The following is a 72,089-nucleotide window of genomic DNA, read 5'->3' as shown; positions in this document are numbered from 1 at the left end:
CAGTCTCTGGACCCAGCTGCCCATTTGCAGGAAATACTAGGAGCAGAGGAACGTAGTGACCTGCACCAAGGGTGTGCGATCAGTACAGTCCAGCCTGTGGGAAGCTCTACAGCTAAACAGACTGAGATTTTTTTCCAAAGATAAATTATAAGAAAAAAAATAAGGCATGGAGGATAACTTGTAGATTAAAAGAGACTGAAAATATGTATCCGATTTTAAAGAATGCGTAAGGTTAAATGATGGAGTCTGGGGGTGGATGCTTGAGTGATAGAGCCAGAAAGAATTAGAAGGCGACGATTGCTGTTCGTGTCCCAGTAGTGGTCATTTCTGAAGGGAGGGAGGGGCTGTGCTGGGCTGAGAGACTCGGAGGGGCTGCTGGGTGGCTGGCCAAGTTCTATTTCTCGTCCTGAGTGGTTGTCACAGGCTGCGCACCTGATAATCATTTACTACACTGTAGGTTCGTTTTGAGGGGGTTTTCTGTTATCCGTGTTTTATTTTACATTTATAAACTTTTTAAAAAGATGTTTAAAAAAAACCTGTTTCTGAGTTTTGAGCTCCTTTGACATTCTGATGAAAGTAACCCTGAAACATGGACCAACGCCTGAATACTTCTCGGAGAGTCCAGGCACCCGTGTGCGACTCTGGCACCCCCTCCCCACTGCACCCCACTGGGAGCCGTGAACTGCAGATGAACAGCTCCTGTTTGGAACAGATTTTACTCAGCGGAAGGAGAAGTCGAATTGGAACAGGATTGCCGTGAACTGTTAGGAACTCTTTGTTTCCATATAAAGAAGGAGTTTTTAAATTGGAGTCTGTGAGTGAACTTTGAGGGGCCTGAGAAACCGCTGAAATAGTTTGGCATATTTTGTGTGAATATATGAGCATTTTTCTGGGGAAAGGGTGCAAAGCTTTAATTAATTATCAAAGTAGTCTGTGACCTCAAACGGTCGGGAGAACTGAAGAAGCTGTAATGCCCCTCCAGCTGCTGGACAGCTGTGGTGATGCAGGATGCTCCTTTGTGCTGTTGGCTGAGTGGGGAGAAGGTCCCACTCTCTGGACTCACCCCCAGGCTCTCCCCAGGGGCAGGATGGGGCCCTGGAAGCAGCAGAGGGTCCCCGAGCTCCCAGGCAGCTTTCTTTTCAGCGTATGCCTGTGTCTGGGCAGCCAGGCTCAGACCTTTCCTCTCCATCTCAGGATGTGGAGTCTCTGGCTTCCCAGATGGCAGTCTTTAGAGAACCAGCCCCACAATCCTTGGCAGGTCTGCCTCTGCCTCTTCCATCGTTTCCTTAATGTTTTCTTCTTTAAATAAAGTGAAATTTAAAAAATAATATGAGTGGATTTAAAATCCCCCTCTCTTTTATTTACTTAAGTTTATCTAAAAAAGGAAAATGCGTGTGAAGTGCCTTCATAGCAGCAATCACGTTTCCCTCCGTTGTGCGTTTCTCACAGGGAGACCATCAGAAGCCCGGCCTCAGGGCCTCAGTCAGGGGGGCTGACTCAGAGCTCCTGGGGAGGCCGTGGGGTTCTGCGGTTTAACGAGCTTCCCTGGCTATTCTCACTCAGGGTGCACTTTGAGAACTACGCACTAGTGAAGGTTTCTTACAGGTCCAGCCTGAAGGAGCGGTGTGCACATTAGACTTTGGGAAACACTGGATTTATAGCTTAACGAGCTTGGGCTTTGAAGAAAGAAGGCTCATGTTTGGTTCCTGGCTCTGATACTTTCCAAGTGTGTGGAGGTAGCCAAATGATGTAAACTAACTCCCTAGGTCCTCATTTCTAAACGGGTATAAGAAAACTTACCTTGTAGGATTCTTGGAGGAACGGTGTGAGCGCCCGTCTGATAAGGTGTGAGCCAGAGAACACCCTCCATGCCCTCTGCCTGGGCTTCTCCATATTCTGAGTTTTAATCTAGCCTCAGCATGGAACTGTCACATAACCTAGGCAAATTGTCCAACTTATGTGAAAAGTTCTCTATTTTTGAGCTATTAAATAGAGACAATCTTTGATTTTATTTCCTACCAACCATCTAGGAAATAAAGGGCAAACAGGTCCCTAGTAATTCCCTAAGCTGATGATCAATGAGAACGGCACGGCTTTGCTGGGAGCAGTGCGAGCTGGAGTGAGCCCTCGCCTGTCTCCACGTAGCTTCACGAATGCTCAGCGCCGGCTTCTTCGTGCGCGTCTGACTGGGAGTGGTGCTTCACAAAGCTCATGTTGAAAAGAGCCATTTCCCCCCGACCTCTGCCTAGCTATCACCCGCCATTTACCTTCTTGTGCGAAGTTGTGTTACATATTCTAGATGAATTGGCCAGTCATGGGGATGCTTCAGATCCAGAAACCCAGACACTAAATAGGTAGCCCATTGCGGTGACTAAAACTTCTCTTGAGTCATCCAGAACAAATCTCTGTTCACATATCAATGATGTTGAGAGCACAGAGAACAAAGGGTTAAAATGTGAGAGTGGCTCCATGTCACTCAGAGTTCACATGTTCACTTCCTGTCACGCAGATGCAAAGCTTCCCTCATTCTGAGTGTGCTTAGTTCTGAGTCGTTTATAGGGGCAAAAGTCAGTCGTTTTAGGGAAAAGGAATTGATGGCTAACTTTTAGGAGCCTGGTCATATACCTATGGCTGTCTGCTTTTCATGAGGATGGAAATCATTTAGTTCTTGGGCCAACCATAACATTCCTTTTATTACTCCTTTGAAGTGAAACCTAATTCTTTGTGTATTTTTTTTAAATACAGAACCTCAGAGAGGAAATCTCACATTAAGTGAAACATGAGACAGTTAACTGCTGATGATAATATGTAGGTGTCCGGATGATGGCTTATGAATCTGGGCTGGGCATATGGGCTGGTGGGAAAAACCTGCCAGAAATTTGTTACATCATTACTGACTTCAGTGGAAGAGTGAACCTATGTTGAGAAGAAACATAGAATTCAGAGAACTCTTTTACTATCAAAGTGGTTTAGAATGTGTACTAGTTGATTCGCTTGTTGTCTTGGGAGTTTAAATTAAAATGTGCATTACTATCCATTTATAAACGTTGAATGTCATAATGGCTCGCTTTCTAGCTCACCTTCTTATCCTGCTGTTCACATAAATGTTCCCTTTCTACCAGGGAAAGGCAAAAGAAACACCAATAACATGAGAGGAATGCAGTGAATTTAGAGCTTGGTGAATAGACATGCTCAACCAGAACGGTCTACTGCTCGTCCTGATGGAAAATGAAAACCTAATCATTTCCCCGTGAAGAAATTAAGAAATGGGAGCATAATTCTGGTGGCACTACAAGTTCTAAAACAACCCAAGATCTGATCAGTCAGTTGAAGGTGAGTTCAGGCATGGACCAATGAGACACATCATTGGAATGCCATGTGTTCCTAGGTAGTCTAGGTAAAACTTTAGGCTTTTCTACCATCCAGCCAGCTGACATACTGCTTCTTTCCTGCAGTGGCTGTGCTTGTCCACAGGTCAAGAGAACCTGCTGCAAGCTAGTTGGTGGTAGAAACATCTTCTAACTGGGTAGAAGGTTAAAAGATCTCTGGATTGGAGATCCACCAAGCCTCAATTCGGATCCCCAGGGAAGCACCACAGTGTCAGGCATCCTCTCGTAGACTGTGCCGCTTTCCCTAGCACTCTGTAGGGAGAAATAACCTAGGCTGGTTCTTTCCCAAGATGCTAAGACAGCTCAGGCTCACTCATACCCCTCCCAAATGCTGGAGATCATTATGGAAGACTGTGCAGGATGCAGTGCTCCTATCGTCCAAAATTCAACTCATTTTAAACCGTAAGCGGTAGTTTACAGGCGTAAAAATCACCCGAGCTTGTTAAAAAGGTAGATTCTCCGTGGATTCTGATTTAGTAGATCTGGAGACCTCCCAGCCTGCATTTTAACCAGCACTCCAGAGGATTCTGACAGGTGCCCTCCGGTGCACTTTTCAGGAAGCACTCTCAGGAATCATGCACAGTGCTTGTCTGCAGACTCCTCTCTCCACATCCTGCTGCACAATAGATGCTGGGCAGATAAAACAAGGCACGGGGAGTTTAAGAGCCTTTTTATAAATGATTCCTAAGATCCTGAAATATCTAAGTACTCTCCGGAAAGGGATAGGTTAGGGGCCTAGCAGGAATGGCCACCAATTGCTGCTGTGTCCCCGTGAAAATAACCTCGAATTGTGAGAAATTATTTCCCATGTCCTTTGAAGCCTAGTCTTTAGGTATCTGCCCTGTTCCGTTAGAACCCACACCTCTCCTCCTGAAATGTTGTATCCTTGGCAGTCCTGCCCAGGGCCTGACATCGGGGAAGCTAACCCACAGGCTTGTCTGGAAGTTGCGCAGCATTGCAAAGAAAGGCAATTCGCCTCAACTTAGGTCCCACAGTTCCATCCTCCTGTCAGTGTGAACAGGTGAGAGAAGGTTCCGGGAGCTTTCTGTGATAGAATCTCCCCGCCACCCCTTTGTAAGGTTCGCTTGCTGGGAGCTGCAGGGTAGAGTTGATCTGTGGTGAGTGTGCATGTCAGCTCTTCCGGTTATGTTCCAAACCTCCTCAGGACTCCCGTGCAACCGAACTCTTTCAGTAAATTAATTGGAATCGTGAACAGCCACTAATCTCAGAGCACCTGGTCCTCCTTTGAAGTTTTTCTAGATCCTAAATGGTACAAAAGAGTGTGAAATAAAGAAGCTGATTCTAGGGAGATTCCCCGCTAGACGAAGTCAGACGCGGCGGGGAATACAGCCTGTCTTGCTGAGCCCATCTTCTGGCTCTCTTTTTCTCCCTGGCCTTGGTGCTCCGGTGAATTAGGCCGTCCTATGAGTCTAGAGACAGAAGGCTTTGCTGACGGCTTCACAAAAGAGTCGAAATTGCTGTATTTTGTTAGATTGCTGCTTTTAAATTCCTGGTAAGGGAGCTTGAGAGGACAAACTAATTTTATGGCTAATATTTATTTTTAAAAATGTCATCTATTAAGCAGTGTTCCTCAAACTTTAATGTGCATACAGATCTCTTGGGAATCTTGTTAAAATGCAGACTTAACAGATGCGAGGTGGGGCCGGAGGGTCTACATTTCTAACAAGCTCCTGAGTGATGCCCACGCTGCTGTGCTGGGGACCACGCTCTGAGGAGCAAGGACTAAAGGGCAACGGTGTGAACTGTGGGCTCAAGCACGCCTCTCAGCTCTGAAGTGTAGTCCCTCTGGTTGGACAAAGTACAGTCTCTGCTTTAGTCTGACTGCCATGCATTTCTCACTTGGGTGTATTTATTCCGGAGCCTTTGAGGGGCGTGACTGGTGCCACCATTGTGATCCTGGTAAATGGCATCAGGATATACCGTCAGTTTGCACCACCATGTGACCTGCTATCCTGAAACAAAATGACAGGCTGCACAAGTTTTAATTTGTCAAAACTACACTTTTCAACAGATTTCCTTGGCTTTGAAACGGGCAAAAGAAATACAGAAATAAGTGTGCCAAACCTACGTTTCACAGAACTTCTGGTGAAGAATAGTATAGTTGTTGCTCTTCAAATGAATGCCCTTCACTGAATTCTCTTTGATCTCTGGGGTCTCAGAAAAAGCTTGACTTATCCAACTTTCTCATGACTAATTATGCACTAAAAAGCAACATCCCGGCATCCTGCTCAGCCCTCTTCCATATTGTGCATTACCGTGTAAGCTCCTAGGGCAGGACAGAGGAGGGGCAGAGAGCCCGTCTTGGAGTGATGCTATGCGTTCACAGGTAACGGGCCAGTTCTCTAGTGAGTTCATGTGGTCTGCAAACCCTCCCCACACCTAACAGAGGGATTCACGCTATTATAATTTTAAAGGTTAGTTGCCATCTTTGATTTGTGTTCAAATCTCCTCTCGTAGGAATTCAAAAGTGTCTGGTTAGGTTTTTGATGGAATTGCCCAAACTAGAGAAAAGAACGCAAGAGTTAGAAGAAGCAGAAATGCTTCTGGGTGAGGTGTGGAAGACTCTTTACTGAGGCCTGACAACTTTTCTTATTTGAAGAAGAAAGCTGGAGTAGGGAAAATATCCAGAGAAAAGTAACCAAAATAACCAAGGATATGGAAAATGGGTTCTTCAAGAAAAAGCTGATGGGGATGGAGTTGTTTTACCTGTCAAAGCAAGGATCGAGTCAGTTAATTCCCATTTTTAGAAATATGTAGGCTTATTACAAGGCAAAGGGGTCACTTATTCTCTGTCTTCACAAGGAAAATCTTTACAAGTGTAGATTTGACTGATAACCTCTCTTAAGGGCTTTCAAGAGCTATCATTTTATTTCTTTTAAAAGTTAAGTAGTATAGATTTTAGGTACGATAAATGGGTCTTTTTTATGGCAAAACTTATTGTGTGAAATCTGTATCCATTCACAGAATTGCTGGGTTATTTATATGCACTAATCGTGATACTTGCTAATTTTTCCGAGTTAAATTTAGTTTCATCATAGTTGAAAATATAAACTGCTTACACAAATCCACATTTCATAATTTGTTCTCTCTCCTTTTGAAGTTCTTTACTAGCTGTGCCCTCCACCTTAGGATCCCCACTGCACCCCATGCTAATGGATATAAATTATAGTGGTGCCAGCTTGTCTTACCTTTGTTAAATATGTGCCAACCGTTTCACAATGAACCTTTCCTTTCCATTTTATGACTGGCTGTAAAAACTGCTTACAGCCAGTGAATGGACATGGCACATTATGTCCACAATCTTGAAAGTCCCAACAGAAGCCCATTTTTTTACTCTCTAGGGATAGTTCATGGTATTTTCACATTTCTTCATATTCATCCTTGACTCTGTTTTTTTCCCTTGTCTTTGCTCATTTTTTTCCAAAAGAAGATGGGGAAGAAAAACAACGAAAGGTAAGCGAGCTAATTTTCCTCTCCAGTATCAGTTCTGCATTCTGGTGAGGAGGGAAATCGGTATTCTTATAAAAACAGTAATCTGAGATTTAACCTAACACACAGCACTCTTCTTATCCATTATTATTAGGGCTGATTGAAAGCTGGCCATCTGTTAATCAGATGTCTCAGGGGTCTAAAATTAGAATCAGTCAGATGAAGATCTAATAGTTTTTACAATTAATCATCTTGTGGGAAACATTGACCTGATTCTAAGTTTACAACTTTTCACGAGTTGTAAAGCATCATTTTGTCATCGGCTTCAGAATTAGGTAATCCCAGAACGTCTATGCACTTCCTTATGAGTGGAAAGAAAAATAAAGCAAGAGCTTAAAAACAGTATGTTTGAGGCACCTGAGGAAACTTATAAAGAAAATAGAAACATCTAGAAGGGAAGGCCAAGAAAAGGATATCCAAATAATACCTGAAAATAATCAAGTGACCAGCAAGTATGTGACCTTGTTTGGATTTGAATAAAGAGGCAAAATTTTATGAGGAAAGAGGAGGAAAACACATTTTTTGGGAGAGAGAAAAATGATTTCTAATGTCTTCAATAAATCAGGATATATGAAATCTCCATTTATTGTCAATAGAGCTAACTGAAAAATCTTCTGGGAATGTTTCCATATTGGCTCTTCTTGAAGGAAATTGGTTGGAAAAAAGACTTTGGAGTTCTGGGGTTTTTGTCACTTCTTAAAGCATGGGACAGGTTTTCTGCACCACACATTCCAAATCATGGTTCTAGCTGACCATACGAGCCAGATCCATCTGGTTCAGACATGCCTAGAACTGTGAGCCTAATGGGTGCTAAATAGGGATTCATCACTTCCTTGTGAGAGAGGCATGTAATCAAATAAAGAGTAACCTAGAAATGCCATACACACCTTTTAATTGTGCAACAAATGGGAGCCGACCCAACCAGTGGATTCTTGGCTAGAAAGCCGGCTGGGTCTCCTCTCGTCCTCTCTTCACCCAGCTGATGCTAGAAATCTTCTTTCTGTTCAGTCCAAGACATTGGTTGCCATGGAGGTGGAGGGTGACAGGCCATTTGTTCACAACTGTGTAACACCAACCAAGCTGTAAAGGGAAAGTGTGTGCGCTCTCATTCGGGAAAGCGAATCCTGCTGCCTTACACTTAGGAGCAAGCCAGGTGTCTTAAAGCCAGCGGAAGGCGGCATCAGGACTGGGCGCCTGGGCCTCAGCCCAAACACCACGGAGGAAATCATCCTATGCTAAAGCATTTGACACCAGGAAACCACTGCTCCCTGACTCTGAACTTGTCCAGGCCATTCCCAGTGGTTCTTGGAGAAGGAAAGTACAAGAGGAAAAGAGACGGCCAGCAAAATTAGTAGCCTCAGGAGAAGACAGGAGAAAAGTTCTGATTTTCTAATCCAAGAAATGCTGAGAAATGGCCTTCCATATCTCAAAGGGAAGGGAAAGCTGCCCTCCCCAAGGGGTGCAAATGAAAGACCCTTATGTTGCTATTCCCTTCCTTCTTGGGCACAGCACTTTGCTGCCCAGCCAGAATATTGTCTCAGAATCTTTCTCAAAATAACGCTCCAGGGAGGCCCTGCCCGCTGGCTGGAATTGACCTCAGACCTCTTTGACATCCTGGTTTATGCTCCAGGATAGTAGCATTTCTTCATTGGAGAAACCATTGTGCTGGATCCAGGGAGAATAGGAACAGTAATGGATTGTTTCTTTCTGGAAACTCATCCCAACGGCATGGAAACTTGGGTGTGGTACAAGTTGGACTGTGGTTTTCGCTGAATAGATCATATGATGGATCAACGGATGGGTCGTAGCTTCCTCCTGCCCGTCTTATTCACTAGGATTCCAAGTGCTCAGCACAGTTTTGATGATGTAGTCAATGCTCAGTAAATGCTTGCTGAATGAATAAACGTGAAAACAATGGCTCTAGTTAAATCATAATGGTTAAGCCTCATTTTGTAATTATAGAGTGAGTTTAAGAGTTAGAATTTTTTTCAATTTTGATTTTTTTCTCCTCTATATTTTCAATTAAATAATGATACCTGCTACTATTTAATCTATCAGCGGTGCTGAACTAGTCGCAAACACATGCTAAGAGAAAACTTGAGGAATGTGATTTAAAAGAAAACAGTTCCATCGATACTTTTTGAGATACAGGAATAGCATACAAATCTCATGCACATATCTTTCCACTAGTAAAATGCATGGAATTCTATGTCACCAATTCATGGTCCCACAAAGAACACGATTTTCAGGAGTTAAAGCCACCCTCTCCTGCCAAACCCTGCATTTTAGAGCAGTAGTTCTTAGACCATAGCATGCATCAGAATTACCCAGAAGGCTTGGTAAACCCTGATTGCTGGGTCCCACTCTCAGAGTGTCTGGTTCAGTAGGTTAGCATTTCTCACACATTCCCAGCTGATTCTATTGGTCCACAGACCACACTTTGAGAACCACTGATTTAGGACATAATTTCTTGAGATAAAGATACCTTTGATTGTTTTGGTTACTTTCCCAAACACCCTCTGAAAGATGCTGAACGTAAGAGCCATTGAAACATCTATTAATGCACTTGTGCCTTATAAAACCCTGTGAGGTGTATACCATTGAACAGTAAGCGGAAGAACCAGCACTTGAAACCAGGTAGTCTGGCTTCAGACTCTTAACTACATCATTATCCTGACTTTTAAGAAAAGGGCTAACTGGAATAGATCCTCCCAACCATGTGGTTTTGATCCAGGGCAGGAAAAATAACTGATAAGATTCCAAAGGCCTGTCTAATTGTTCGTAAGAGAAGCAAATGGTGGGCTCTCTGGACTGGGGTCCCTCTGGACCCACTCCCCTGAGTGCCTCATTGTCACTGCTTAAGGCAGAATGAAACCTTCCTTCCTCAGAGGGCAGAGTAAATAACTGCAAACAACCCAGATGTTCTTTCCAAGGGGACTGATAAAACAAATAAATAACGGCACAGCCATTCAATGAAATAGAATACAGATGCAAAAGAAAGAATAAGGAAACTCTTTATGTACCAATATGTAAATAGCAGCAAGACGAATACATTTTTTAAAAGGAATAAATAACCCATTTATGTTTGCTTACATATGCATAAAATATCCTAAAAGGACAGATAATAAAGCAATAATAGTCACTGTTGGGGAGGAGGAAATTCCCCCTCTCTACCCTTGTTGAGTTCTATGTCTGGACTAATTATAAAATTGACACGAGACCAGATTAACAGCAGAAAAATCAATTTAATACATGTGCATGGGAGATCATAAAAAACCCATTCAGAGTGTGAACAAAGCAGGCAGTTTACATATTTTTTTACACAAAGAGACCATAAATTCGTGAAGACTTGACAGGCCAAGGAAACTTAGGTTTCAGGTGTGTAATTAGTGAGGAATTTAGGCAGAGTTTGGGTCTGAGGCAGTAATTGGTAAAAGTAGCAAGGTTTGTTTATACAGGCTTCTCGCAGAGGAGGGTCAAAACTTTAAGTCAAAACAAGTAGCTTTAATTGAAAATGATCTATACGCCACGTGGGATACGCTGGGGTGGCCGCCCCAGGCAGGAAGGAGGGAGGAAGAGCACTGGGTGCCCAAGGACAGGAATGTGAAGGACACTTGTTTCTCTTGCATTTTTTTAGTTTTTGAAAATTAAATGATTAACATTTAAAAGTTGGTGATGGATTTTCTGTGGCTTTCCTTATTTGATCACCTGGGGAAGCCTTTCATTTTGGGTTTATTTCCCATTCATTCCCAGCATCTCAGAGGTCCCTTCGACTTACCCAGCTGGACACCCACTACGGCCTGACGCCCAGTGTTTGGGGCTGGGTGAGTATCAGCTTGTGAAACACAGGTGGGATGGCGTGCTTCAGTCACTTTGGAATCGTTTGACATCATATGTAAATGACTACATGTCCACAATTTGGAAGAAATAAAAAGTGGTTTCTCTTAGGAAACAGAGGTTACTTTAATAATAATGGCGTCACATTTATACATTTCTTTACAGCTTATAAAATCCTTTCACATGCATCAGGCCACTTACGCCTCACAACAGCTCTGGAGGGAGCTTGTATAGTTCCCATTTAACAGGTGAGGAAACTGAGGCTCAGAGAGTTCCAGTAGCTTGTCCGAGGTCAGGAAGCTGTTAAATAGGAGAGCCAGGACGGGTACTAAGCATTCTGACTCAAGGCCTGTGAATTTTTCCCCCTGCCTTTTTATAACTGTAAAAAGAGAAAAATTAATATGCTTTTTTTAAAAAAAGAAAAAGACTGAAACATTCATAATCCCATAACTTCAACAAAAAACATTATTAAATTTACATGGTATCTTCCAGAGTCTGTCCATATGCCTACAACTATTATCTAGTTACAATCTTAATATATGTGCAATTATGTATTCTGTTTTCTCCCGACTTTGTGCTGCTGTCCTGAAGCATTTTCTGAGTTGCAACATAATTTTCATAATTAGCAAATTGATAGGTTCATATTTCAAGAGCCAAACTAACTCAATCTGCTACTATTTAACATGGATTTCATTCATTCATTCATTCATTCATTCAATAATTACTAGACCCCTACTATGTGCCATGCCCTGTGCCAAAGGCTGGGGACATGTCAGTGACAGGCATGCCCACGGGAGAGACTCTGAGGCGCCTGAGGGTGGGGAAGCGGCGGGTCAGGGAGGGAGGCCGAGCTTCCGGGAGGAAGTATATGCTGAGACATTTAGATCATCACCAAGATTTTTATTAAAAAATATCGCACTGCTGTAAACACCTTTGTCTTACAGTTTTTCCATGGAAAGATTTATGTTTTCTTTTACACAAGTGAATTCCATTTTTATGGCTTAAGTATTTGTGTTCCCCTACCTTGATACCAGAAATACATGACTGCACAGTTTCATTATGACCTCATCAACACCAAGTGTGTTTATGGAAAGACAATGTTTGCTAATTTTACAGTTGGAAAATGGTGCCCCATTGTTGCTTTAGTTTGCATTTCTCCGCTGAAAATCGATGTGAACATTTTTGCATAGGCTTATGAATTGCATGTCTTTTTGTATGAATTGTCTGTGTTTGTCCTTTAATCAGTCATTGCTATCAGAAAGAGAGTAAACGACAGTAACTCGCACAAGAGTCCATGACTGCACACTGGAAAAGCCAAAGAAATTCGCTAAAAAGCTATTTACATTCACAGTCTTTGTATCTCTCCTGATGCAATTATCTATTAAGGTCTTATTTTCTTGTCTAGGTGTGAGAGCTCTTTATATAATTTATTTTAGTTTTAGTTTGACATGATTCAAAAAATTGATTTGAACAGGCTTTTTATATTGTAAAGATGACATAAAAATGATGATTTGCCATTTTTACTGAAATTGTTTTTCTCAGTCTATTTGTCTTTTTATTTTAATGTTTATAGTTTACATTTTTTTTTAAAGCTGTCCTTTTACAGGGAAATTTCATCTATTTTCTTCTCAAACTTATGAAGTTATTATTCCTCTTGATATTTGATTATTCCTCTTGATATTAGATCTTTTTTTGTGCTAGTTTTTATTTTTTCTTTAATTCTTAACAGCATTTGGAACTCATTTGGGTTTGGTGTGGTAAGACAGTACACATTTATAAAAATATTTAAAATTTCTATATTACATATTATATTCTATATATAACAAATTTCCTATATAGGTCATCAGTGTGTGTGTCCAATTTTGTATTAGAACTAATACACTGTTCTCATTTTGCTTTATACTATATTTTAATATCTAAAAAGTTGTCTGTTACCTTTGCTCATGTCTTTCAAAGTATTACTTATAGTTTTACCGATTTGCTTTTTGAGGTGAATTTTATTTTAATTTTCCAGAATACTAGTAAAAATCTTGGGGTCTTTTGATTGGCATTGCATTAAAAATGTATTTTTTTTGTCTGAAGAATCAGGCATACTTTATATATCTAATTTTTCCGTTTAGAAGAAGAAATATTTCTCTTCGTACCAAACCAATTAAGTTGTCTCTCAAAATATAAATAAGGTACATCATTTTCTAAATCTGTAAATATTTTGTATTTTTAGTAGTTATTCGAGAAGAAATTAATTAAATATCATAATTGGTTATTATTGGTATATAGAGATATTATTAATTTTTGCACATTTATCATGCATCAGGAGAGATACAAAGACTGAATGTAAATAGCTTTTTAGCGAATTTCTTTGGCTTTTCCAGTGTGCAGTCATGGACTCTTGTGCGAGTTACTGTCGTTTACTCTCTTTCTGATAGCAATGACTGATTAAATAGTTCTTAAGATCACACCTCCTGTAAGTAGTGAAACGGCCTGGCAGCAGGCTCTGCTGGAGAGCAGAGCCCATGTCCAGCCACCTGTTCAGATTCAGGGATGTTTCCAGGAAGGCAGGTCCAGGGCGGGTCTGGGGTTCAGAGCCGGGCTGGGCACTGACCCACTGCCTCACGCTCGGCAGGTTGCTTCCTTCTCGGGGGTTCGTGGGATCAGTTTAGTTGATTTCTAAGAATCTGACCAACTTCTAAAATACTTTGAAATGGAATTACATGGAGAAAGTTATCTAGAAGGCATCGGTTTGGGGCAGAGTTTTTAGATAAGAGAAATCGACTGAGAATTGCCAGAGGAAGGAAGCACGCAAGGCTGCAGAGAGCAACGGTTGTCACTGAGTACAAGGAACTGAGAGATTTTTATCCGATTTTCCTTGTTATGCTGTGTGCCAGGGCAAAATACTCACTTCTTGTTTTGAGGTTCCTTGACATCAACCTGCTTAAGGCACATTCCTGTCTAGATGGCATCATTTGAAAAGAAGGAAAGGGTCACTGTCATTGTGGTGGTTGGTTTTGTTGTAGTTCATTGTTGACCTACTGCTGGAGCTCTGAGTAGTGAGCCCAGCCAGAGACAATGACGGTAAAAGGGCAGAGAAGAGGGACACGTGGAACAAGCCACTGAGAGAAGGGGAAGAGATTTAGAAAATCGTCATTTATCAACAAATAAGCGCAAGCACGAATACTGCAGTGAAGGGCTGTACACTCGGCGGCCAGGCTGCCTAAATCCTTATCGTGGCTTCGCCACTGAGCAGTTATGTGAACTTTGTTCCTCAGTTTCCTCGTCTTTAAAATCGAGGATAATAATAGGACTTAACTTCATAGGCTTGTTGTGAAGAGGAAATAAGCTAATGAAGAGAGTTTAGAAACTATCCCTGGCACATAGTAAACCTTTGGATTTTACTACTATAATTTTTCCTAAAAAACATTAAAGATATACATCAGAGTAGCTACCTTTTCAAAATGTTCCTGGTGATTATCTTGCCCAATCTTCTCAAATTATGCCTTTCTGAGGTGGCTCTTTGGGTGCCTTGTTAATCTAAAATTTAGGTTCAGCATTTTACTGTTAGGATTCAAAGAACCGCATGCCTTGGGTCCTTTCATATTTATGAGGCTTAATTCCCATTTATGTTCCAACTTGCACATTACATTCTTTACCTGATTTATTGCTACTTGTAATAATACTATTTATAACACTTTTCATCCTTAGTTCTCTAAGTTTTACATCCCTCGATTCATTCCAGCTCATGGGTAAGTGGGTGGTAAGTAGCAGAATCCCTCATTTTTCAAGTGAAAAGCACTGAAGGCGTAATGACGAAGTGACGCCCAGCAAATTGGTAGCAGGGCTGGTAATGTGAAGATGGGGCTGGCTGATTACTTGGGACTCCGTGTTCTCAGGCACTCTCAGAAAGGGGTTCCTTTCTTTAATGAAGGCGTGTGGTGAAGGGCGCGGGCTCTGGGGTCAAGCACATTTGGGTTCAAATCTGACTCTACCATTTACAAACTGTGGGTTCTCAAGAGAGTTATTGACTGCTCTCAGCTTCCATGTTTTCCTCTGTAAATGGGAATGATAAATTTGTCTTCTTTGTAGCTTTTTTTTGGAGGATGGAGTGGTTTAGGGATGGTGGACCAACTAACGTAGAAGAAATGATCGATATTGTGGTCATTTTTGTTCTTGGAATTCACCTCTTTAAAGATGCGTGGGCCATCTTCATTTGAGTTGATACCATTTTAAACAAGGCCTCTTGCTTAAATATTCGAGACTGAAACTTTTGTAAGGGGAACTGTCAGTTTAGAACTTGAGCAAGGCGGCTTCATTTTGAATTGCGTTCTTCAGGAGTATGCAGGGATCCATGATCTGGTCCTTTGCTACAGGAGGAGGGAGAGAGGGAAATGAGGAGGTCTCCATGGGGGAGAACGTTGTGGTTGGAGTTTCTCAAATTTTAATGCACCAGAATCACCTGGAGTGCTGCTTAAAAACAGATTCCTGAGCCGCACTCCAGAGTTTCCGATTCAGGAGGGCTGGGGTGGGGCCTTGGAATCTGCATTCCTAACAAAGGCTTGGGTATGCTGATGTGCTGGTCTGGACCCCACACTTTGAGAACCACTGGGTTCTGGTCACCGTGTAACTGGCAACTGCAAAAATCTCAATGGCAGAGACGGCAGAAGTTTACCTCCCACTCACACTACATACCCATTATGAGTCCGATGTTTCCTATACAGTATCACATTTCTGTATAGTCGATCTCCCCCAGAAGATGGTGACCTCTTAAGGGCAAGGGTCACCTCTTCAATTTTATGTCCTTCGCAGCATCCAGTTCAGAGCTCAACACATGTTCAGTACCCAACAGAGACTTGTGGAGCTGTACTGAGAGAGGAGGATCGACAGACTGTGTGCCTTTCATTTCTTGCTCCCTGTTTTGTTTCTCCTTCCAGATGGACGTCTAAGGTGCTGTGGGCTTTCGGCTAGGATTTTCAAAATGGGACTGATCCATTCTTATTGTAAATGGAAAATGCAAAAATTAATACATATATAATGTCTGTGTATTTAGACATACCTCATATTTTTCAAACAAAACAAAAAAACAAGCCTCTAAAGCGAGGTGAGAGCAAACAGCCTGGTTATGAGAGCTGATACAGTTGCTGTTATCACAGAGTAAATTTGCCTCTGAGCTGCCTGGTGATGATAAGCAAAGAGTGAGGGATTATACAACTCCCACTGCTCACCACCCATCCACTTACCTGACCTACATCATAGTCTTGTCTCCTCTGCTCCCCAGTTCCCATCCTCTATGCGCTGGCCTCGAATTTCTGCTGTAAGTTTTCCTCAAATTCCTTTTTTTTTTTTTGGTTTTAATAAGATAATACTTTTTCTTTTTATTCTTCTTATACTCCATACACACCTCTAACTTTCCTTGAATTCTGAGTGAGATAGGAGGAGCACAGGGCAGTGACACTACTCCATATGACACTGTAATGGTGGGTATATATCATTATACATTTGTCAAAACCCAAGAATGTACAACACCAAGAGTGAACCCTAGTGTAAACTACGGACTTTGGGTGATAATGATGTGTCAGTGTTGGTTCATCGATTGTGACAAGAGTACCACTCTGGTGGGGGATGTTGATAGTGGGGGAGGCTGTGTGTGTGGGGGGTGGGGGGAACATGGCCATGTGGGAACTCTGTACTTTCTATTCAATTTTACTGTGAAACCAAAACTGCTCTAAAAAAAATAGCCTATATATTTAAAAAACCCTGCATTTGTGAAATAGTAATATATGCACTTCTTTATTAACACGGAACATCTAGCACTGAATCTAGTGACTACCGAAAGCCAAAGTCGCGATGACCATAAGCAATATCTCAAGATACATGCACTCACCATAATATGATGTGAAAATCGCTGATGTCTATCAGTGAAAACATCACAGGTACTGCTAACGCTACTGTGGTCTCTTGATTACATTCCTAAGTAAGGGAAATTCTAAATTTTAATTATGGATCATTGACAATAAAGATGTCAATTATTCTCCATGGAAGTTTAAAGATTCCTCCCCTCAAACTTCATCCTTGGGACCCTTTGGGGAGAGGGGCGGCCTGTGGATCCCTGATTACGGGCACCTTATCTAGACCCTAGAATGCAGTCAGTCCAATCGCATCTCACAGATTCCAGGGCTCTGCCCCATTATTGTCTTCTAAGGTTTCCCCACTGATCTGCATTGGCTTTCTCTTTGTTTTTGGCAGGTGATGCCAGTATTTTCTAGAGCCAGCTGAGCCTGCTTGTTCTCTGTGTCCTCTGATGTTCAGGAAAGCAGAGTTGCCCTTGACAGCAGCTGAAGCAATGCCGTGAGAAGTTGTAGTGAGTGAGGAAAGGAGGGCGTGCCACCAGTGGAATCTTCAAACCTGCTAGCTGGTCTTTTATGTTCGGTGCTGGAACGATGGCTCTCCTTCAGTAGCTACTAATAACAATTTGTAGTGTGTTTATGGTACTTTTGAACTTCAAAGGACTCGGCCAGTATGATTAACTAATGCTGTCTCAGTTCTGCTGTTGAGTTGATTAGGCAGGATTGCTTCTTACAAAGGTCTCTGATGAATGTTGTCCAGTATCCCTGGAAGCTTATTGAGGTGAACAAAAGGGAGATATGCCCAAGGACAATTAAACCATTGTTCCAAGAAGTCCTCTACTATTCAAATAGAAGGAGTACTCTTTAGGCTAGCTATGTACCCAAATGGGTAAACGAATCCATTCCTTCCTCACTGAGCCCAGAATCCTTCCCGAGACAATATTCCTCGCAGCAATTACTGCATCAAAAGAATTAGGGTCTCGAGATGAAATATATCTGTCTAGACTATGCTTTTGATCTAATATCACTGTTCAGTAACCTTTTATTGATCTCCGTTTTCTACTGGGTAAAGCCTTGCCTTCTTGTTATGGCATTCAAGGCTTTCCCTGAGCCCAGCCCAGCCCATTTTCCTACCATCATGTTCTTCCTCAGAGCTAGCCTCTATACTCTCCCTTTTCCTAAACACAAACTGGTCTCTCACATGCTGTTCATTTTACTCAGGTCATTCCTTCTGCCTGGAATGCCCTTGCCCTTGTTTAATGTCATTCCTCGCACCCCTATCGCTCCCTTGAGCTGTAGCTATTTATGTGGCCTTGTAGTCCCAGGTGACTGTGAGCCCTGAAGAATGAGGACCACATTTTTCCATCCTGCTCGAGTGCCGAGTTCAGTGCCATGCATGCAGAAGGCACTCAAAAAGTGTCTGTCTGAAAGAATGAAGTGTCCTGCATTATTCACCTTTGAATTTCCCCATAGGTTCACAAAGACTAAGGGAGATCACCTCTGTGTGACTGAGCAACTTGTTACCATATATTTGTTAGTCCCTTCACCAGCCATCTATCCCTCACTTCCAGTTTCGTCTTCTGATCCTGTCATGCCTTCTTGGAATCCCTATAAACCAATCATAACAGGCTGTAGCAGCCTTCCACAAACCCTGGTGTACTTTCACATTTCCATGTCTTTATTATCCTGGACCTTCTCTCTGACATGTCCTTTCTCCTTATCTATCTAGCAAACTCCTAGTCATCCTTCAAAGCCCAGATCAAATATCTCCTGAACTCCATAGGCTTTCTCATCCCGCCAAGACAGAATCAATTGCTCCCACGTCTGGTTTTCATCAATACTTAAAACAATGATAGGCGCATGGCAGGTGCTTAATAACTAATTGTCGAAACTAAACGACTTGCTCCCAGCTCTTTGTTCATGATACACTCTCAGTGAGAGGGGAATCCCCTGGTCAGTAACTTAGGCTCTTGTATCGGTCTTGCTGAAACAGAGATCCTTTGGTGAGGAAATAGGGTGTGAGTAGGATTGAGGGGACTGATGCCCCTGAAGTCTTATTCTCTGTGCATAGTGCTCTGACTGTGTGCAAATGGCTAAAACAAGAAGGAAGAAGGGAAGGGAGGGAGGGGAGGGAAGAGAGAGAGGAGGGTGGAAGGGCAGGGAGGGAGGAGGGGAACGGAGGAAGGAAGGGAGGGAGGGAGGGAGGGACTTGTGAAAGTAAGAAGAGCCCAATTATTCAAGCATGTAATCTGAGCACAGTTCAAGATCCGCGTCCTGACTGTTAGAGCCGAATGCCAGAATCTCATAGTCCAAGCTCATAATTTAGTTTATGGCTGATCTTTATAGTAATAAAAAAAATCTAGAAAGAAGCTGCCTGGCACCATTTGTTGGAGACGTTTTTAATACTGTCCAATGATTCATAATTACAAAGGGTGCGTGTACTGTGTCTGCTCTGTAGTGGTTATGCTGAGACTCATTAAGCACTCTCTGTGTCCAAGAGTCCTGTTTTATGTAAACAAGCCCTCTGCGGAAGATGCAGATGGGTAATAGAGATGAAAGGAGATGAAGTATATTAACGTGAGGACAAATTAATAACGGCCTTTCCATCCTCTACCAGGAAAATCAGTCGCTGTGGAATAATTGCACTTTTCAAGGCAAAGAGGAGCAAAACTCCAGACAAAGCAATAGACAGAAGAAAGACGAGGTCAGACAGGGTTCCAGAGTCAAAGTGCCTTAGGAAGCTCGTCTGCTCTTCTGGAACCTCTTATCTCTGAGCCCAGCCAGCTGCGGTGGAACCTGCAGAGGCTTTACCTGGCCACCAATGAAATACCTTTGACACTTTGTAAGGTCCGTGGGGCATGAAGAAGCTACGTTAGGGGCAGGGAGAGGCAGTAAGAGGAAGGTCGGAGAACATGCAAGGTGAGATTGCAGGGAAGTGAAAGCAGAAAAGAAGACAGCATCGACCAAATCACCATTTCATTTCTCTGCAGTTAAAATAGTGAGAGCCTGGGTGTTGTTGAGATGGTACTGAAATGAATACAGCGTGGAGGCAACGAGGCTGGGTTAACCTAGTGGGGCTGTTGTCACATCTGCGGTTGACTGTCTGAACTCCTAGACAGGTCAGTGGACTGAACTGTTTCTGACGGACCGGAGCCCACACAGGTCACTGTCATGTGCAGAGTGTAACGCTGCAAAGACATCTGTGGGATCCCCAAACCTTTACCTGGCTCAAGCTTACCTGTCCAGAGTTGGCAATAGGACAGCTCCAAAGGGCCAGCTCCCTGTCACCGAATTCCAGAAAGTGTCCCCAACCCGAAGATGGCTCTTCTAATCTTCAGGCCTCTGTCCAACCCTGGCACAGGGTGGCTTGCTGCCTACTGGTCTCACAAAGGGTCTTCGATTCACACATCTGGCGAATGGCCCTGATCCGAGTTTGGATGAGGCAAGCCAGACACCGGGGGCGCGCACTCCACAGAGGCACTCAGTCTCCGGTGCGGGCCCTGCACTGGCATGACCTTGAAAATGTGTCGCCTTAAATTTGCACCCTGGGAGCCTCATTGCCTCCCACCAGTCCCCGCCCTGGCCTGGAGAGAGCTGCCTTGTGCTCTGGAGCGAGATGGAGGCAGTGTATGAGTTTATACCTTGCCCCAGGCCTCTCATACAGCCCCGTGGCTCTTCTCATATCCGTTCACCTCAGCAGACTTCTCTTTCTTTTTACGGGTTAGTCTAAAGACTCTGAAGCCCAGACAGGGAGCATGGCATTTAAAAATGCACAGCGAGGGGCACCTTGCCGTCTCACAGACTTCAGAGGGCGCCTGGCTGACACGAGGGCTGAGACCTGTCCCAGAGGCCTGCGGACTCACCCAGGACCAGATGGATCCCGGGGACCCAGGGGCTGCTCCGGCCACCCGCACGGCCCCATGCTGGGGTTAATGCTCTGCTGTCATGGCCTTGATGTTCTTAGTCAGTTTTTAACAAGGGGCCCTGTATTTTTCTTTTGCATTGAGTTCCAGCTGGTCCTGGCTCCACTTAACAGAATAGATAAAAATACCCGGTCTGTCAACCCCCCAGGCGCTTTGAAACCCTTGCTGACCATTCTCGGAGTCGACCCGGTTCCCTAAAATAGCCGACCGAGCCTGCCTGGGCCGCCTCTCCGGCCCCGTGCTGCGGCCCCTTCCTTCTGTCCACACGCTGTTCTTCTCGTGGTCCTCAGCTGCTCCACACGCCGTCTGGCTTCAGGGCCTTTGCAATGGCTGTTCCTGTGCCTGGAATACTCTTTCCAGGCCCCACCCCACCCCTACATCCAGCTCCCACTGCTTGTCCTTCAGTTCTAAGCACAGACCTGAATTCCTGAGAGAGGCTCCCGGCTCTGCGGAGCGGTGGTGCATTCCCTCAGGGCTCCTTTAGCCCTCTGATTCTGTCTCCACTTCCCTGTGATTCTGCGTCAGGCAGGGACCCCGTTTGTTCTGTTGACTTTTGTAGGTTCAAGTCTAGCACAGTGCCGGGAGCTCAGCAGGCACTCACTAAAGAGCTGTGCAGTGGAAGCATGAGGCAGAGGCCCCAGGAGTCCTCCCCGGGGATGCTTGTGCAAGGAAGTGGAGGAAGGTGGAGGTGGGAAGTGGGCCGGGGGTGGGGAGGTAGCTTCTGGAAAGAGCTGGAGCAAAGCTGGCTGTGCCTTCCAGACTTACACACCCACTGCCCCCAACCTGAAGCCAGCTCAGCTCCAGACTAGCATTTGCTGAAGGGAGACAGTGAATGAGCCAAGTTTAATCATGTTGAATTTAATTCCCTGATGGTCAACCTTGAGATCTCAATCATTAGAGAAAAATACACTGCTAGACATTTCTAATGAGCGCATGAGCTTTCAGTTTGCAGTGTGGTCTGGTAAGTACTTTAATAATTTGGGATTTCATCTCATCTCTTCCTCCTATATTTAGTGGTACTCTTCCCTTTGGTGGTTTTATTCCCTTTGATAGACTTGTAAAAGCATTATTTTTTCCCTAACTCTCTGGTGGAGCTCATTTTCTCTCCTTGTTTCCTTTTTCTCTTCTTCCGTGAGCCACTGGAAGTCACGTGCTCTTCTCTGATTTTCTTCTATGGTTCTGTGTTCCTGTATTGTAAATTTTTCGCTTGTGATCTTTGAAATATCCCCCACAAGGTCAAAGTGACTGCTTCTTGTTTCTTTGCTGGGAAAAAGAAAGCCGGGACTCTCTCTTGGAGGCTGGATGCCGAGCTTGCCTTCGGCACCCATGCCCCTCCCCACCCCAGCGTCTTGTGCACGCAGGTCCTCGGGGCTCCTTGTTTTGCTTCCAAAACATAATGTGACTTTCTACTCCTTCTCTCTGGGGCAGAGACTCACGATGTGTTTTTTGTTGTTTTGCTTGTTTAATCTTCTTTTCTTCTTACAAGAGAAAAAAAAAAAGATGAAGAAGTGGTGACTTTTTGAGGAATGATTCAGGTGTCTGGAGACAGGGTTTTATAATCGAGATGTAGGGGCTTCTGTAGGGTCCATTTTTCACAGCTTTGTCATCCGTCAGCTGTTGGTATCACTGAAGTCCTGGGGGAGTGTGATGAGGGCCTATTCTTCCTTACCCCCAGCCCCTGCCACCTTGGGGCAGCCAGCAATGCAGTCAATGACAGAACGAATGTGATTATTAATCCATTTTGATGCAAACCTTATCTAAATGATAAGTGACTGATGGTTTAGGAAAAAATGAAAATTTAGTGGAAACACCTCCTTTCGGACGGCTTTGGGTCAGGAGAAAGGGTTGGGTTGGGCATAGATCGGTCTTACCTGGAGGCCAGAATATTTACCCATTCGCCAGTGGGGTGAAATGCTTCTTTTTGCTTTCTGAACTTTTTAAAAAGTAAGTTTCACATCCTGATTCTTTCCAAGTTTTGATGAGGAAAAAATTACTTTTCCCTTTTCTGCCTTGACCCTGCGCCACCACCGTGTCTTTTTATTTGGCTTGCTTCCAGTTTCCTTAGCACATTATGCACTTGTCTTACCGTCTGTGGTCCCATTCATAAATCTTTCTACCGACCTCACCAATCAGCCGTGTGACCTTGGGCAAGTCAGTTGACCTTTCTGAGGCTTGGTTTCCTCAACCGTAAAATGCCAGTAACAACAATAATATCTCCTTCCTGGTGGTGGTTGTTAATTCATCCGCATCCATTCAACAGGTGTTTCTTGAGCTCCTTCTATGTGCCAGGTGCTCCTCGAGGTGCCCCAGGGATAGAGCAGTGAACACAAAATCCACCCTTCATGGAGTTAGCCTATAGAGGTTAGAGAAACATAAGCAAAGAGCTATGCAGTGTGGTCCCGTGTGCTCGGTGTTCGAGGGAGAACAGAGCAGGGAGGGGAGGAGGAGAACGACAGGGGTAGCAGTGTGGCTCCCCAGGAAGCAGATTCTGAGATGGAGACTGTGAAAGGGCGCGTTAGGGAGTGCATGCAACTTAGCACCTGCAGGGCAGAAAGGCACAGGAGGGTAAGGGCTGCAGCTGGCCCGAGGGAGCTCTGAAGCTGGGATGGCCTTTCAGAACTGACCCCAGCTGGGATGAGGGGTTTGGGCATTTGTACCCCTGCTTCCGTCAGCCACCGGGCAGGGGCCGCCTCTAGGGAGGAGGTTCTCTTCAGCTGAGGGCAATTTCTAGAGAGGGCTGAGAGCCTGGGGCTGTCAGCTGCCATCATCCAGCACGTGGGGAATCACTGGACGTGTCCTGAAGGAGGTGTGGGCAGTGTGTCACCATGTCCACTGCGGGGGGAAGGGATGTGCTATTTCACACACGGTGATGAGGGAAGCTTTCTCTGATATGACGTTTGAGCAGAGCCTGAAGGAAGTGAGGATTGAGCCTTGCAGATGTCCTGGGAGAGAGCACACCAGGCAGGGGGACCAGGAAGTGCTAAGGCCCCAGGATGGAATGTCCTTGATGTGGTCAGGGGATCCAAGGCCAGCATGGCTGAAGAGGGACGGCCAATGGGGAGAGTGCTGGGAATGAAGTCGGGATGGAGCCGTGGGCTGGATCCTGCAGGGCTTCCTGGCCACGGTCAGGAGCAGCGGGAGAACGACTTGCAGTGATTTACGTAAACTGCTGTCACTGTCGTCATCGCTCTGTGTGACTGTGTTAGCTTCACACTCCTTGCATCTAACACAAGCCCTGGTATACGGTAGGCGCTCAATACTTGTTTGCTGAACTAAACATATACGTCCTTAGTTATTTCACTGTTGTGTATGTGGTTTTTTGTTTTGTTTTGGTGTGCAGCAGACTCCGAAATCTCCATCTGCACCTGTTTCAGGTTAATCAGCTCTCAGAGAATGAAGAACCATGTCTGTTTAACTGATCTCGTCTCATGCCCAGTCCAGCTCTGTGGTGCCCGGAGGCCTGTGATGGGGTCTGCCACAAGCTCACCCCTATTCCTGGACGGGACCACCACCACTCTGCATGTCATACGGTGGAATAATGACATTCGGTGACCTCGGAAGAGCTGCTGTGTGATACTCTCATAGTCTGACTCCCAGGCACTAACATACAACCTCTTTCTGTTATTTTCCATTAAAAATTTAGTTGGTCATTTTCAAGTTCACCTTTATCACACACTGATCTCTGTTCAGAGGATGTGCCCAGGCTGCCAGTTTCTTTCTGCAAAGACAGTGACAGTCACAAGTGCTTTGAGAGCCATTCGGCATCCTGCACTGTACACACGTGATAGAAGTTGGCCCCCGACACAAGTGGGTCTCATATTTTTGGTTGTTTTGAATATGTAACTTTTAAGCCAATTTTTTTTGCCAATCTGAATATAGAAACTTTTGGGACATGATTAAAACAGGCAATAGCCTACTTAGAATTTATTAATTTAGATACATATGCATATGGAAAATTATACACATAAAATACTAATTTAGAGGGGCTGGCCCCGTGGCCGAGTGGTTAAGTTCGCGCGCTCCGCTGCAGGCGGCCCAGTGTTTCGTTGGTTCGAATCCTGGGCGCGGACATGGCACTGCTCATCAAACCACGCTGAGGCAGCGTCCCACATGCCACAACTAGAAGGACCCACAACGAAGAATATACAACTATGTACCGCGGGCTTTGGGGAGAAAAAGGAAAAAATAAAATCTTAAAAAAAAAAAAAATCATCCATAAAAAAAAAAAAATACTAATTTAGAAATACTGCTTTTTTCCATTCATACATTTCATGGTACAATTTTATTCAGATTCATCATAGGCAATTTTGACATGAGTGTTATTTTCTTTATAGAGCTTCTTTCAATTGCTTAAATATGGTTTTCAGAGCATATCATCTTCTGTCCATTTTTAAATTCAACGTTGACGTTGTCACTGTACATCATATTATAAGCCACGGGGACCCGTTTACTTAATAATAGTTTTTTTCCCCACAACCTTTTCAAAGATTTATATTTGTGTTCTTGTAAAGTAACCATTTTAAATATGCTTTAAAAATCTTGTTCAAAATAAAACTGACCACCTCACACCCATCAGGATGGCTAATATAAAAAACAAAACAAAATAATGAAATAGCAAGTGTTGGTGAAGATGTGGAGAGATTGGAACCCTTGGGCACTGTTGGTGGGACTATAAAATGGTATAGACACTGTGGAAAACAGCATGGTGGTGCCTCAAAAAATTAAAAATAAATTACCATATAATATGACAATTCCACTTCTGGGTATACACACAAAAGATCTGAAAGCAAGACCACAAAGAAATATTTGTCTACCCATGTTCGCTGCAGCATTATTCACAATAGCCAAAAGATGGAAGCAACCCACGTGTCCATCGATGGATGAATGGATAAACAAAATATGGTATATACGTACAATGGAATATTATTATGCCTTGAAAAGGAAGGAAATGCTGACATGCTATAATTGATAAATTTTGAGGGCATTATGCTAAGTGAGATACATCAGTCACAAAAGGACAAATACTGCATGATTCCCCTTATAGGAGGCACTTAGAGTAGTCGAATTCAAAGAGACAGAAAGAATGGTGGTTGCCAGGGACTGGTCGGCGGGTGGTGGTGGTGGGGGGGAATGAGGAGCTATGATTTAAATGTTACAGAGTTTCCGTTTTACAGGACGAAAACTTTCTGGAGATGGATGGTGGTGATGGTTGCACAAGAATGTGAATGTGATTAATGCCACTGAACTGAACATTTAAAATGGTTAAGATGGTAAATTTTATGCTTCGTGTATTTCACCACAATTAAATAAATACAAATAAAATGAAATGAAACAAAATAAAGTCGAACATTTTTAATTGTGGGATCAACTCCTTTGAAATAATTACTAAATCTGTGTTAACATTTAAAAATTCTTTTTAAAAAACTGATTCTGCCAGGTAACCACGAAAAACACCCGAAGTAGGCACTGGGTGAGGTCAGTTCAGGCAAATATGTCTTTCCCTCAAAATATTTTGTCGTTCAAAATAAAGTCATTGAAGAGTTCCCTATAAATCGAGAGAATTTTCGATGACTTGAATAAACTCTTTCTTTCTTTTTAGAAGAATAATTTTTTGAACAGATAAAAGCACCTCATATTATAATTGAATCTGCATGATAAATAGAAAATGTATAGTGAAACCATACGAAATTGCCTCTACTCAGCTGTTTTTGACCTATAAAAATACCAAATTCATATGTTCAACTTCATTGAATTATTTTTCTGTAACATCATGAGTTAGAACAATGCGTTTAAATGAAGTACTAGTCTTGGATATTTATTCAATGGTTCGAAATTTGAATTTCTATAGCCAGGTTGCAAGCTGCTTTTTGATCATAAGCCTTGTATTTCTAAAGTCTCCTTGCATAGTCCCCAGAGGAAGCAACTGAAGCTCAGACTTTGTTAGTTTCTTTAGAATAAAAAGAAATTATGAGAGAGTGTGTCTGATAGGTAGCACTTCATACAGATTAAAAAGTTGTTTTAAAATATATCTCCTTCCACTAAACAGTAAAATTAAAAGATTAGACTTAACGCTTTGAACACTAAACCTTTGAAAAGGCTCCAACCTAAGGATTAAGAGCTGCGTCTTCCCCTCCATCTGCGACCATGGGCATAAAGGGGGAGAACGTGATGCAAATGCCCAGCGTAGAAACCGCTCACTCTTCCTTCGCTGGGTGGGTCACTCCCGTGGATGAATAATCGCCTCCATTTTGAGTTCATTCCTTATTTCTTTTTGGGGGAAAAAAAAAGTCAAACCTATAGAAAACTTGAAAGAACAGTACATTACCTAGACTCACTGACTGTTCACTTTTGTCAGTTTCTCTCTCTCTCTCTCTCTCCATACACCCATAAACATTTCTATGTAGATGTATATATTCTATGTATGCATACATAAACATGCGTATATAAGCATTTCTCTTTTACATATGAGCATTTCTTTATTTCCTGACCATTTCAGAGTAAGTTGCAGATGTCATGACATTTCTTCCCTAAATACATCACACACAGCTCCTGAGAACAAAGATGTTCTCCTCTATTTATCACAAACAAGAAATAAAATATTGTTATAACAATAATAATGTTATATAATACACAATCCAAATTCAAATTTACCCAATTAAAATTCGTCTTTGTAACTTTAAAAAAATCCAGGATCCTCTCAAATATCCTTCATTACATTTAGGGGTCAGGTCTCTCTAGTCAACTTCAGTCTAGAACAGTTCCCCGTCCTCACCTCTGAATTCTCTCTCATGACGCTGACATTTAAGAGACCAGGCCAGCATTTTGGAGGTGGCTGCTGATGGATGCAGGTGACGCCTGGATCCTGGAATCCTGAAACCTGGCCTGCTACACAGGGGGAGCGGCTTCCTTTGGGTCGCGTCAGGAGGCTCTTAATGTCAGTTTGATGTTAAGCTTGATCACTTGTTTAAGGTGTTTTGTGTTGATTCTCATCAACTTTAGTTTTTGAAAGTGTTTTCTGTCCTTGTCCACAAAATCTGTGAAGTTTGCAGCATCTGACTACAAAGAAAAATCTTGTAAGTCTTGGCTATCTATGTATCTCGTATGCCAAAGTGTTATTAGCTTGTGTCAAACGGGTTTGTTTTATTTACTTTTCAACTGATGAACGATGATTTTCTGATGACTTTGGTAATGTGTGACTCTCCAAAGGATTGAAGGCGGCTTGAAAGCAACTACGAAAATTGAAATGCTTGTCCAATCTGCCTGGCAAACTGAAAGAATGATTGAAGATCTCTCTCTCTCTCTCGGTCTCTTTCAGAGCCCTTTCATCAAGCCCATCTCGTTCTGCTTCCCTGTAGGTTGCACCTTACTCTGGAAAGAACAGACATGTAGAAGAAAGGACTTGTAGGGAAACATTTAAACTCAAATCTCTTTTTTCACCATAGTTTTTAACTGGTGAATATTTTGTATCTTTGACAGAATTTTCTGTCCATTTCCTAAGAACTTTGTCAAAATAACTTTCTTGCCAATATAAGCCCCTGGAGCCATCCACCCTCCATTGCTGTGCGCTCTGGGGAACAGCTGACCTTGGTTAGGGATTAATTTATTACTTCCTGTTTCCTTCACATCCCCCACCTCCCTGCCGACCTTCTTGCTCTAATAACGACACATAGAGTTAATGAGCACTGGTAATTAAGAGGGCCATTTTAGAACAAGAGAGTTGGGTATTGAATGCCCTTGACCTAAACTTTACTTGGAGAAAGGATAGCTGAATAATTAGAAAATAGGATTCTAAATCAGAAGCCGAGGGCATCTTCTCTGCCAGTAGTTTGTACAGCTTTGGCTGGATCTCTTTACCTCTCGTATTTTATTTTGTCCATCAGCTAAGTAGGACTTACAAGAATTTCTCATTAAGAGTTTATGAGCGTCCAGATGAAAGCCACAATATGGTAGCAATATAACTTTTAATTTTATAAGAACTAGGCACTGTGAATATTTTTGTGAATTATGAAATCCAATATATTCTCCTTAGGCTCACTTTTATACCTTTACCTACTTAAAGCAACAAACGGTCACAACTTAAATTTTTTTAATTAAATAGGCTAAAATAATAATGGAAATTTAAATACTTTATTTCTAATTTCTTATATAATGTCCAAGTTTATCTTCAGAAATTTTTAAAGTTAAAAGTAACCTCTTATTTTACAAATAATCAATTAAAGGAATATTTAAAAATGTAGATAAACAACAAGAAAGACAAATCAGAATCCCCTCACTACTGAGGCAGAACCATTGCTAATATCTTAGTATGTCCTTCCAGAAGAGATCCTCTAGACATAGCCTTTTATAACCTAATTTTTCTTTTCACTGATTAATCTGTTTTGAACATCTTTCTGATCCATCCACAGTAATTGTAGCAGATGCTGTGATGTACCAACCAGATCCCCCTTCAGAACCAGAAGACTTATTTACCCAGCTGGTGAGTGCTGGCAGACAGCCCTTGGCCCTCAGCTCTCTTTAGAACTCTTGGATGAAGGTATTCCCCTTGCCCAAGGGCAAACCCCTTTCCATCAGCTGCTGGCTTCCAGTAACTGGCAGACACAGGGCTATACAGGCCAGGCTCCCATGCCCTGACTCTAGACAATTCTGAAGGGTAAGGACTTCAGAACTCCCTGTGGGATGGTTGAGTCCTCATTCAGGACTGCATCACAGCCCCACCTCTCTTGTGAGTCCCACCCAAGCCATTACTTTCTTTCCAGAGACCCAGTTCCAAGAGTACTCCCTTATCAGCCTCCCAGGTGCTCACCTTCGTCTCAGAGATTCCTTTCTGGGGAAACTGGTCTGTAACAGTTGGTACTGGGAGTGGTCTGAGAAAGCAGACACTAAGACAGAAGTATGGAGCTGGATCACATGCCCCCTAGTTGGCTGTGAGGACCCCATCAGTGGTGATGGGTGGGACATAGACAACCCCTGGCCCAAGGAAGCAGAGCATTGTTAAAGCTTTCACTGATGGTGAACTGGGGTGGGAGACTGGTGGAAGAAAATGCACCAGCTGGTGAGATGTATCAGGTGTTAATAAATACAGGAGAAATAACAAAAAGCCAGTGGAATTGGGTGGCTATTGCTAAGCTCAACTGACACTTAGGAGAAAAAAATAGTAAAAGGCTGAGAATGATTATTTGACAGTTAAATGCTAAAAGCGATAGCCAGAGGACTTCCTTGGTAGCTTATAAAGTACTCTAGTCTTCTATAGCCAGAGGCTACAGAAAGCTAAGGATCAAGACCAGACTGTCATCACAAAATTCACAAAGCTCTAAAGACAGTTTAACTCTCAACTGAGGCAGCTAGGCTAGGAAAGAATGGGTCCCCAATACACGGGATGGGGACCTTTGGGTTGATGAACCCAAAGGCTTGGATTTCAGATTCCTCTGAACTCTTAGAACAAGCAGAAGTAGACTCATCAGTCTTTAAGGTGAGCACTTCCTCTTTGCTTGAAGATGCTTTGGAGGCCTTTCTCCTGCAGGAGTGAAGTTAACGTTGATACCCAGAGACCTAAAGCATCATCGTTAGGGCATATGGAGGCCAAGTAATAAGCAAAATCCTGGCCCAACTTTGGCTCCTCATGGGTCCGCTGGGTTCATGGACCCATCCGGTGGTCATTTCTCTGTCCCCAAATGTCTAAATAGTTTATATTTAGCACAATTCCCACATTGGTTCCCTTGCCTTTGGAATAAGACGTATTATAGTAGTAAGGCTAAGTGGAAGCTCCTAATCATGCAACCCACTCCCAACTCCCAACCAGTGTAATAAATTAAAGCCAAAATCACATCCCAGGCACCTTTAAAGACTAAAAGGTGCTGAGTTGGTGGGCTTCACCATATCTTTATTTAATTCATCAGTCAGGTCCCTGGAAAAAACCAGATGGATGTTAGAGGATGACAAGGGACTACTGCAAACTCAGTGGCATAGTAGCCACATTTGCAGCTGCTATGCCAGATGTGGTATCTCTGCTACAGCAGATTAACAAGGTCTCAAGTACAGTCATGCCCCACATAATGACATTTCGGTCAATGACAGACTACGTATATGATGGTGGTCCCATACGTACTATATAGCCCAGGTGTGTAGTAGGCTGGACCATCTAGGTGTGTCGTAGGCTGTACCATCATAGGTGTGAACACTCTGTGATGTTCCCACAATGACAACATTGCCTAACAATGCATTTCTCAGAACATATCTCCATCATTAAGCAATGCATGACTATACATGATATGGGGCCATTGATCTGGCACGTATGTCCTTTCCCATCTCTATAAGGAAAGATGATAAAAAAAATTCACATCCATTTGGAGTGGACTCCGGATTACATTTACAGTCTTAACCTAGGGGTATATTAACTCTCCTGTCCTCTATCATAACGTAGTCCAAAGAGTCTTGGATGCTGAACAACATGCTTGTCCACTAGAGTGATGGCATCGTGTTAATCAGATAAATGAGCAAGAAATGGCTAGTCTTTTGGTGAGACACATGCCCTCCAGAGGGTGAGAGATACATCTTACAAAGACTCGGAGGTGTCCACCTACTGAAGTGTTTGAGGATCCAGTGGTCTGTGTATGGGTCTCCTAATCCCCTCCAAAATAGAGAACAAATTATTGCATCTTGCATCTGCTAGCACAAAGAAGAAAGCAGAACACCTCATAGGCCTCTTTGGGTACTGAAGGTAGCATACTCCACACTGTGAATACTGCTGTGACCCCTATGTCAGATGACGCAAAAGGCTACTGGCTTTGAGTAGGAATCAAGAAAGAGTTCTGCAGGGGCCGGCCCAGTGGTGTAGTGGTTAAGTTTGTGTGCTCTGCTTTGGTGGCCCAGGGTCTGCAGTTTCAGATCCCTGGTGCGGACCTAGCACCACTCACCAAGCCATGCTGTGGCAGCATCGCACACATAAAATAGAGGAAGATTGGGACAGATGTTAGCTCAGCAACAATCTTCCTCAAGCAAAAAGACAAAGATTGGCAACAGATGTTAGCTCAGGGCCAAAATTCCTCACACACACACACACACACACACACACAAAGAGTTCTGTAGCAGATCCAGGCTGTGGTGCAGGCAGCCCTGACACTTGGGCCCTACACTCCAGCAGACCCTATGGTTTTAGAGATGTCATGCTGGGAAAGGACACCAATGTGGAGTTTATGGCAGGCCCAGTGGAAGGAAGAATCACAACACAGGGCCCTGGTTTTCTGGAGCAGGGGCACGCCATCTGCAGTGGAGAATTATGCATCTTTTGAAAGCAGTTCCCAGCCTTGTGCCCTGGTGGAGAGGGAGTGCTTGGCTATAGGACACCAATTGACTAGGCCACCAGAACAGCTCATCTTGAGCTGGGCCCTGTCAGACCACCAGATCATAAGGTCAGATGGGCCCAGCACACACCAACATATGATGCAAGTGGCGCACCCAGGATCCAGCAGGAGTAAGGCAGACAGCACGAGGGAGCAGCACCAGGTAGCCCAGGCTCCCTGTCATCCACTGCTGTTCTCTTCCCTCCATCCATCAGGTCATGCTCCCTCAGCTCACATTGAGGACCCCCTGGGATCCTTTATGACCAACTGACCGAGGAGGAAAAAGCCCCCTTTGGTTCATGGATGTGTCAGTCTGGTATGTGTGTGCAAACTGAAAAGGGATGGCAGCTGCACGACCGCCCACTCAGGGGTGGCAGAAAATTCTCCCAGTGGCGGAGACTAGGGTGGTGCACCTGTGGCCCACTTTGTGTGGAGAGAGAGTGGCCTGAGTGTAGAATATACACAGACTCGTAGGCAGTGGCAAATAGCTTAACCAGCTGGTTAGGATCCTAGAAGGAGAAAGCTTGGAAGAAAGGAGACAAAGAGGAGAGGCATGTAGGTCGACATGGGAATGAGCACGCAGTGTGAAGACCTTCATATTGCATCTTAATGAGTGTCCACTGGAGAGCACCCACCATAGAAGAGGAGCTAAGCAACCAAATGGGCAGAATGGCTCTGCCAACGAACACCAGCCAGCGTCTGTCATCACCCTGGTGCTGGCACAGTGAATGCACCAACTGAGCAGCCATGGAGGCTAAGAGTGGAAAGGAGGAGTGAGCAAGCAGGAATAAGCCTTTATGGAGGGAGGGCTGGGGAGAAAAGTTTCCCTGGCTAAGAAAGCAGCCTTGGAGAGATGCTGGAGAGAATTAAATGTCTCTGAACTGAGCTGAAAGTTGTGAAGTGCTTTGCTGTGGACCTCGGTGAGGGCAGGGGATCCCTCCACAATCTCACCAACCAAAGATGATATAGCCCCTGTTGCCAGACATCTGAGCCATCTGTAACAGACCAATTCTGAATCCCAGACATAGTGCTGGCCACCTGTGGCAAGTTGATCCCTTGCCCTTTCTACCCCAGAAAGGGCAGCATTAATCCTAACTGGAAGAGACAGGTGTTGGGAATAGGGGTTTGCCTTCAGCACCTCAGCCAGTATCATATCCCAAAAGCTTATGTGTGTTTGATCCACCTCTGCAGGATCCCAAATAACATCACATCAGACCAAGGAACCCACTTTACTAACCATGTGATCCACACAGTCATATTACATACTGCGCTGCCCAGAAGTTGCCAGCCTGATAGAATGATAGAACAAGTTGAAGTCACAGCTGACGCATCAGCTTGGAGGCGCTTTCGAGGATGGAGACTATCCTTGAGAATGCAGAGCTCACTTTAAATCAACAACCTTAACTGATTAGTGTCTCAATGGGTAGAAAACACGAATCTAGGATCCGATGGGTGGAAGTAGGAGTGGTCCCTCTTACCAGCACTCCCAGGTACACACTGGGCGTTTTGTGCTTCCTGTCCTCTCAACTCTGAGCTGTTTAGGTGTAGAGATCCTGATTCCCAAAGGAGGCCACTTCTGGTGGTCAGAGGACACACTGCCCTGTAATGTTACCGGTTCTTTGCTCAACGAGACTTTCCTTGAGCACCCTTATAAAATGGCTGTAACTTCTATACTCGAGTCAATCTCTACCTTCCTTCTTTACTCTCCCTGGCACTTATCACCACCTGAATTATATTACTTATTTCTTTGTTTACTTGCATATTGTCTTTCTCTCTCCTCCAATAGAATGTAAATTCCAGGAGGGGAGAGACATTTACTTGGTTTCAGCTGATCCCTGCCCAGGACAGTGGTGCCCATTGGAAGGCATTTAGTAAATATTTGCCAAATGAGTGAATGACTCTACAACGCAGTTTTTTTGTGAGTGGGTAGTATTCAATAGTAAATATTCATCATCTTTTATTTAACCAGTCACGTGCTGCTGGGAAGTTCATCTTCCTCAACATTCTTTCTCCAATGAAATAATGGGAGGCAAAATCCTCATGGATATCATCTATTATTGCTATAAGAAGAATTCCGAGTGGTACACTTTGCTAGCACGTGGTATGACTTTCAGTTTCCCAGATTTTTGATAGGTGATGCTTCATGGATTTGTTTTAAGAGTATTATCATATATACAATTCAGATTTACCTCTCTTCTTGGCAAACAGGTTGTCTTGACTCCATATAAAACCATACTCTGACCCGGCACCCTTCAACACTTTATATAAGAGATCCAACCATATTCAGAATGTTAACATTTATTTTTCATTCTTTTGCTGAAGATTGTGTGGGGTCTCTGACCCTAATTCTAACCCAGCCCCATGGCGACATGTCATAAATCCCATCAGACATTTCAGTTCTCCATTTCATCTCTCTCAGGATGCTCCCTGGCTGGGGAAACTTTTTCCTCCATAAAGTCACATCCTTGTCTACTCATTCCCTCCTCCTCCTTCATGCATTTTCTCTCCCAAAACTTAACCTCCCCACCCCCAACACACACACACTTTATCACAGGGAGAACTGCCCGCTTTCCTATGGGCCCGGGGCCCGTGCGGAGATGCAGCAGTTTGCTTTTAGCTTGTCCTGCCTTCTTTTAAGTCTCAACAAGTTTTGGGTCTCTTCTTACTGAGAAATTCTCAGACTCTAATGCATAAAAGAAAACATTCCTTCTTGGGTTTGTTTGGGTTTTTTTCCCCTTAGGTCACTCCCTCAGAGCACGGAAGGCTGAATCTGAACATTCTCTCGCCATTTGTGGTGGGGATCCAACTTGGCGTTGTGCGTTAGCTGCGTTGGATGACTGTGCTTGCTACCTCCAGCTTCCTCCAAGTCTTTTCCTCCTTCTCTCTCCTCCACTGGTTTATTTGTCCTCAGTTCTGAGCTTCAGCAGTCGAAAGATCTGAACTGGAGTCCCGTTTCCACCACTTACTGATGTGTGAATTTAAACGTGAAACTGTACTTTCCTGGGCCGTTGTTTCCTCATCTGTAAACAGTGCCTACCGTCATGAAGAGTAAAGAAAATCATCCATGAGTTAGCTCAGTGGCCTGAGGAAATGCCCAACAGCGTTCACTGTTCTTATTCTGCTCCTCATTTGGCATTGCTGTTCTTTTTGCAGCTTCTTGGGCATCACTGTCTTGCTTCCCTTCATCCTTCCATTCCCTAGTTTCCCCAATTTCCTCACCCCTCACCTTCCCTCGACAGGAACCTCTCAGATAAGATGGGAAGCCTGCCCACCTATCTCCACTTCTGCACAGGTCTTTCTTCCTCCTGTCTTCCCATTGCACTCTCCTGTTTATCTTTAGCTTTTGGAAATATTTTTCTTTGCCTTTCCCCCATCGCAGCCTGAACTATATCTTCTTTATTTTTAAATTCATGCTCTCCACCTCTTTCTTCTCTTCCAGTCTCTGATGACTTCCCTCCATGCCTTTGGGCACTTATGTTGTTTCTTTTCTTCTTCTGGCTTGTCCTTCACATCTGGCTCAGTGATGCTATTCTCTTATGCATACACACTCTCTTTATTTTTGTAGAGATCACATCTAATTATCTTTTTATAGAGAGCAAGGCATCCAATCAGTCATTCATTGATTGAGTGAATATTATTGAGAGCCAACTATCTTTAAGGAGTTGGATTGGGTCTTTGGAAGACAGAAAGCAAAGACACAGTCCCTACCCTTAAAGAGCTCAAAATCTAGTGGGGAAAGAGATGAATAAACAAATCCCATTTGGGTGACAAGCCTATGAAAGGGGCAATGCAGGGTGAATTGAGAAGGGGCAATTGAGGTGGAAGGGAGAGGTATAAAGGAAAGCATTCCACAGCTGTTGACATCAGAGTTGAATTTTGAAGCATGAATAGGAGTAGGTCAGGGGAAGTGGGGTGTGACTATGTTAGAGGAGTGCAGATTTTAGGTAAGGGGCCAACACTTGCCTTTGCATTTTCACAGGTGAATCACTTGACTACTCAGTGTGTCCAGATGATTCCTGAAAACATAGCTACAAGATGGCTTTTTTTGACGGCATTGTTTATCACCTGTAGCCTTTCTTGGCTAATGAATGAAAAGAACAACTGGTTTGGTGATCCTGTGTTCTCTTTTGATAGAGCCTTATTTCATATTTATCTTTCCCCTCCTCCACACCAAGTCTAAACTAGTCTTAATTTTTTAACCTACTATTTTGTTTATGAAGGCAATTAAAAATGTTGTTTGCATTGGTCTGTTAAGTAGAATAACCACACAGTTCCAGCATCTTTTCTTCTGATATGTTTTCTAAACTTTGCATAAAAGTCTTCATTTCTAGTGGTTTTCATTAATGCAAATAAATATGCCCCCTGGGTTTATTCAAATGAACTGATAGTCAAGCTCCCTTCTTACAGTCTCATGGCTTCATAATGAAACTGCCTTCAAAGGGGTCCTATCTTCACGGGATCCAAATGTTATTGTTGTTGTGCCCTCCTCTTCCTCCTCCTCCTCTTTCCTCTTTTGCCCTCTCTTGTCACAGCCCAACTCACAACAGAAGCTTGGAGCTCAGTAAAGAACAAGGTGAGCCAGAGAACGCAGGGCTGAGACTTGGAAAAAAGCCGTGGCTGCTGGGGTGAGATAGGCCCTGGATACAGACCCAGCTAAAGGCAACCTGAGGCACTCTAGACAGAGGCAGAGCATGGTGTTTAAGGTACTTGATGTTTAGAGGACACAGTGATAGGTGATGGTAAGCCATCCGGGCAGGTGGGCAATCTGGCTGGAAGTTTTTATTGTCCCTGCATTGAAATTATGCATTAATCTGGGAAGAATTGGAATATCTTCAGTATTAAGTCAGTGACTGTGAATGTGGTACGTTTCTATTTATTCAGTCCTCTTTTATCTTTTAATAGAACTTTAATATTTTTTCCATAAAGATGTCTTGTATATTCCCTGTAAGACTGACTCCCAGATACATTACGGTTCTGCTACTACTGTGAATGCTGCTTTATTTTCTAGTTGGTTATTGCTGGGATAGAAAAACACTATTGATTTTTGTAAGTTGATCTGGCATTAAGGCAAACTTGTTGCAGTCTCACTAGTTTTATAGTTTGTTGATGCTGTTGGACTTTCTATGTAGATACCCTCAGCAAGGAATGATGATTTAATACGTTTTATTCCAATGCTTGTGTATCAGTTATCAATTAGTTTAAACAAATCATGCCAAAATTTCTCAGCTTAAAATAAAAGACACTTCTTATCACACAACCTGTGAGGTCAGGAGTCCGACCTGGTGTCAGATGTCTCACAGCACTGCTTCACCTCGCTCTATTCGTTCACTAAGTCCAGCCCAGACCCAAGGGGAGGGAAACTAGCCTCAGCTTTTTGAAGGGACTGTCAGAAATTTATGGACATATTTTAAACCACCACATCTTACAATCTGTTTTTCTTCTTGTCTTCTATTTTTAAATTTGTATTGGCAAGGACATCCAATAAGAGGTTCACTGGTGGTGGGGCTCATGAGAACTTCCTTTGTTCCAGATCTTAAAGGAACTGCAAGTTTCTAAGGTTTCTCCATCAATTCTCCCATTGACCTCAGTTTTTCGCTATAAAGTCTATATCAGATAAAGCAGTTCCCTTCTGTTCCTGGCAACTGAGAGTATTCTTATTATTTCATCGTAAGTAACAATTAAACTTCATGAAATACTTTTGAATTGATAGGTTTTCTCTTCTTTTCTTCGTTGTGTTTTTTAAAATAGGTTTTCTGATATTAAACCATTGTGGCATTCCTGAGATGAACCTCATTCAGGTTTGTTTTTCAAACATTGTTAGTTTCAGTTAGATAGTAATTTAGATAGGATTTTCCAGTCTGGATTCATAGGTTAAATAGGCCTGCACTCTTTTTCTTGTGCTGTCCATACCAATTTTAGAATCAATGATTTATTAGCCTCCTAAAATGAGTTGGGCAGCTTTCCTCCTTTTCTGCTCTCATCTACTTGGACACTTTGTGGCTGTCTCTGTTGAAGGCTGGCTTTCTCTTCCTTCCCACACATCTATGTACTTATACCTGGTTTGGTTTACTTGCTCCTCTGGCCTCTGACTTACTGCCTTCTCTCCAGTTCATAGTTTGTGCCTTCACTTCTGGCTCTGTGTTGCTTATATATAGCAGAGGGTCAAAATTTATATTATTTGGCTTAGATGTGTAATTAATGGTAACTACTTTATTTTTCATAACTGACTCAGACTTCCTCATGAGCCCTTCTTGTCAATGACAGAGGTACAGAAGGGCAATACTATAAGGATATGTGGTTGTACTGAAATTTGACCAATATTAAAAAAGCACCTTAGAACAATCTCATTTTAAAGAAATAGTCTCCCCTCTCCCTCTTAGGTTCCAGGATGACATCTTGGGGTCAAGGGACACTTACTTATATGCGTGGTGACGAGGGGAAGGGAAGCTGGCTTATCTGCGCATGCCTCTCCTTGACAGTGGACCAGCTGACGAGGCATCAAGGAACCAGGAAAAGCCCGCACACCTGAACTTAAAGCGTTGGCTCCTGTCATCACTACAAAGACGAATAACACACTTGTGTGCCTCCTTGGGGAAGCAAGCATGTGGATGGGGAACTTTTGAAGAAGACAAATGGCCCTGGTAGGAAGTTTGGACATAGGACTTGATTGAATATTTACCAAAAGGAAATAAACCAAGCTGAATGAAGCTTTGAAACTGAGAGACGCCAGACTTACTTTAATTAGGGGGTTTAAGTATTTATTTTCCTTATTACCCAGTGATATGTGGCTTGAAAGCGAGATCAGCTATGGAAACATAAAGAATGCTCCAATTTTTACACATTTAAGTATAGCGCATAGACCTCTGACCCGCTATATTTGGACTAACAGATTTTGGCTTCATCTTGGAACCTCATCCACTGGCAGCCTTCAAGTCACCTGGGCTTCCCCAATCCTACTCCCTTCCTGGTTCTGTCCCAGAGAATGGGTGTTGGATAGAGAGCTGCTGTCTAGTTCTGGCTGTGTGACAATCCTGTCTCTTAATTTTCTAACCCATAAGATGAGAAGACTAAAATAAATGAACTTCAAAGTTTTTCCAGCTTTCTGGATTACTTTCCACCATCTTGCCCCATTGCAGCACTTCTCCTTCTCACCAAGGTATATTTAACCTGAGGGGGCAGTCAGACTCCCCTAATCACTTATTCCATTTTATTTCCTCCCTTCGTTGGTTTCCCTGCCAGTTTGACTTGGGAACAGGTCATGATGAGTCTGCAAAGTGAACACAGGGCTTAGTGTCTGCTTAGAGCTGCTCCACAGGCCTTATTGCTCCTCTCACCCGACTCTCTTCCCCACTTCCTTGTGAAAAATCCTATTGCCATTTCATACCCTTCAAGCTCTAGATCATACAGCCTGTGTGACTCTAAATGCAGGTTTTAAAAATCAAAGCACCAAAGCAGAGAGTGTGTTTGGATCAGGAAGGCAATAGTGCGCTTTCCAGATAACACTGTTTTCTTAACAAAACATAAATCTGAACAAATGAATGTACAGAATCACTGGTGCTGGGGTGAATTCTTTATTTCTTTTTTGGTGCCTGGTAGGGTTATTTCCCATCTTCCAAAGCCGGAGCCCTAATGAGCTCCAGGGGGACAGAAGTCTGTCAATCACAGGGTACTTTTCAAGTATAGTCATCTCTGCCCCATCAGAGAACCACAAGGCATGAAATAATTAGAAAGCCCAAAGTAACTGCTCTGTTTTACAAGAGCAAAATCCGTCCGTGGATCATTTACATAAACTTGTCACTTCCCATTACAGTTCTAATGTAGGCTGGGTAATAATCGCCAAGCGCTGGGGGAGGGGAGGTCGCGGTGGGCTGGGCCTCGCCCTGGAAGCCTAGGTACGCATGTGCTGCGCCTTCCAGAGCCCCCGCCTTTGCTGACTGCTGAATCTATCCTCGTAAAGTATCTTTTCTTTTCCTTTAAATAAGAACTATTCGTGCTGCTATGGCAGCAGACCCTGTGCTTAAGAGAAGAAAAAAAGCTTTTGCATCAAGCTATTGTTAGGGGAGAATTCACTTTGAGGAGCATTTCAAAGCTGATCCGATTGGGGAAAGAATCATGTTAAATATTTGCTATGAAATATTTATAAGAAGAGCACAAGAGCAATCGACAGACCTGCCTGGGAAAATAAGCATTTCTCCTCATTTGGAAATTTTAGATATAACTGCCCTAGGGAGAATTTATATAAGTGCAGATACGTGTGGGATGTGTGTTCACAAACGTGTGCACGCACACACACACAGGCATACTCAGACGCATGGCTGAATGGGGTCATAGGATTTAGGTCCATCTGCATCTGAATGCAGTTTCCCCATTGCGGCAGCAGTGAGAGATCACTGAAGACTGTCTGGATAGCTGTGTTTGAGGAAGTGTGGTGCTGATGCCCCAGAGCAGACGCCTGGACCCACCCAGGGCTGGGAGATGCGGCTGGCAGCCATCTTCCAGAGCTCCTCTCATGTCCACCCCTGGCAAAGGGACTCCAGGGAGATACATTTCCCTGAACCCCTCCCTTCATTTCATCAGCATCACAGCAACAATGTCCAAGTGTATGCACTGAAAAAGGAAAAAGATGATTTGCTTGAAGCCAGAATATATGCTCTTAGAGGAGAGTATTTCCATCTATGTGGCTTGTGGATTTTTCAAAAATATTTAAGGCCCAAACCCTGCCCCCCTGAACATACAATTATGTAATAAAAAGCGATGAACGATTTATTGATTTAATGGAGTTGAAAGAAGCTGTGTCAGCTATGCATCCTTTCAATATCTGTGGGGCTCTTCTCTCTCATGGGAAGAGAGAAGCTGAAATACTCTGTCTTCATGCAGTGTCTCCAATAAATAAATCACATATTGAATATTGAGCGCTTGCCACCTGAGCCTTGCGAACATCTTACGTAGCATTTTATATGACGTTGAAGCTAGTGTAGGGTAATGTGATTCGTGTCAGTGATGGGGGGGCTAACTAGGTAATGCGTACACAGTTCCTGATGCTTATTTTAACTCAGAATTTCTATAGAGAATTTTCCTTTAGGCCAATTTTATTAACCAACAAACATATCATAAGATTCTGGCCAAAAGAGTGAGTGCCCAGGAGCGACCAGTTGCAATTCCGTCTGCAGCATTTGACTTTATGGGGGAGGGCCAGCGTGACCTCGTGGCAGGGCGGGCGGGGGAGATGCGGGCATGGCAGGGGTCTGAACCACAGCCAGGCTGTTTCTTATCTGAGAGATCACCAAGTGGGGAAGCATTGTCAATGGATTTAAATCAGCCTCTTACTCCATCCCCCCTCCCTTGCACACAACAAAAGTCTAAATCCCTTTTCAGGCCAGATTGCCCCATTTCCCTGCGTGGGCCGGGCAGATTGGAAACATGTTTGTCACTCAGCTTTTCTCCAGGCTAATCAGGAGACACTGGGCCGGTGGGATGGCTGCCTTTCATCTCCGGAGCCTGCCTCTGAAAGCAGCCGCACCGGCCACTGGGCCCGCTCGAGAGCAGGGCTGCCTGTCATCTCTGCAGACAGATATAAAAATATTGTTAACCATTAGCCCAAGCAGAGGCTTTATCAGCGATTTGAATCTAAAATGTGATACTCCATGTAGACCCACTTGATTTGGTCCAACAGAGCCGAACCCTTTATTCTGTTCTAACAAAGTGTGTCACATAATGGAGGAGATTTCTATGGGATTTACGACGTCTCTGTTTCAGGCCTGCTGCTGAACAGATGAGAACTGTGGATGAACACTGCTGCCTCCAGAGCTGTCATGAGGCGAGGCCTCGGCCCACCTGACTCCCAAGTCACGATCTTCCTGACAGGACAGCGTTCCAGTTCACCGAGGTGCTGTCCTGAGTGTGCAGCGGCAGCTGGGCAGGACAGGTGTGCAGCATGGATGGTTCCCGGGCCTCAGCCAGTGTCAGCAGTTGCTACGCAGTGATTCCCACACCTCCTATACTGGCAACTTCAGTGACCTTTTGCACCTGAAAATTCTGGAAAATAGTGAATTGTAAAGACCCTGGACACCAATCTTGGGCAGGTAGCATGAGTGGTGGTAAGAGTCCAGGAGGGCCTGGTTTGACTCTTGGCTCTTCCAGGCACCAGGAGACCTGGGCCAGATTACTCTCCACGACTGTTTCCTCATCTATAAAATTGGGATAATAATAGTATCTTCTCCCCGGAATTGTTGCAAGGAGTACAGGAGATGGTGCATGTTAATCGCTCAATCTGGCCCATAATAAATGCTTGATGTATGATATTGTTAGCTGCTGCTTGCAGTTCCATGGCAGTTAAGGATGGTCTGGGAGCTCACTGCACCACATGCCATCTTATTCTTAGCTGTAGCTGTCTGGAAAAGTAACGACCGACGTTCCCTTAAACATAAATGACGCAACGACTCCCAGTCAGATCCGTCCCTCAAGAGATGACTTGGGAAAGTCCTATATTTCAGGCATAAGCAAAATCTAGAAAATAATATCACGAACACTCGTGGATGCACCACAGAGCTTTGACAAATTTTAATATTTTGCCATATTTACTCCGATCTTTTTGTAAGAAATAAACCATTGGAGAGTTGGTTGAGTTACTTGATACCCTCTTTGAGCCCGTTCTTCCCACCTTCCTAACTCTGATCCTAGATAACCACTATCCTGAATTTGAGCTTTAATTATTCCCAGACATGTTTTGAAATTTATATTTAGCTACAGCAATGGCTATATATGTATCCATAAACAATACTTAATTTTGTTTTGTATTTTTGGTTTTTATATGAATGGTATATTGAACATATAAGCTTACCAAGGACTTTTTTCATTTAATATTATGTTTTTGTGTTTACTCATACTTATAAATTCTTTATAATAAAAATGGATAGATTTTTATTGCAGTATAGTTTTCCATTGCACGCATTTATTTTTCCATGTTCTGTTGGTAGACATTTGGACTATTTCCAGTTTTCTCTTTTTAAACGGTTCCACCATGAGCTCACATCTGTGCCTGCTCCCGTGTGTACGTGAGTGCTTGTCTACGGTGCAGATCCAGGGGTGGAATCACCAGGTCCTTAGAGGTCTACATCTTCCTCTTTATTAGATATCACCAAATTGCTTTTAACATCAACAGAATATGAGTGCTTGGGGAGGTGTTTAAATGGAAGGGAATATATTAAATAATGTTTATTAACTCGCTTTCTTCGAGGCTCCAGGAACTGATTTAGGGGGTGATGTTGCTGCTTTCTTATCAGTAGCCACGGAGCACAGGTTATTTTTTCCCTCCCGGGGTTAATTAACCCCTCTGTACTGTGGTCCTGGTAGAGCCCATTGTTGATAATAGAACGTGCCTGGAGAAAACCAGACACTCACTTGGGTCAAAAGGTTGGGAAACAAGTAGTTGCCTGTAGTCCTTAAACACTCTTCTTCCTGAGAAGCCCCACTAAAACGAAGCGCCCAGAAAGAAAACAACCAGACTGAAAATGATGCATTAAAGACATTCAGGTCTCCAGATGATGCCCCTGTGACAACAAGGCCCACACGCGGAGGGCAATGGGGTAGAGGAGCAGACCACAGCACAGCCCTCTGGACACAGAGCTTATGACTGTGCTGCAGGAGACACATCTCTGTTCTCCAGAAACCCGGGGTCAGTTCAGATGTAAAAGACGGCTGAACTTCTTTAGATAAGATCTCGGTCCAGAAATGGTTTTACAGAATTATACTAGTAAGGTAGCCAATAATTTTATTTTAGTTCTGTGTAAAGTTAATCGCAGGAATAGAAAAGTAACAACAAAAAAGAGATATGGACCAATTGTGCCGGGTTCTTTCAGGAAGAGGAAGTCCCCATGTAGATGATAAAATGGTGGACATACACGTGCAAGCTACCTGCGCACGATTCCGAAGCCAGATCACACGATTTCTGTAGCACTTGCTATTGTAAATCATGAGAGTCATTACATCCCTTCTTATTATGCGGAACTGTAAGTTGACTGTAGGAGGAAATGAACTGTAGTTAATTTGACGGTCAACTAGTGACCCAGCTGAAGCTCCAAGGGCGGATTGTTGGCGCTAATTAGAGCCTTCTCTCGAGCCCTTAGATCCTTATCTGTTTGACCTTGTGCCTTCCATCATCGGGCTGGAGGTTTTCCGGGTCAAAAGAGGGCTTCTGAGTCACTGACTCAGGCCTCTGCAGGCGCTTGCCTTCCCTGCTTAAGGGAGCTAGCTTCACGGGGATCACGCAAAGAATCTCCGGCTTTGCCCCCAGGTTTTCTCAGACAGACCCTAATAGGAAGGAGCTCTCTCATTTCTTTCTCTCCCTATTGCAAAATGTTTCTCCATTTAAACAGGTTCTCAGGAAACATAGCCAGAATTTGAACACACACTCTGGGAGCAAAGCTTCCATTCTTAACTGCTACACTATCGTCTCACATTACTGGCTGATGCTTGGTGATGTTACACGCTAGGCGTGTGCAAGGAGCTGGTGCATTATCTTGTTCAATCCTTATAACTATTTTATGATTTAGAAACTATTATTGGATGAATACCCCAAAATGTAATGACTCCAACAAGAGAGAAGTCTGTTCCACATATCACCCAGGGACCCAAGATGGCAGGGTGGTTCCTCTTGATTGTTGCCATTTCCAGCAGGGGGAAGGGGAGGGACAGCATGGCGGAGTGCTCCTCCAGCACCCCTGCGTCCTGGCCTAGAAGGGACCCACCGAATTTCACTTCATATTCCATTAGAGACAATTTACTTGTGGCCACGCCTGGTTACAAGGGAGACAAGGAGATAAAGTCTTGCTGAGCAGTCACCTACTCAGCTCTCAGTGTACTTCTGTGTGGAAGGTGGAGAACGGGTTTCAGCTCCGGCACTGGTAGTTTGTTTATAGATGTTCAGGTTTCTTTGAAATCTTAACTAGACGGAACCCATCAAGTCCCTGGGCAGCTTGTAGTCTCTACCGGTTTCCAACTGCATTGTACTAACGAGGCAGGTTAGATTGTGCAAGCCTAAAGAACTAGCCCAATGTCACACTCTTGCTAAGTAGAGGCTATGGGATTGAAACCCGGGCAATTTGAGGCTGAAAGCTGAGCATTTAAGTACCGTCTATGCTGACAGCTACACTGAATAATTAGTTCATCGACAAGTCACTTTTCTTTAAATGGGTGTGTGTTATGGGGGTTCTCCTTAACTCTGCAGGCAGAGCACGGTGGTCAGGAGTTAGCCATCACGGGACAGTGGGGATGGGCCCTGAAGTTCCCGTTGTCGGAGTTCAGGAGGCTGAAAGCCCACAGAGTGATTATCCTGCCCTTGGAGGTGAGCCTTCTGCGGCACAGGTAAAAACCTCTGGATTTTCGTGGTTAGAGGATATTAAGTGACAAAGGAAGGTATTACTCTAAGTCGTCTCTAATTAGGAGCTTTGGTTTAACACATCCAGTCAAGGATATTTTGAGCTGAAGCTTAAAAAAAATGCTGCCTCTTTAAGTATAACTCACCATTGATACTTGGATGAAAGGTGTTCTGAACTTGAGGGACCATTGTCCATTCGCTCAACTATGTAGCCCATAACACGACGTACGAGTAGTTATTTTACCTCCATTTCTATTCAGAGGGTTTTGGAGGGAGGGGCACTTTAGGTGTTGCCAAGAGAGGAGGAGGAGAAACTTTACAGGAAAGGTCTAAGTTTATTTTATTTAAGTGAATGCTGTTAATTTTGAACATCAAAAATGAATGCTAATTTGTGTAGCTCAATATGCATGTGACCAAAACAACTAAAATCACCCTCATTCATTCAAGCAGGGACAATTCTTCTCAAAATAACACAGTCATCTGACTGTCTTAGTGTAAACTGTTGGGCATGTTACTTAATCCCTCTAAACTTCATCCGTAAAATGGGGCTATGAATACTTTTTACTTAGAGATTTTGTTGTGAGAATTAAAGGAGATAATTCATGTGACAGCATTAGCATAGTCGATGGTGAGTACTGCATACATATTGGGGATTGTGACAACTCCCTGTGGAGTTCGTGTCCACTGCTGGTGGGGTCGCGGTGTGGAGAACTGATTCTGTAAGATTATGGCAATGGTCTTGTGAAGGGAGGGCTTCTCCTCACGTAACGGCTTTCTTCAAAGTATTAATCCAGAACTTTGCTCATGCCGGCTCTCCGCGTCTTATGATGAGCTGAAGATGTCAGTTAAAGTCTCCAGTAATCTCCCGGGGGAGAGCTCGCTGCTCTTCCTGACCCCATTGCTCTTTGCTCGCACTTCCGTCCCTGCACTTAGCACGTTGTCACACACATTTGTTTGCCTGTTTAGCTTCTTTGCAAACTTCACTGGTGATCAGGTGATGTATGACATCCCCAGGGTCAGGGACTGTATTTCCTGGCTCCTGGCATGGTGCCTAGCACAAAGCAGGGTGCTCATAAATGTTTCTTGAAAGAGTGGCTAAATGGCCTGGTGGACGTTGCTGGCACTTTAGAAGAGGAAATGCACGGGGCTGTATTTTTCTGGTTTGCCGGTAATCAAGCCATTTTGCACTCAGTTTCCTCATTTGAGAACTATTCCTCCCCATGTGCTTCCCTTGCAGAGGTGCAGTGATAGCTAATGAGCCTCCTTGGAAAAGAGCGATGTGCTCTCTCCCTTTGAAGTTTGGCTTTATAAGCAGATCTTTATATACAAGGCTGTAAAAATTCTGCTCTCCTTCCTGCCCTTTTCTTCCTCAAACTCAAAGGTCCAGGAGAGATTATCTGCCTGTGAAACTTCCATTTCCTAAATGCCAGCCTCCCTGGAGTGTTACCTGCAATGTCTCTGGGCCGGGCAAGCCAAGCCCTTGGGCCTTCCCTTTTCACAAATAGATTTGTGAGCATGCAGGCTGGAAAACCCCAACAGCTTGAGGGTTGTCAGCCAATAGACTAGGGGAACCACTGGTTAATCACAGATGCTCTTCAGCTTCTGCATTCTTCCCAGTGTCATCCACTTCCTCACTGAAGAACCACCCGTGAGGGCTCATCAGGAGCCACGCTCTGTGCTAGGTGCTGGCCTTTCTGCCACGGCCTGGTATAGTGCACACACAGGTGGGTTATTACTCACAGAAGAGGGCCTTGAGTCAAATAGAAAGAGCTGTTTACAGGGTGTGTACAGGTGAAGGGGTAGCTCAGAGACAAGATGAATTGTGGGGTACAGTTGAGAGGATGGTGAGTGGAGAGAAGGAGATGGTCCCTGGGCCGGGTGTGAGGGACAAGGAGGATGGACTAGCTTTCTGAACTTGGATGTCACCTCACCGAGCCTCCATTTCCCTCAACTGTAAAAATAGATATCATGATGACATAGGGTTAATAAAATAGATAAATAAAACAATTTTGTAAATTATAAAATGCTTTATAAATATCAATTATTCCTTGTATCTTCGAATTGTTTTCTATAAAGTAACCAGTGAAGATGCGATGTGTAAGCCTCAGGAGGGCTGGCATCAGTGTTGCCAACGTTTTGCTCTTCCCCTGGCTTTGTTTTCCAGAGCCCTCCCATGGCAAGGCCAAGTTCCAGTGGGAGCAGTGAGAGGGCCGGGACTGGGCAGCCTGTGGTGCAGCCCTTCTTGCTGGCAGCATCCACCCAGGGTACACAGAGGAATTCTAACAGAAATGCAAAAGGAAGAATGCGCTCGGTTTTAGGGGACTTCTACTATTCATAACCTAATTTGGGGAGCAGCAAGATGTGTTTCTGCACACTTGGGCACGACCCTATCTGAGTTGAACTTCCATAAACTGTTCTATTTCTTTTCTTTTTTTCTCCCCAGAGCCCCAGTACATAGTTGTGTATTCTAGTTGCAGGTCCTTCTAGTTCTTCTATGTGGGACGCTGCCTCAGCATGGCTTGACGAGCAGTGCGTAGGTCTGTGCCCAGGATCTGAACCAGTGAACCCCGGGCCGCCGAAGCAGAGCTGGTGAACCCAACTACTCAGCTACGGGGCCAGCCCCCTGTTCCATTTCTATAAGCGTAAATTCAAGAATGTCCCGCCCTCCCACTCAGTCACTTCCCAATCAGCTTATCTTCAAATTTACCAAAACTTCTACCCCCATGACCCTATGTTTCCTCCAGCCCCTGCCTGACTTTGCTTTTCCATTATTCAGGAATCACTGTCTTCTCAATAGTCTCAACTTGTTTGTCCTTTGTCTTTTCAAAGAACCTACTTCTCAACGCCCCAGCCAGCTAGCTGCCTGCTTAAACTCAGTCTTCTGAGCGTTGCTAGAGAAAACCACGCAACTGTGAGATTAGCGCTGCTGCAAATTCAAGGTTTCCCACCTCAGCGGCTGCCTCCCATCCTTCTACTACAAGACAATATTTAAAAATATTATGGGATGTATTTTTCCTTCCTGGTAATTCCTGCTGCCACCCATCGAGGCTGAGGGCGTCCCTTGCTTCAGAGAGAAGGCAGTAGTAACCAGGCAAGGACAAAGGAGTCAGTGTTGAGCTTCTCCAAAATTGGATCTTGAAGCTCATTTCAGGGAAAATAGATGTGAAAGCCAAGATTTTCATTCGCGAGAGCTGAGCTTTGTTGAGAGAAGAGAGAATTTCTGGGTTCCAAGGAAACAAAATAGAGAACTGACATAGTTGATAGAGAAAACCATAGGGTAGAGAGGATGGATGATATACTGTGAGGCACGGTGGTTTCCTGTCATACCAGAGGGCAACAAGACAAAACAAAACAAAACAGAAACCCGCCCTAGCTGGGGCTGTGAGCTGCTGAGAGGCAGAGGCACACGGGCACCGAGGCGTATGTGTAGATAGAAACCTGAGTGGGACAGTGGTGGAGGGAGAAGGAGGAAGAGTGGAGAGATCTCAGGGAGATCTGGGAATCCTGGAGCTGAGAGAATCTGTGTGATCCATCTCACATGGGACTCTGAGAGAACACTGCTCCTAGTACAGTGGTCCTGGTAGTGTGGAATGGCCACGGTTAGGGAAAAATGCCATGTTTAAGTAGAGGGGAGCCCTGACACGGGCTGGGTCCCCCCAAGTTCCCCCACATGCTTGGAAGATACCCAGATGTCCCAGTGCCCTCACAGGAAGATGAAGTGCAGAAGGAAGCTGGAGCCGGGATGTGAAAGATGCTCTTCTCCAACTTCTCAGTCGTCCCATGAGGACTCCTCCTCTGCACGGTCCTTGAATGCCGACGTTTTCTCCAGGCTTCCTCTCTTCTAGCCTGACACTCAGCTCGTGTCTTCCACAGACTGTTCTCATTGTTGTGTCTCTGAGTTGAAAGAATAGACCCTGCTTCATAGTTTTACCCCCCAGAGCCTAGCTCGTGACTGAATCTCAGAATATGTTTCTAGGTTAAATGAATTAACTTTTGTGGTTCCTACACTGAATTGAAATTTTTCAGCATCTTTGCCACTTTAAAATAATATAGTGTCTTTGCCTTGCAAATCCTTATAAGATCCTTCTGACTGGAAGGATCTCAGTACTTCTGTTGAGATATTATTGTCCCATAGAATGTTGTTTCATGTTTTAGACCATAACTAGTTTATTTTCCATTTGGCAGAGGAAATTTAGGAATAAATAATGTAATTCCTTGGCATAACATAATGTAACCCCCAGGTCAGCTAGCTCAGAGCTTCCCCCTTTGTGATAGTGGGTTCCTCGCCCTTCCTCAGAGTGTCCACAGGTTACTTGTGGAAATCCCTAAGGGGTACCTTCCTTGTGCCTACAAATTGGGTAGTCAGAGAGTGTTACCGCATGACACCCACTCCACTCTCCTCCGTCTTTGGCTCCGGCGTGTCCACGTGTGCTGGCCATGAAGCCATTTCAAAGTGTTGCCTCTGCTACGCCCCATGATGTGAACAGCACTGCCCGTGACAAAGCCACAAAGTTTTCTATCTTTGGGATATCAAAGTAATGCCAGCTCCTGTGCAAAGGCTGAGAAGAGCTTTCTCCATAATTCTGGGCCACATTTGGTCACTGAGCTCCTAAGCCTCTGATCTCACAGATTTGTAAGTTTCTGGTTATTCTCTTTCATGAAAAAAGACACTATGGAAAAGGTCAGGAAATGAATCCTACACCATCCCCTTTGAACCTTTCTGGCCAAGCTGGCACCAAAATTCCTGTCTCTTTTTCCAGGATCAAACAACAAGAACAACGTTGCAACTCCAATTGCCTAGTAACAGAAGCAAAAAGATAAATTTAATGGGGTGGGGGAGAGAAGGAAGAAGAAAGACTGCTGTCTTCACTAGTGGAATTGGGGACCAGTTCTTCCAACCCAAAATTCAGAATACTTTGAATATGATGAAATACAGATTCGTGACTGGTGGAAAAGGAGTTCCCTAGTAAACCTGGGGGGAAATGGGAGCCAGAAGCGTGAAGAAGAAAAATAGCTTGGAAATCCTATCTTAAAAGACACCCTTGTCCTGCAGCCACACAGAGAATGAACCTCAGAAGGTCTCCTGGACGCCTACTCGCCAAGGTCTACCTGCAGAGCTTCCTGACGCTGCGGCACCTCCTGCCTTGTCCTCTGTCTCCCTGGAGATCTCTGCACAGCTTCCCTGTTTGTTCCCCCATCCCAGTGTGCGTGTCCGTCAGCCTTCACACATCCTGTGCGTGTGCTGGGTAGAGCCTTGCCTGTGTCTGCCCACACGTTGCCTCTTGCTTCTGCCCAAGACAGGCCTCCACCAGTGGGGCCCAAACTCTAATCACCCCAAACCAGACTCAGCCCCCAGCAAGCCTCCTAATCTTGTACTGGGATCCAGGAATTCCCAGTCTCGTATTGGGAGTAACAACAATTCTTTCGGATTATAGTTTTAAAATTTGATGTTTAAAAGAAAATGGCATTCCAGAGATGAATGGTGGTGATGATTGCACAACACCGAACTGTACATCTAAAAATGGTTAAAATGGTAGAAAAGAAAGAAAGGAAGAGAAAATGGAAAATGATTAAAATGAGTTAACTCTTTCAATTCAGGACATTTAAAGTGAAAATTGTAAACATTTACATAAATTTAAAGAATTTTTTTTTGCAGCTACGTAAGGAACAAAGAAAGAGAAATAGAAAATGGAAAGAGGAAAAAGTATTTGTAAAATCCTGCGGAATTATCAAATGAATTGGGTCAAATGGACATTAAGTCCTTTGCAGTGTTCGCCTGGATTTGCATAGACAAGGTCTATTTTTGCCGCTCTGAGTTTAAGTATTTCTCCCCGTGGGGCAGGCCTATTGCTGAGAGAGAGAAGTGGTAGAAACAAGACAAGGCTTTGTGCCTCATTCACAAGGGCAGATTTGTTTTTGAAAGAATTTCAAGGAAGTGAGGAGTCTTAAAGCTATGTTTTACATAGTATTTAGTTAAGCTTTCTCCTATCGCTGAGGTCCCACTGTCAGCAAATGCACACACGATTCTTACTCACTGTGATGGGTCTACGAGAAAAGGGGAATTTCAGATCATTTAGAAGAATCACAGAGTCCATACAATTCTCAGCTTATTCAAAGGCCTTGTTTCCAGTGGCCAAATACAAATTCTTCATTTACCACAAACCCCAAAATGTGGGAAGAAGATAGCTGAGTCAACAGGAAATAAAGGAGACAACTCTCTACTCTGTGTCGAGAGTTAAATGCTGCTGTTCCCACAGGCAGACCAGACACGCCCCAGCTTCAGGAGCCAGGACCCCCGAGCCTCTGACCAGCGTGGGGAGTGCGCAGAGACACTGTGGGGTCACCACCAGAGGAGCTTGTTTCCAGTGAGTAAAGAGTGTGACATACCACTCTAGCATGCTAAGTGCACCAGCCTCTGAATTAAGAGCAACACGGTGTGGGGTTTGGTTTTTTGTACATGTGAATTCCAATCGCAGAAACAGCGATCTCCCCGCCCAGACAGACACCCTCGTGTGCAGCCGTTCATGAGGTGCTGCCGGCCCTCAGCAAAATCGGCTTCTCCCAGGGCAGACCAGAGTTGTCAAAACTTTTCAAGAGATTCACTCATATGCTTACATTCTTCCGGAGCCCTTCTACTGGAGAAGAATTCAGCGCCCGATCTTGGGAGTTCAATTCCATCACTGTTCTAATAAGGTACTTTCCCGAGTCCTTCTCGGAGGTCCTTCTCTTCTTTAGCCACGATCTTGCTTGGTTGAATTTTGGAGAGTTTTACCAGCTAGCGAAGATGGCCCACGTCCCCACCATGCTCACTGGATGGGTCTGGGATTCATCATTCCTCTCTTTCTTTAGCTGAATTTTTAAGACGGTTGCAGCCTTTCACTAACCTAATCTAAACTATAATACCTCATTAGCAAAGTGTTCGACTGTCATCCTGAAGCGTAGTGACTTCAGGCAAGGAAAAAGCATACAGCAAGGTGACTGCAAAAGGCAAGTAACGTCACGCTCTGTGTTATTAGAGTAACGTTCTTAACTGTGAAAGGGGACAAAGGAAAATCCTTGCAGGTAACCCACCAACAAGCTCGTTAAGAAAAAGGCAAGTGCACTTTGCAATCCAATTAATAAGAAGGAGAATCAGCTTAGGGACATTTTTCTTCAAACCCATGTATTGAATTATTTAAGGGGTGAATACACTAGAATGCTGTTCAATGATCCAGCAAGATTTATGCTCCTGCAAAAATCTAGGGCCTCAAAAGCTTGGGTAGAAGCTACGTGTGTGAGGTCTGTCAGACGCTAATATTCATTTGTTCAGTAACAGTTATTTATTTAGCTCCCACAATATGCAATATGGATCTTACCTGGCTTTTGACATTAAAAAAGGAACTGACTTGAAAAATTATTCTGAAAAGAATCTATGTCATCTGTTCTACTCCCATGATCCTTTCAAATATTGGCAAAAATGAGCTTACTTTCTTTCTGCTGGAGTAGGAATAGCTTTGATTCAAGGGTAGAGCCACATTCTGCCATAATGTTCTAGCTGCCATCTCCAAAGGCAACGGAAATTTCTATTGAAACATGTATGTAGCAAATTTCTAGACCTGTCACATGGTCTTCCTATCCTCCTGGCAGTGGATACGTGTTGCCCTCCAAGACCCAGCCGCACCTTCGTGAGCAGGATACCGCCACGTGACTCAGGTCGCAGGCTTCGGAGGGGATGGAGTCCTGATAGGCTCCTTGGAAAGGCACCAACGCTTTCAGAACCCTGAGACCTCAAGAGTGGAGATAAATATTTTTCCTAATAAGTACCCAGAGGGAAAATGTTAGGTACGTACTTTTTTCAAGGTCCAAACTCAGTTGTAGGCAGAGCTCTTTCTAAAAATTTCAAAAGAAAGGCAAGCCAAAATGTGCAGGCATACCACCAAGCTTCTATAACTTTTCCAGATTGTGGGCATTGAGACAGAGCAAAGGGGCCCAGAAAAAGAGGGACAGAGAGTTGGCAAGACCAGGGCCAAGCTGACAGGCCTTTAATTCCAAGTCTGCATGGTCTGGTTACCTTGCCACCCCATAACCTTAAGTAAGTTAGAAGGATGATGCAGAAACTGAAAAAAGTTGATAATGTTCTGATTTCATTCGCTCAAACATAGGTGAGGATATTATCTATGCAAAATTATAGATCACATGAGGTTTGAAAGATGGTGCACCAGACATTATTCATATCTTATTTAAATATCTTAGCCTAGAAACTTTAAATTTGATATGCTAAGCAAGATAAATAATATTCTGACTTTAAAATGCCAGTACTATATCTATATTATGAAAGCTGAATTCAGAAATGCTATCGCAATAACTAAATCACATTTATCAAGTGAATGACTATACAGAAGTAGGTCATGTAGAAATGGACAGAGCTCTCTGATTAAACTGAAAATGGTTCACCCAGTGGCTGTACCTAAGTGATCCAGTATTAACAAGTTCCTGTGCTGACATTCAGCATTGTTAGAAGAATGATCCGAAAATTAACTGAAGTGAGGGAAAAGTAGTTAAAATTAAACCAAACTGTGTTCATGGGATATTTGCACATTGATAAGGTAATAAATAACCTCTTTGGTGATATCAGAGCCACCAATGAAATCCACTTACCCTTCCTTTAGTGTAATTCAGATGGTACTTTGGGGTCATAGGGAGGTGGGACCAGGCCTCCTGGTCCTCACTCTGTCACCGTCGGCCGCCACTGCACCCGAGGGTGGGCTTTTGTTGGGCTCACTGCGGAGCAGCGTTATTGTGCAGGAGGTTCGGCTGGGGATGGTTTCCTGCCTTCGAAACCTTACCCTAAGCTTTCCACCAAAACAACTGGGGAGTTGGGCAGGCAAAGGGAAGAAAGGAGGTGCTCCATGTGAGAGAGAAGACTATAGCATGTGGTGACATGCGTGTCTGTGACATCTCAATCAACACACAGAAACAACTGCACATTGATGGGAAACAACGTTCCATGCGTCATGCCCTCCCTTTATTTCTGTCAATTGCACCCTAAAGCAATATATTCTGCTTGATTGCTCTCTCTCTGTCCAAGAATGTGGGCGCCCTGGGATGGTGGGAAGAGGAGCCTCTTTTCCTGCCATATCCTCCCCTCAAAAGGGGTGATGCGGGGCCGAAAGGGAGGCTGGCTCAATTCTGAGAGTCTCTGAGCCCCATTCCCTCCCTGTGCCCACGCGGCGAGGCGAGGCAGAGGTGTGCACCGCTGGGACAGCATGGTCCCAGGCACAGCTTCACTGCTCTGCTTTGCCTTCGCCTCAGCTTAAATCCTGCTCAAGGCACCTTTGAGGACCAATGAAAGGCGAGCCCACGTGGACATGCAGGATCCCGCCTGGCCTGGCCTCTGGCCTTCCCTGGCTGGGCCAGAGTCGGAGCCAGGGCTGTGGAACATCCAGGCGTCCAGTCGTTGTCTAGCCTCGGCGAGTGTGCCGCCCCCACCCCCGACTCTCACTGCTCTGTCATCCCTTTGTTCACTTCCGATAGTTTTACTCAGATGTGGTTTAGTGTTTTCTTTCCAAGGCATATTTTGCATGGAAGAATGCTTTCAGTGAGCTGGGGCCCTAATTGCCAAATAATGGTTGCCAAAACATGTTATTTTGGCTTTAAGCTGGTACAGAGCAGGAGGCGTTTTCCCCTCATGAAAAAAATCCTCCTTCAGCAGCCCAAGGACCATGTGCACACACAAGGGGCTGACGCCTCCAAGGCCCTCCTCCAGCGGGCGAGGGGGCCTGGGCCCAGTGGATGCCCTGCTCTGGGGAGGGACGGTCGGTGCTGGCTCAGGGCCAAGCGTACCCCCTACCCGCCCCACCACCCGGGGGTTCCTGCCCATGCCCCTGGGACATGTCTGCAGTTAACTGCACACACAAGCCGCCCAGCAGGCATGGGAATTCCAACTAGACACAGATCTGGGGCCCCGGGGAAGCTGGGTGGAACTGATCAGTACGAGATATATCACTGCTAATTAAGTCCTGATCCCCTGGCTCCACTTGAAACAAACCAGGGAGGCCTCAGGTTTTGAGAGCAGGTGGTAACTGGTTGCAAAAGACAAGTCCATCGCTCGAGGAGGAGGTTTTGCAGGTAGCTCTGCGAGGACGGAGCTCAGGGGGCCCAGGGCTTTGCTGGAAAAGTTCATTACTGGACAGAGCCATGGCTCCTATTGGTCTGCAGACACCAGGGGCTGTGAGGACCCTCTCTGCTGAACAAAGGCCTCTTTCCTTGTCCTCTGCTTCCCCCTTGGTCGTGCATTGACTTTCTCCCCAGATGGACAATGGCGTAATTTAGAGGCAAGTAAACACTCTCCTGGAGACGCCAGCAGCAGCTTCTTTTTGGCACAATGTGGTGTTTGTTGGGGCTCAAAGGCCAGTCCAGAGTGGGCCCCACACAACCTCCCACCCTGCTCGAGCCTCTCCCAGACTGTTTAAGAAAAAACATTCTGAGCACAAATGTGTAAATAAACCTAATTGCAAATATTTACCTGGAGAAAGTCTGAGAGTTCCGTGGGTATTGTGCGTGTGTATGTAGATGGAATATGTGTGAGTGTTAAGGATCTGGATGAACACCCTAGTCAACATTTTTTCTTCTTCAGAAACGTTGGCCATACTCTAGAGAGTTTGGTTTTAAATAATGGCCAGCATGGACTGGGCACTGCTGTGTGCAGGGGCTCTGCCAGGTCTTTACACGCATTATCATTTAATCTTTACCACGACCCTGTGAAGTGGGTGTGGCTTCGAGAGGTTAAATGACACACCTAGCCAAGACCAGGTGAAGATCTGAACTCCGCCAGAGCCTGTGTTTTTCAGCATGAGGCTATCCTGCCTCCCCACTCTGGATCCTGCACAGACATAGCATAATGCATTGCACAGTGTAAGCGCCCAACAAATACAGTCAATGAATGAATGAATGAGTGAGCCTCAGGTGACATTAAGGATCAGGCTCAGGTTCATATAAAAACAGTAACCTGGGAAATTGTTCTAATATGTGTTAAGTCCAACAGTCTGGAGATCTCATATTTGGGGGGCTATATTTGTACTGAATAAAAAAAAAAAGTATATTCTGAGGGTCTTCCTTTGATCTGCATGAAGAATGCTCTCAGTCCTGACAGCCTTGGACCTGAGTTTGGCACATTTTGATGAAGCTGCAGGCAAGTTGGCTGAAGTTGCTGGCAGTGACTCCAGGAATCATTATCAACATAATTTCCTTTTTCTTACGACATGTAATCCTTTTCCGAGCCTCACACCCCAATCTTCCGACGACTCTTGATATTGGGAGCCTGCTGCTTTGAGTCGTGCGTCCTGCCTCCGAGCACAGGCTTCCTCTGGAATGCCTTCTGTGTTTATTGCACTGTTTATTAGTTTTATAGCAGCAGAGCCGAGCGCGTCTGTGGTGTCTTTCTGTGGACGGTGCACGTCCCTCAGCCCCACACAAAGAGTGGTTTGGATTCTTGTTAGCGCCTGAACTGACTAGAAAGTAATTTAGAGGGAAAGCGTGGATGTTAACGGACACCGTTTCATGAATGTTTTTGAACAGAGACAAGTATTTCTCACGGTGGTGCTTGGAGAGACTTGGAGAGCAGAAAAGTGGAGCTCAGCTAAAGCACAGAGTTGAAAATGCTGAGGGGAGTTTTAATGTCTGGATTCAGCTTTGCTGGGGCCATGAGGCCCCCATCTTGTTTTGCTTTCCAGCTCTTCCGCTGTCCTTTGGTTCATCCTGAATAGCTGGCCAGCACTTCCCTGGCTCACTTCACCGTCGCTGTGATGAGAAAGAGCACTGCTGGTCGGCACCCTTTTTGCAAGAAGCTTTAGCTGAAAGATGTAACGTAGCCGAGGGTGACTGACGGAGAAAACTCCAGCTCTGTGTATGCCTGCCCACCTCCATCCTTCCTTTTCTGGAGGGCGAGTTTGCCAGAACAGCTTGCTCAACCATCAGTTAAACTGATCTCTTGCTTTCACCCTTGCGGGTCCTTGTCTATGCAAACGGATCTCCCCAACTCTTCAGAACCGTGACCTTTAACGTCCGCTGAGGAAAGTAAGAGACCTGCACGTTTTACAAAACTGATGTGAGATTTGTTTAGAACTTCAGAAAAAACTAGAGTTGGGGGCGATTACTCTGCATCTGTACAAGAGGCCCATTCAGCAACACAGGATATGGCGAAAATCAAACAGGATTGGGTGGGATGCATATTTGGGTTCTCAGGGGGCTGAAATCAAAGAGGTGTGCAAACTACTCTGCATAAATCCCTGCCATCCGCTCTGATAAACGAGATTACAGACTTGAAAGGTCGATGATATATTCTTAAGGAGAAATGCCAGGTTCTTGTTAATGTTTGTGCCTGACAGGATCTGAAAATAGATTCGAGTGAGCTAATTGCATTGATGACCACGTACAGCAGTGGGGTAGGAGCTTAAAACAATTTTATTACCTCCTATGGGCAGACATTTGCCTTGTGAGACACACCCACCCCCTCCAGAAGAGTCCATTGTAAACAACTGGCTCCCCTTTTACAAGAGCTGAAATCTTTATGGTGTTTGGGAACGCTGAAACCAAAAGCTACACAGCTTATTTCAATCTTGTCTCTTGGCCAGGAATGCTCACCCCTTGATTTTTCTCCCTCTTTCTTTCTCACTAACTATGCCTGAGGCATGTTCTAGAAAACTAACATTGGCAAGAGTTCTGTTCCCCCTTCCCAGCTTTATTCCTGGGCATGACAAACGGTGGGTCTTTTAGAATTCCCCCTATAGTTCCAGCGGACAGGTACTCCTCCTCCACTCTCCTCTGCCTTCACGGAGCTGGAGCCTTACTTCAAAGTCTTAGATCTCCGACGGGAGGAGGTGCGAGTCATTTCTGATAATTTGCTGCCGCGATTGAAGCCTACAGGATTGAAGCCTGACTGTTTGCCTGGCTCATGGAGCCGTAATGAGTCTCTACCCAAGTGCATTACTATATAGGCAAGTGGACACTGCGTTAATCCCATTGCTCCAGACTTGCGCAGGTGTGGGGCCACGTGCAGCATCCCGTTTCCATCTTCACTTGGCTCCTTTAACAGACATAAACATATTAAAAGAGTGAGATTAGAAGAAAAAATGGAGAGAATAGACAGTGTCTTTTTCTCCTCATTAATATGTGGCTAGATGTGTTTATGTGTATTATGTCACTTTTGCTCACTCAGAGTTGCATTTTGGAATTATTTAGGAATATTTAATATCATTCCCATTGTCACAACTTACTTGATCTAAGCAGGTTAAAACAATTCTGGCCTAAACGGGAATTACCCGTGCTCCAGCTAGGTTTCAAAATGAGGAAGGCCTAGTTGATTCATATGTAACTTCTAAAAATTTCCTTGGCTTATTAATCATGCTTCAATTCTATCAGAGGAAACGTTGCTTTTGCACCATTACAAGCCTCCTTTCAGACTGTTCTCATGCTTTTGGAGCCACATAAATTACCATCTTGCTGTGCTCATGGCTGGACTTGCAGTCAGGTGCTGCGGTGGGTCTGAGAAGGAATAAGACCTGCTTCCTTCACTCAGAGGCTTCGAGTGCACGTAAACAAAGAGGTTGAATAAAACGTGGGGAGCCCCTCACTGGACATCTGAACAGGGCTGGGTGGGTCCCAAAGAACAGGCAGTCAGTTCTGACTGGGGTGGAGGCGGCCAGGAAAGTCTGCAGGAGGTGAGCTGGAGCCGAGCTTTGCGAAGACATGCAGACGTTCACTGGTCGCCGGGGGAAGGGGGCATCCAGAGGGGGAGCTGATGGAGGCCCCACCTGGAACGGTCTCCCACCGGCTGGGCGACGTTGGGAGAGCCACTTCACTACTGTAGCCAAGTTTTCTCACCTGTAAACTGTAATCCCTGCCTTGCAAAATTGCTAGAAAGATTATATGCGAGAATATACATGAAAGCGCTTTGACAACTGAAAAATACTCCTCAGATGTAATGCATCCTTAGAGCACTAAATGTTTTTCTAACTTTCAAAAGAGCTTGCTTAATCTTTGAAGGTAACTGTGCCTATGTGATGGGGGAGTGTGTGTGTGTGTGTGTTCATCTAAAACGGGCCGTGGGTATGTTCGTTAGCCTAAGCTGCCGTCACAAGTAGAACCAAAAATGTCTTATGGTTTAAATACAATGGGAGTTAATTTCTTGCTCTTGTGGGAGACTAAGGTGAGTGTCCCTATCAGTGAGTGGCTTTCCTCCAAAGGGATTCTAGCTGTGTGTCCAAAAACAAGAGCAAAGAGATTCGGGGTCAATATCCCGCAGGCTACGGCCTCGGGAAGTGGTGTCTAACATATGTGCACACTCATTTACACTGCAGGCAGCACTCGGACCTCTGCCCAGAGCAGAAATCAGTATAAACAGATCACACACACACATAGGTAAACCCGAGAATAATACTAGCTCCCCTTTTACAAAAGCAGTAATGTGTACTAGGTTTAGGGCAGACGAAAACCTGTGAAAATGGCCCCAGCAGAAAACGCCTTTTCTGATTTTGCCTGTATTAGCTTTAAATCAGCCAGGAAAAGAAAGAGACGCCAAGAGAGAGCGATCAGTGGGTGAGAAAACTGAAGGGAGAGGGCTCCTGCCCCTTGCCTTCCTGAGTTTTGTCCACGGGTCCTCCTTGAACATCCATTTCCGGTTGTTCGTTGCCACTTGAGCAAGTCTGTCCGGCCTCCCTTCCTTCAAGCAGCGCTGACCACCCAGGGCTCTAGCGGCAAGAAAAGATCATGTGTTTTCCTCTCTGCATGATGAATATGCCAGATGAGCACGAGTCCCAGGAATATCAATTATTTAGGACGTAACTAGGTCACTAGATCTAAGACAAAGGACATGGCTGCAGCTCTTGCATCTGCTTAAGTGGCGGACGGCCATTTGATAAACCTACCACCTTAAGAACACAGATATCTTTGAAAGAGACTCCAGCTTCTTGCATTGCTCAGGCCCTCACCCCGTGTTGAGTGGAAAAGAAGACAAAAGCTACACCTTGCAGAAGGAAGGGGGAAACCCACAAAGAGGCCGGCCTGACATTTATCAGCGTGAGCTCTTTTTGTTTTGGTGACATAACACACCTTGTCAGTTCCTGGCAGGCTTACTTTCTTGCTTGCCTGAAGTAACAACAATGCCAGTTACTAGAAATGCAGAAGCTATAAATGGTAACTGATAATATTATGCGTATTTTTAATGACTTGAAAACATGTCTTCCGAAAACTGCGTTGGAGGCTCCAGTTCCAGTTCCGTAAGTCAAGGGGTGCTAAGATTAAACCCGGCAAATCCATGCTTTCTTGGTCTGAGACACCTCCAGCATCTGCCAAGCTTCTGGCTGAGTGCTAGGCAGCCTCTGTCCTTGTCTTTGAAACAGAAGTTTTGGGGAAGCCCCAGGAAGCTCAAACAGCTGGACTGGTCCTGAAGCGCAGCCAGGATTCGGCTGTTGCTGGCGTTGGCCTCCTTGGCCTAAATCTGTTTGGAGGCCGTTTGGCACTGTGGGCTGGAGTAAATTCAGCATTGGAATGTCATTGTTGACCCCTGACTACACATAAAGATGAGGCTTCATTGAGAGTACCTACCTTCGAATATTGCATGTAAGAACGTGATAAAAACCGTTGCTCATGGTGGCATCAATGACTTCATTTAAGCCTTGGAGCTGGGTTTTCTCCAGAACCCAGAAATACGTGTTTCCTTGGTAAACTGCTTGCTGTGGAGAGCCTTCTGAGATCCAGTCTCTGTTTTGAGAGTTAGTGGGAAGTATCAAAAAGTTCCGGCCTTGGCCAAGGAAGCCTCTTACTTTCTCGACAGTGAATTTCTGGCCTGAATGTCACCTTTGACTAATTTGATGTAGGAGGTCATGTTAGGTAAGGTTTCTAACTGACCTGTATGTTTGCTCTGCACCCTGTGCCCACCTCTGACAGCACGGCGCTGATGCGATTTTTCCTTTCTGACGGCTCCTTAGGATCCCTGCCTCAGCCTGATCACCCTACCTATGTATGTTCACACGGAATAACCTCCTGTTTGGATTTGCCATGGTTTGAGATGATCAACTTGTCCATTTGTTAGTAGAATGAAGACTCTAGACACTTTAGACATGGACAACATTTCCACCAAGGTGAAACCGTTGTGTTTCTTCACCTTTATATATGAGGTAAATTTGGATATCTTGACACTAAATTCCACTAAGGAGCTTTGCAGAGACTATGGAGATTTTTGGCTAGAATGAAGTAGAGCATTAAATTACTTCTACTAGCCTTGAGAAAATCAGATAAATGTCCTATTCAGAAACAATACAGGAAAAGTTTAACTTCCATAAAATTCACCCAGAATTGAAAATATTTTGGCATTTAAGAAAATCAAATTTTGTAACTCTTAGTGGTCTTTGAGGGGAAGAAACTAGTTGAGGATGTTCAGGCCTCCTTTTCCTCTGTCTGCTGCTGCCTTTTTGGCATGTCACTGTAAGTCAACGAAAAGTTGATGGAATTCACGCTCAAGCTATTTTGCTATTTGCTAGCAACTCTGGAAAAAAATCAGTGGGGAAAATATTTGAAATCAGTGATTTAAATAAAGATGTTAGATTATATGGATTTAATTTAGTCATTTCATCCCTGACTTCTTCAGTCGGGTAGGAATCAGCGTGGCCAAAGAGCCTGTCCTGCCTTTAAGGAACCCTCAAGACTCCTCTTTGTGACCCACACCCCAGCACAGTGGACACGTGGGGACCCCACAGGCCACGCCTGCTGTCAAATCGCCCCTCTCATCTCTTCCTCTGCTGCTCCTTAGACATCATCCCATCTGTATGTCTCATCTCCCCAGTTAAATGTGAAGTCTCTTGAGGTCAAGACTTGTCTCCCATCTGTTCTCTCCTGTACTATTTATCAGAGTCTCATATGTAGACTTCTCGTTCTAAAAATGTTTTTTTGATGAACAGGTGAAGTTGGAAACTGATGAAATTCTCCCAAACTCCTTGCTTTCCTTTTTACCCCATATTCGTATCTCACACTTTGTCCTTTAAAAAAGAGCATATTACTTTTTGTTTTCCTGATTAGTAGAAATGGGAAAATTCAAAAAAATATGAAGCAAAGCAATAAAAAAATCAGCCACAAACTTATGCCCAAATAATATCCACCATTAGTATTTGGCATGTTTCCTCGCAGTGCTTTTTCTGTGCATGTGTGTCTGTGTGTGTGTACACACACACAATTGGGGGGCGTCTGTTTTACTGCTTGCAAACATACTGCATTAGTTTTCCATGCCACTTTTTTCACTTAACAGTTACAATATAACATTTCCCCCAAGTCTTAAGACATTTTTGGTTATATTCTATTCCATCATGTGACTACACCTTACTGTGTTTATTAGTTAGGCTCCCTTTCAAGTTGCATGTCCAGCTCAACCTAACCGAAGCAAAACAAGAAGGGGGACTATTTATTATAAGGCTCTATAAAGCATGACAGAAATGAGTTTAACCCAAGTTATATGGTGGTAGGCCCCAAAGACAGGTGACTGTGTGGAGCTGTAGGAAGAGAAGATCTCTGTCTGGGACACTGGATAAGGCTTCTCAGGGGCAATGGATTTGATCTGGGCACAAAGGAGAGGTAAGAGTGATAATGACCTAAATGTTTTAAGCGCTGCCCATGGGGTACACTATCCTAATCATTTGACATGGATTGTCTCATTGACTCTTCAAAATCTTTGCCCTTTTCACTTAACAAGCACGGTGTAATATTTTCCCCATGTCTTAAGACATTTTTGGTTATATTGCATCATTTAAATTCTATATATTCCATCATATGAATACATCCTAATTTATTTATTAACTAGACTCCTTCTAAGTTGCAGAATCAACTCAAGCTACCTGAAGCAAAACAAGCTTATTACCTTTATTCTAAGACTTTCGAGAAAACCGAGGCCTAGAGAGGGTATGTAAACTCGCCCATCTTCAATTGGGATTTTGACATGCGGAAAGGAGCAGTGGGGCCGAGTTGGGTAATGGGGCAGAGGCAGGCAATTACCCAGGTGGATAGCCTCACCCTCGGCATCGGTAGCCACATATGTCCACACAGGGTCACAGTGAGTCTGCTTCTTGGGGTACATTTGGTTAGGACCTGCCAGATGGAGAAGACAGGAAATAACTGCCTTTCACCGTGGCTCTTTAATGTGGTTCCTTAAAGAGCCATCTGTGCTCCCCACCGTAAGGCACCGCGGATTTCAAGTCATCTCTTGAATCTTCCGTGTGACAGTTTCTCCTTTAACGGCTCCTTAGTCAAAGATCAAAGGCCACCAGACATTTTAACTTGGAGCCAACTTTTAGTAAAGGATTTCTGCAAAGATGGGTCATTCAGATGACTTTAGAGAAATATACACACATACGAAATGAAAATTTTAGGTCATTTCCATCTTTTAAAATGTGATACATCTGTTATAAAAATAAGAGTGGTAGGCAAACTGACATGCTGTGACGAGCTGGTTCTCCTCACTATCTACCTAAGACAAAAGCATTTGTCCAGGACAAATGGGTTTAGGACGTCGCAGAGAGCCCTAAACACTCTGCTGGCTCATTCCTGCCTCCTTGCATCCTCACTCACCATGTAGATGGGAAAGGTCTGCTTTCTTAGTTTCCCCCGGCCCACTTGTTGCATGCAGGGAGCCACCAACGGAAGGCAGCCGCCCCGGGCTGTTGGCCGGCTGCAGTGGGTCTGCCTTTGAAGTCCTACCCTGCAGTTATCTCTCATTGCGCCAGGCAGGCTGTAAGCAAGCCCAGTGCATGCAGCTGTCACCATTTAAGCCAGCAGGCGTTTGAAGCTGTGCCGCCCCCCACCCCTGTGAGGGAAGCCAGAATAGAACAAAGTGTGGTGTTCCCATGAAATCGTTGGAATGCTTGATAAGAGGGTGAGTCTGCACCTTTTTCCCTTGGTGGAGGAGGCTGGGGAGGGGGTCTGGGAGGAGAGGAAGGTGGCATTACTCCCTCTTCGCAAATGTCGAGCACAGGTCGCTGGAACTGCCACATGTGTCTATCATGGCCCTTGATGACAAAATAGTTTGCATGTGGTAGAGATGGTGGTGATGGCATAGGGAGGAAGGGGGGAGGGGAAGACGGGTCTCAGGATTTCTGGAGGATTTGTCATGTGGGCCTCTCCCAGGCAAGCTTTCTCATCTCTTCCCCTCTGCGTTCAGGGCACAGTTGAGAGCTGACTCCTCACGCTGCTGTTGAGCACATGTTCTAAATGAGGGGTAAGATAACGGCACAGCCGTCGAGGCAAGAAGCATGGGCTGTGGTTTTTTATTTCCTCACCGTGTCTTTATCACTTGACAAGCGTGTTGGTTTGTTTCTACCCTGGAGTGTGAGCTAGGACAAACTTTTACCACCTCTTTTTTCTCTTTTCCTCCACTCCCAGGCCTCATCTCTCAGAAGAAGATGGTCTGTCAAAGCAAGCGGCTGCCAGTGGGCCCTGCGTTTGCCTGGACTTCCCAAACCTCTCGTCAGAACGCTGCCTTCTGCAGGGGTTTCTCTGCACATGCCACACATGGAGACCTGGTGCTTGGCATCTGGAGAGCAGCTCCGTGTGACAGATCTACTCACAGGACCCGGCGGTGGCAGGGCCGCGATGCCCTTGAGCACCCGACTCGTGCTTTCACTGACCAGCTGTCCTGCTTGCTGAGCCACCTCGCTGCCGGCTTCATGGAGGAGCCGAGCGACCACGAGCAAATTGCTCATTTTACACACAAAAATGCAGACAGTAGGAGAGCCTGTGTAAGCTGAGTTACAAATTGCCGTCAGGCCTGGGTGGGGAATTGGCAGGCACTGGTGCAGCTTCACTTCTCTGCTGCTGGGAGGATGGGACGCGACCTGTTCCTCTTGCTGGAAGGCCCGCAGAGGAATCCCTGGTATGAGAATTGTCGGCCTCTCTGCACCTGCAGACACCACGTGGCTGGCCCCTCGGTGGCCCGGGAGATTACATAAAGGGCTGGAAAGCTCACAGTCTTTGTGAAGGATAAACATCTTCCTTCTGCCACCAAAGTGGCAGCAATGTGGTTCCAGGATGGGAGGTTTCAAAACAAAACTAGGCCAGTGCTGTTGGCATGGCATCGCCTCGGAGGAGATGCCATCAGCTCTCATCAGACACCAATTTGCTCGTCTGTGGATTACCCAGACCTTTATCCTTCCCTTCCTATTTGGCAGCATCAAACCGGACAAAATTCAAACCGGACAATTTTTCTATTTGTAAGCACTTTATAGAAAAGGTTTGGTTGCAGAAATGATTGAAGCTACTGACCAAAATTAAGTTTTCAGTGTGCCCGTGAGTGGCTTTGCCATCTTCGAGAGAAGTCCGGCAGGATCAAAGTCTCGGCCAAGTTTCTCCCAGGTCTCCCCACTCCTTTCAGCTTAAGCCACTGTGAAGCCAAGAAGAGGGTAAGACCCATTCCTATGGTGGCATTTCTGGTCTTCCGAGGATCCCGTGTCCTCTCTCAAAGCTCTGGGCAGCCTGAGGGACTGGCAGGATGCTCTCCCACAAAGTGTATCACAGTCTCGGTGAAATAGTCTTCAGAGTCGAGCAGTGAGGATTAGGATCAGCCAGGATGAATAATTCTCTGAGCCTCTTGACCTCATTTTTCATACAAGGGGTTGAGGAGGCAGCAAGACTATTTCTTGGGAGAAATGTCATGAAGACTATGTGTCCCCCTTAAGACTCATACTCTTTATTGACGTGGCGAAATGAATTCAGAAGAGGACTATGTTGTGCTTTGGTGGGCTCTACGCTTCAATCTCTCATCACACACCTCAGTTCCATTGGTTATGTCAGACTGGGCCAGGAGAGTTTGGGGAAAATCTGGGTTCAAATTCTGGATTTGCCATTTGATGATGTTGCTGATCCTTTCTGAGACATAGTACCTTGTCTCTAAAACTGGGCCAATCCTATCCACCAGAGAGAGCTGGTGAGTGAGATACATCAGAGCCGGTAAGCGCTCAGCACCATGGTGGACACATAATGAGCACCCAACAAGCAGAGGCTTCTGCTTTCATCCCCTACTTCCCCAGGCCCAAGATCCAGGAAGAAAAGGCACGGAAGCATGGGGTGTAGTCATCTGAGAAATAAACCTGAAGGCCAAGAGGAAGCAGGAGACCGGGCTGAGAGGACAGGGACAGGCGCTGCTCCTTAAGCCACCCACTGACCTCCTGGGCTTGACACCCAGCTGGTGCCTTTGAAGCAGAGACTAAACAGGAGACTCAACAGAGGCCGCACGAGCGGTGGTATTCATGAGGGACAGTCAGCTGTGGGATCTGGACACTCAGCGCTGGGAGCGTGAGGTTCCCGCAGGCTGTTCAGTCCTCTGGGGAGGGGGTACAAACAGGGGATGGGGCAGGCCAGAAACTCACCCCTGGGGAAATGGGGTGTGAGGTAGGACTCATTTGTAGGAGAAAAAGGGCGGGAACCTAACTATCGGGGAAGACAAGACAGAGCCATTCTGATCCTACTAATGACCTAGGACTTCCGAATTAAAACACAGACACACACACAACTATGAGATGAGGGAGATACGGCTTCACTATAATACGTAGGAAAAAAATGGGGGATTTTATTTGACTCAGTACAAATCGACAGTGTGATGTGGATGGCACTGCTGGTCCCGCTTCATTGGGGTCAACAGAGACAGCGAGGCACGGCGATGGGTGAGCATTGAGGAGGGTGAGGGGACGGGAAACGGAACCATTGGGAAAGTGTTGGAGGGAGTGGGGAGGTCTAAAAAAGAAAAGAAAAAGACAGCGAGAGCACATAATAAGTACCTTCAAACATGAAGGCGAGCGTGTCAGTCAGGGCTCGTGGTTGATACAGCAGAAACTGACTCGGGCTAACTCACCCAAGAAAGGAGTTTGGTGGAAGCCTATGGGATGATTCGCAGGATCATCAGCAGACGGAGAGCCTGACGGGGAAAACACTCGAGGGCCAAGTGAGGCTGGCGGCAGAGGAAGCACCGCGGCCACGCCACAAGAGCCATCCAGCCAGGGTGCCACCCTGGTGCCACCTCCACGGCACACCATGGCCGCTGCCTCTGGACCCTCTCTGCTTCCTCGGATGTTCTTGGACTGGGCCTGTCCCACTTCCTCCCTCACATGGAAAATCTTCGTCGGAGCTCCGAGTTGGTTACGCGGCCCATCCCCAGCTTCTCTCTGGCGATGAGTAGAGGGAATGCCCAGTCCCCTTCAGCTTCCATGGGGGGAAGTAGGGCCCTGCATCCCTCTAAGATGCACACAATGAAGCAGAATTCCAAACGAAGGACACTTGGGGTCCTGGGCAGGCATGAACAAACCAAAAAGCCAAGCCAGCAAGTGTACCCTCCGAAGCAGCAATATGTGATTACTTGAATAAAACCCGAAAAAGCAGGAAAAGATCGATGGGTATATGCAACTGGGAAGCAGAGATTCACTTGATTTCAAAATATGTTTCTAATGTTCAAAACTGGGCCAACACAATTGAGTTGCTTTTGGTGGTAGTGAGTTCCCCATTCCTGGCAGAATGCAAGAAGGGGGTGGTGACCACTTTGGTGGAAGTTTTCCTCTTTAATAATAAATTTCTAGTAACAAACCAATGTACGTATTTCTAAATTATTTTGTCTACATTGTAACAAAGAAGGAGAATATTCTACAAACTCTTCTGTGGATTTTGACATTTCCACTCTTAATCCCTAACTCTCGAGACAATTCACATGTGCTTGGGTGAGAGTGTGGAAAAAAGCCACGAATCCCTTGACGTTCTCTAATAGATCTAGAGGATGCGGGTGAGGGAGCGGATGGTGAGCACCTGTTTCCCCCTGCCCAGAAGCGTCAGTCAGTCATCCAAGCCAGGCAGAGTCAGGCGGGAGGGTGAACGTTCCTGATGACTAAATTGGTCCCTAACACCTCCAGCAGAGTGGTAGTTAGAAATGGGCTGGGGTAGAGGAAAGGGAGAGAGACTGCTTCTTCTGTCCTCAGTGCCAAGACAGACCTCCCACCCTCCTGCCACTTCCCACCCCAAAAGGAGGCCCCAGAGGCTAATTGCTCTGGCACCCACGGAGCGGCCTCTGGGCTCACTGGTGTTGGGTGGTTCCTCTGCCCAGTTCCTTCACTTTCTGTGCTTGGGTTAATTTCTTCTCTGTTGCCCATAAATATTTACAGCTCCTCCATGCCCTTGCAAATTGGATTAATCCAGCATATTTCTGGGACAGAGACAGCCCTGTCCAACAGTAGTCCTGAGGAACAGGCAGAAGCATTTTCTTCCTTTACACTGAGTGAGCTCAAGGAGAGAGAGAGAGAAGGGAGGGAGAAACAGAAGAAGGGAGAGAGAAGGAGGGAAAACGTTAAAAATGTTTTAATGTAGGCCAAATGTCAAAGGACATATGAACTCGATATTTGGGGAGCAAATTAGGAAAATGGGGCTTGCTGCAGGATGGTGTCGGTACCCAGGTGAGGGTGTGAAGAGACTGGGGGAGTCCAAAAATAGATGATAGATGGTGCCGTAATCGCGATTCTGGAGAACAATGTCAACACCCTCAAACCTTCTTCCCCAGGGAAGGGAAAGAAGGAGATTCCTGGCAGTCTTTTCCACGTTCTGGAAGTGAAACCACAGATAAAGAAGTTTCTGAGCAAGGTTATTAGTGTGGATAATTACCATACTCATTCGAGTTTTATTTAGATTCATACGGTACCTTCGGAAAAGAAATTTTAAAGCCGTTGAACTGCCAGGCACTTTTTCCTTGCAAATTTTAAACTGCTTGAGGGTTCTATCTTTTCAGATATTCACCATTTTCTGTTAAGAAAATGCCTCCCCTGAAATGTGACTGTTAAGGAAATTTATCTTTTCCCTCAGTCTTCGCAGGAATGCAGGCGATTAGCCACGGAGCCCCTCTCTGTCTGGCACCAGGCATCAGTCGCCCAGCTACACAGAGGCCATTTGAATGGAACTGCAGAATAATCTTCCGAAGAAAAAGCGAGCTCACGGAGTGGCGGCCCATTGTGCCGAGTGAGACACACCGGGCAGAGGCTTGTTGGCGGCGGGAGGCGGGGTGTTAGTGACAACGGTGGGGCAGCGGCCTGAGAGGTACCGATCAGTCTACAGGCCTCTTTGTAATTAGTGCTCCCTATGCATCCTAATTAAAGACCCTGACTGTTTTAAAAAATTTAAGGATTTTTGTTTCATTGGCCGCAGAAGACCTTCAAACCTAAGCATTATGGGGAACTCCAATAAATAAAACAGATGGTAATATCTAAAATTTATACAGCATTTTTCATTTACAAGGTTTTATATATTGATTTATTTAACCCTCAGAACACCCTATAAAGAAACATTATTGTCCTCTCTATTTACAGGTGAGGAAGCTGCTGTGCAGACAAGTAACTTGCCTAAGATCACGCAGCTGGGAACCAGCAGGGCTGTGGCCTGAACCGGGCGGTCAGCGTCCGAGCCTCTGCTTCCAGCGAGCCGAGGACTTGGGCCTGGGTTTGTGCCTCTCCTTTTGCTCTGCAAAATACCTCGGGCTCCATAAAACACAGCTTGAAAGCCACTCACACATTTCAACTCACTTCTTTTAGGGAGGAGAAATCGAAACCCAGGGAGGTAGAGTGACTTTCCTGAGATCTCAACATTGGCAACAAAAAAAAAAGGTCACGTACATCCTCTTCTTTAGGTTAAAGACTCCCCAGATTTTCTCCTCATGGGGCAGACTGTGTATTTTCCATTGAGAAAAATGCCTTGAGGGTGTGTGAGGGTATCCTGAAGAGAGTGTAGATGGGTGCAGGAAGCTGAAGAGTGTCAAAGTGATCAAAGGGCAGCTTGGGGGAGAACTCAAATTACCTAAATTATGTCTTTTGCTTCCTCCACTTCTTATATGAAGCTCAGAACAAGACGAAGGCAAATGAGACCCAAGTCAGAAGCTGTCATCATTCATTTACTCAAGAAACACTGATTAAGAGCCTACGATGTGTCATGAACTGATTACAACAAGCCACACACCATGTGTCACGTACGAGGTGCGGGACACAATGAGGAGTCAGTCGAGTTCCTCCCCTTTAGAGCTCACATTCTAGGACCAGCTAACTTTGCGTAGAGATGGTCTTTGGAGGGCTGAGAACCAGTCTTTACCGGGGCCAGCTACTGTTAGGGGATTTGTTTAACAGATTTTACCTTAACAACTTTAAACTCTGTGCCTCACTTCTTATTTGTGTAGCGAGTACACATAACGTCTTTTGTTTCTATGGAAGCACATAGAAATCTTTCAGGAATTGATAGCATCTTTTTCTGTCCATTAACTCACCAGGCAGTGGTCTATTACCATGGATGAAAAGTACTTTACAATTTTCAAATCATTTCTAGAGCTTGCTGATGATAGAAGCTTCAGTAAGAGAAATGTGGTGATTAATAATGTTACATTTTTATGTGGACTAAATTACATATATGTAATTAGACCATCACTCAACAAATATTTATTGAACCATTTTGTGTTAACCTGGTGGCTTTTGATTGCAAATAATTGAAGCTCAAGATGGCTTAAGCAATAAAGATAACTTGTTGGATTACGTAACTGAGAAAGTCCAGGGTTATTTGAAGCTTCAGGATGGTGCGATCAGGGCTCCATTTCTTTAAACTTCTCTCTGCCCTGTCTCTCCTCTGGGTACTGCTTTTATTCTCAGGCTGGTCTTTCTCCTAGTAGACAAATAGCCTCACTTCATGTCTGTGGTTCATGAAAAGTGGCTCTTATATTTTAAGGCTTATATCTGCACACCACTCTGTCTAGAGTGAGAAATAATATCTCCTCTAATCAGCAAAAGAAGGTCTAGCTTCACTCTTCAAACTTGGGGCATGTGCCTTCTCTAAACCAATCACTGTGGATATGAAATTGAGATTATACTGACTGGTCTGGGCTCTTTAGGGTCCATCCCTGGAGACAGAGGAGAGGTTGACAATCCCATATGAACTGTACAGCTGCTATGCAATGGAGGAGAGGTGAGATGAATGCTGGGAAGCAACTCAATTCTGCTTTAACCTACTCAGTGCCATATCCTGTGCTCCACTTTGAAGGTGTCACCGTGCATGACCCAGTTTAGCCAACAGATCTTTAAATTGTACGCAGATCTTTAAAACATTCATAGCACAACTTTGAGATTCTTAAACTATGAGCTGTGGCAAAACTCTGTTCTGACATTTCTAGAATGATTTCCTAGCCTACAGCGCACAGCGCAGGAATTGAAGTGGGAGACCAAGGGCTTGCTCACTTACACCCCCAACAAATAGGTGTTGTGTACGAGACCCAGAATTCAAGGAGGCACAGCCCGCAGGTTCATATGAGGATTTACAGGCTTCTTATTTGATTCTGCTTTAGATTTTCAGTTCGAAGCAATTAAGCTCTCATAATGGAAAGAATATATTTAATATTTAGGTAAATTGAACTAAAATAATTGATCTAGGTGACTGCATGGTACATTTAACCCAAGTCTGAACCAGGCTGGCATATGACCAAGGGGAGATGGAGTGTGGGTAGAAGGCCTCTGCCATGCGGCTGTGTCCCCAGTGGCCTGGAAATCTCTGTAACAAGTTGTGTCCATGGAGTTTGACAGTCTGGCAGCCTGCACGTGTGACAGGACAGTCACTGGTGTCCACCATGATATTAGGGCTGAAGTAGGGATGAGAGCTAACAGAGACATCCTGAAAATTCTGTTCCTCACAAGCACTTGGGGTACGCAAGTTCTATTATTCAATAGGGACAATCCCTGAAAATCTTTAAATTGCTGTCTGAGTAACACTCGTGAGCTGCATTTTATAAATTATACGATGCTATAGCATAAACAGTGATCTTTGTCTTATTCACAATCTTAGCAAAGACTGATAGAAAGATAGCACAT

The sequence above is a fragment of the Equus caballus genome, chromosome 2, assembly GCF_041296265.1.
Source record: "Equus caballus isolate H_3958 breed thoroughbred chromosome 2, TB-T2T, whole genome shotgun sequence".
In the NCBI taxonomy this organism is placed as follows: Eukaryota; Metazoa; Chordata; class Mammalia; order Perissodactyla; family Equidae; genus Equus; species Equus caballus.
Note: the sequence above shows the minus strand (reverse complement) of the source record.